This window comes from Vitis riparia, chromosome 17, assembly GCF_004353265.1.
Source record: "Vitis riparia cultivar Riparia Gloire de Montpellier isolate 1030 chromosome 17, EGFV_Vit.rip_1.0, whole genome shotgun sequence".
NCBI lineage: Eukaryota > Viridiplantae > Streptophyta > Magnoliopsida > Vitales > Vitaceae > Vitis > Vitis riparia.
Window position 1 is genome coordinate 8,653,187 of NC_048447.1, and position 72,089 is coordinate 8,725,275.

A 72,089-nucleotide genomic window follows, 5' to 3' on the forward strand; every position below is an offset into this window, starting at 1 on the left:
CAACTATAAAATCTTATAATCTAGTCTTTAAACCCTAGTATTAAAGCCAAAATGAATACATTTACAATACCCCATATAGATTCTGCTGAGATGGGCTGGTTGTATTAAATAGATTTGATGATATCCAATTTCAGAACAGAGAAAATGTTTTATAGTCAAGAAGGTTGTACTATTACTAAACAAGTATGAGGATCTGAAAAATGCCAACTGTGATTTTGGATGAGCTGGCTCTTCCGTCCAAGTGGAAACATCTTTTTTCTTATTGTTTCTAAGCAACCCAGATGGAAGCATCTGGGTTCACATAAGAAGAGGATAAAGAAATCAAAAAGATGCCTGAAGAATGACTAATGGGGACACTGTAATGTGAAGCCACGTCCAAGTCAACCATGATATTCTTTATTGTTCTTTTCTGTTGTTCTGCATCTAGTTGTGGGTGGATGAGCTGGAACCCTAGATGAGGAACCCAAATTCTCATCATTGTAGAGGGGAATAAATACCATATCAACTACTAGCAGGCTTTGTCTTCAGATCTGGCTACCCTAAGTGGGCTATGCCCAATAAATTTTATGTGTCCTCTCACTACTCCCATAATGTTTTGAAGAATTTGTCCAAGTCCTAGTGCTTTACATTGATTGATGGATGTGATGGGTTTGATATGGATTTGCCTCAATTGGGGCAGAGGCCTCCCATAGGTGGAGAAGTCCAGAACTTTTGACCTTTGTAAAATAAGTTAGGGCGTTTTAAGGGAACCCATATGGCCATGCTGGTGGCCACATGCCTACATTTATGGGCAAGAGCTTCAGCCCTCATCCAACATTGGAAGTTCCAACAAAAAAAAAAGAAAAGAATTGCAGACCCATTCATGCCAAAATGTAATGATCAATAAAGCCTAACATAAAGCTCAGTCGCAGCTTCTAGGTGGAGCTTGCCCCACTCATTATTAATTGCCTCCCTCTCCCTCTTGAATGGCTGGTGGTGAGAAGCCTAGTTGGCTATTTTGCCTTTCCATTCTTGAATTTTATTGGTGGATGGGGCTATCATATTGGTTCCCTTAGAAAAGATAGTGAATCTGAATGGAATGATTTAAATTTATGTCCAAATAAATTTAACATATATTTATCAACATCTTACATAAGAATTACCATATAAATAATTAAACTTCACTGAAGGAAAATGACTTTATCATAATTTGAAAGGGAGAGAGATGGTTTGATGTAGTCAGGGTGGCAACTGGAAATTTAGTCGGATTCGAAGATTGATAAATAAAATATGAAGAAAGTGGCATCCACCATCATATTAAAATAGAATTATAGGACAACCCAAAAATTGATAAAAATATCCCCATTATATTGGGGGGCGCCGCACGTGGCACCTTGTATTTAATTTATTTAAATGCAAAAATTGAGGAAATATCAATCGTTGGTGGAGCATGTGATATCAATCTCCATATCAACCCAAAACTGACCTTCTAAAGACAAATTCAGAAAACACTGAAAACAAATGCCTTATAGATATATAACAAGTTATTTTATTTAAAAACAGAGAGGAAACGTTTCCGGAAAGCCCGCAAGTCACAGTCAGTTTGACTGGGATTCTGCAGACCTCACACGCGCCACCCATTTCCTTACACGTTTCTGAGATTTGGGTATTGCTCGAATCCGAAAATCTTGGAATGGGTTGGGTTTCGTTTTGAGATTTGGCTTTCATATTTCTTGTTTTTCTGAATTTGATCAAGATTGCTTGCGATTTGTGGTGGTCTTGGGCCCGAGAGAATGCCCCAGGTTTTGTCCTCCGAGCAAGACCCTGATGATCCCGATACTGAATTCGTAGAGATTGATCCAACTGGGAGATATGGTCGGGTCAGTGTCTATGGTTATTGTGTTGTTTTCTCTGATATATATATTTTTTGAAGATTTACTGACAATTATGTTTGGTTTCACGGAATTTGAATTGTTGTTGCTAATTGAATTGAAATTCCGGCGGACCCAAATTAAAATTTTGATATATTTCACCATTATTGGATTAATATTTGGATTAACTTCTATTGATATTGATGTTAATGGGGGTGGTTTTTGCAGTATAAGGAGGTTCTAGGAAAAGGGGCTTTCAAGAAAGTGTATCCTTTTCACCCCTCGTGTGGTTTGATGTTGAATCGAATTTTATTTTATTTTATTTTTTGGAGTTCATATACAAATATGTGCATGCATTTGAAGCATAATTGTTTGTAAAACGTTGTGAATCATCCTTGATGATGTGGGGAATCAGATATAGAGCATTTGATGAATTGGAAGGAATTGAAGTAGCTTGGAATCAGGTTAAGGTGGCAGATCTATTACGGAACTCAGAAGAGTTGGAGCGGCTGTATTCAGAAGTTCATTTGCTCAAGACTCTGAAGCATAAGAACATAATTAAGTTTTATATTTCGTGGGTCGATTCAAGGAAAGAGAATATCAATTTTATTACAGAGATTTTCACCTCAGGCACATTGAGGCAGTAGGGTTTCTTATCTTACTTCATTTTCTTGATTTTTTATTTTTTTTAGTACTTGTGCTTTTATTGAGAACTCTATTTTCAACTGTTGTGTAGGTATCGAAAGAAACATAAGCATGTTGATTTAAGAGCTCTGAAGAAATGGTCTAGGCAGATTCTGGAGGGTCTTCTCTATCTTCACAGTCATGACCCTCCTGTTATTCATCGGGACCTGAAGTGTGACAACATTTTTGTTAATGGAAACCAAGGAGAGGTGAAAATTGGGGACTTAGGACTGGCTGCCATTCTTCGCCAGGCTCGATCAGCTCATAGTGTCATTGGTGAGAACAGAATTACTTTTTCCTTTAGCTCTTTTTCCTTTTGGTGCTGGTGGAAGCACAAGCAGGCTTTGGCAATGGAGGTGATGATGTAATTGTTGCCATGATTTCAGGTACTCCTGAGTTCATGGCACCTGAGCTTTACGAGGAGGAATACAATGAGCTTGTAGACATTTATGCCTTTGGGATGTGCTTGCTGGAGTTGGTGACCTTTGAGTACCCATATGTTGAATGTGCCAATGCTGCTCAAATATACAAGAAAGTGACATCAGTAAGGCATTCTTGATTCCAGCCCATTTAAACAATGTTATGCAGTTGCCACTCATTCACACCCTCACTGTCATATCACATCCAAGATTATCGGTTGTCCTGAGTGGTGGTGTTAGTTCGGGGAATTTAAAATTGTTATATTCATGGACTCCTAAAGGGTATGAAGTTTATCCATGGAATGCTAGTTGTGATGGTTTAATCATGATTTTAAATTTGCAGTAAAACAAAGTTCTCCTTGGGCATAGCTGGTAGATTTTTATTTGTCAAGACCTTATACATGTTTTTGCAATATATCTATCTATCTATCTATCAATCATTGGTTGGGAATTTTAGGATTCTCCAAATAATTCAAATTTGATGTCATCAAATTTATGGTCAGCTCTGTGTTGCCAAAAGTTTCCTCTGTATTAAAAGATCAGATTGTACACCTATAAATTTACAATTTGAAGTGATGCATTTGTAGACTTGATAGGACCTTCCAAGGGAGTGTGAATTTGGTTGTTTTTAATTTAATGGTTGAACATAGTGAAAATCGAAGAGTCTCATCACTTTGTTCTTGCAACTCATGCCCATGTAACATGGGCTTGGGTACAAATGTCGGGTGTAGGTATGCATCTTAGCGTCAGATCCTTTGTATCCAAAATCTTAGGACACGAGTATTTTGGTTGAAAAGGATCTCAACTATGGGTGTCGACACTTAGATATGGAGTTAAAGGAATGATAATAGAATTTCTTCCATTATGACAAGGTTAATTGCACACGAAAAACCTGTAAATTTATCTTAGGATTTTACTTTAATAGGATTTTGAGTAAACTTTTAAGGAATTATTATATTATATTATAATTTATGAGCAAATTTTCATTAATTGAAGAACTTTAAATTTATATTCATTTTATAATAAAAATTATGACATACTAGAATGTTGATATAATAAGTTTGACATTGAAATACCTTATTATGTGAAATCTAATTCTTTCATGATATTAATTATTATGAGTCATCTATAATACTACATAGTTAATTGTAGCTAGAGAATATATTTATTATATCTTTTTTATTCTAATAAGATTTTAAATGTTATTTTACTTTGGCACTATTGCTAATTGTACATGAAGAATCTATTTAGTATAGGTTTTTGTATTTTTTGGATAAATTATAAAAATCAGTCTTATAGCATTATACTTTCACCCATGTCTCAATTTATCCCTTAAAACATTTTTTTTAAGCAATGTCAACCTTACACTATGCCCTAATGTTAAAAGGCTAGTTTGTTAAGATTTTCACAAAAAATGAATGAAGAAACTTATGTGATAAGCATGTAGACAAATTAGACACTTTCAAACATATGATATAAAAGCTCATGCAAGTGTATTTGTGATTGTTACATGAGTTATTCCAATGAATTCAGACGAAAAATCTTAATAGAAGGACCTATTTGACATTTAGAAATAGTTTGGGGGCAGCAATGCTTCAAAAAAAAAAGTTTAGGGACTAAATTGAGACATGAGTAATAATGCAAGAATGATTTTTATAATTAACCCTTTATTTTTACAAGATGCTTAGGAAATTTGTAAGAAAATGCTATAGCACGTTATTAGTAAACTTAGATTAGTTTAGAACTTCGAAAATTTGTATTGATTTTGTAGTTTTAATACATTAGATGTTATAAAATATAAGAAATTAAATTATAATTCATATTTAATTTCTTATCATTAGTATAATTTATCTCTAGATTTTTTATGATATTAATTATCATATTTATCTTCAAATTTGATATAATATTAATTATCACATGTTTCTTTAATTGTAAATGTAAAACATATTTACGATAAATCTTTTATTTTAATAGAATGTTGAGAGAACTTTTAGGAAATTAATTATAAATGAAATCATATTTACCATAGATATTGAGTGAACTTTTAGGAAAATATAAGTTGATTATAAGTAAGTCTTTATTAGTTGAAAACTTTCAATTTTTATATTTTTAATTATTTAAATTGAAACTAATTTATTTTTTTAACTATGTTCGAAATAGTTTTTATTATTTTAAAATTGATATAGTTCAATTTAACTATGATTTCTCTTTAAGTATTTTTTTAATCTTATTATTTTAAGTTGATAAAATGGTATGAATTTAAATTTGACCATACTTATTTTATTTATATAAAAATATGGTACAACATCCAATAAAAGTATACTTCCTTTGAAATTATCTCTACTATCTAAATTTTCTCTCTCATCATTGGGTCTCTTCTAAATTTTCTCCTAAAGGCTTAAAAATTTTGAAGTTTCCAACAAATCTTTGCTTTGTTCTCCTCTTATCTTTTTTAATTGCTACTTTGTTCTTGTTATCTCTTCTTTAGATCCAAAAAATTCAAATAAAAATGGAAATAATTAAAAAATTCTTTTTTTTTATTACAATTAATTTTATATTATTATCTATTATAATTAAAAAGAAATTAAGAAAGGGATAAATTAGTTACAAGAGTTAGAAATTAGTTAAAAATTTGTTTTTTTTTTCATTACGATTTATTTTATATTATTTTCTAATATAATTTTGAAAATTAAGAAAAATATGAAGAGTGTAATAACTATCTTTGATACAATATAAGCATAATTGAAAAAAGAATTAAAGAAAGAGATAAAGCAGTTATGAGCTTAAAAGTGGTCTATAAAAAAAAATTCATTAGCTCAAAAGTTGTATCTAATGCAATATAAGTGTATTTGACATGGATTTCACTCTTGTATTTATGTTATATCCACCAACATGAGTATTTTGACTGAAATGAATGTGTTCATGTATCATAGACTTAAGCTATACATATGCTTCATGTTATGATCCTTTATTACCTATATGTTAGGACAATGAGTCTAGTACATTGTTTGTTGCAATTTTGTTCCAATTTATTTTTTGACTTAGGAAATTTTTTAGATAGTGACTTACTCTCCATTGAAGTTTCAAGGTTGTTAACTCAACTGGAATGTCATAGGTAAGTTTAAAAAGATTTGGTTTGTGGCAAGTTAGATGTTTAAAGGGTTAAAGTAGATCAATAATTCATTTATAAACTAAAAAGGCTTAATATATTATTTTAGAAAAACAAGGGACACTAGAGCGACGGAAGTAGCACTTAGGCATTGGAACTACTCAAGTGCCTATCCAAAGCTCAAGCGCCCAAGGTGCTCAAGCAGTAGGTAAGTGTGCTTTAGCACTCATTCCAAATTTGTCAGAATATTGTTTGGAAATTCACGAATATTGTATTTGAAAAATTCCGGATACCGATCTCTTAGGACCTATAGGCCTATAAAAACCCTTCTTTGACCCACTTAGGGTGGGACACTCATTAAAAAATTTAGCCTAACTTGCCTTACTGTTCTCAATCTCAAGAAAGATTCAAAGCTTAAATCTTGGGTTCTTAGAAGACTTGCATCTCTTTAGCGAGGCTGAGGAGAATTCCCTAATGCAATAGCAATTAGAGATTGTTGCGTTGCGAACGTGGATCAAATTGGAGGTTATGGAGAGTAAGTCTTAAGGGCAAGGAGCTAGGTAAATCTATATGACTTGATCTCAAATAATGGATTCTAGATTAGAGGTGTTAGACCTTGTGGCTTTTTATCTCCATTGTTAGTATGAGGATTTTCTATGTAAAAGTTCTTCTATCCCTTTCTTATTTGTTTGATGTTTGGTTATTTTGTTTCTCTGATATCTCCTAGAATTAAATTGGGTAAAATTATTTAACTCTTATATTATAATCTTTTCAAATACACCCTTTCACCCTCCTTAGGTGATTCCCTACTGGACAATAGTTTTTCACCGTAGTTGCACCCTCATAAGGTATATGTGTCCCTATGTTTAGACACTTTAGACTTATGCATTGAACAAAAGTAAAAGCCTCGGTAACTATTGGATGATTGTAATGAGTCATATTATATAGCTAATTGTACTAAAAAAGCAAATAACATCTATAAGTATTCCTAGGAGCCAACAATCTTTAACGCCTTATGAGTAAAACTTTTCTAGCCTATAAGTTTTATCTTTCTAGTCAGTTTGTTGTTTGTTATTGATTGATATGTGATCAACCTATATATCATCTATGTTACACGAGTTCGGATATGGGTGTCAAGTGTGGTACATCTTTAGGTGTTGAATCCTTTGCATACCAAAATCTTAGAACATGGGGTTTCGGTTGAAGGATCTCAACTATGAGTGCGAGTACTTCAATACAATATCAGTTAAAATAATTTAATACTAAGTATGAATATAGTAAGATAAGTCATCTAGAATATTACATGGTTAATTGTAGTTGGAAAATATATTTATTATATTTTTTCTATTTTAATAAGATGTTAAGTTTATTTTACTTTGATATGACTACTAATTGTACATGATAAACCTATTTATTATGCCTTTTATTTTAATAGGATGCTGAGAAAAATATTTAAGACAATATTATACCAGTAAACTTTGATTAGCTTAAAATTTTAAAAATTTATAGTGATTTTTTGATAAAAATTTTCATTAGAAATTGATAAAATATCATTCATATTTAATTTATCATACGAAAATTTGGATTTTTTATATTAATTATTATAATTTATCTTTATATTTTTTAATATATTAATTTTGATATTCATTTTCATATTTTTACTCTACTAATTATTATATTCATCTTTAAATTTTATTTTAAAATTAAGAAAGAGATAAAACATTTTTTTTAACTACTATATTTATCTTTAAATTTTATATGATATTAATTAATATATTTTATTATAATTAAAAAAATTAAGAAAGAGATGAAACACTTCGATTACAAGAGTTAAAAATTAATTTAAATGTTTTTAATTTTAATTATATTATCATCTAGTATAATTTAAAAAAAAAATTAAGAAAGAAATAAAGAGAGAAATAAATGTATTTGAAGCGATATCAACAAGATTTTAAAAAAATTAAAGAAAGAGATTCCATATATTTGTATCTGACATGGACATCCTCACACGTGTCATATTGTGTCAATAGGGGTATTTTGGGTTAAATTGAAGTGCCCATGTATTGTAGATACCCATAGAACTTGGGCCATGCCCACTTGGGATTTGATCACTAATGTGCATATCTGTTCATGTAATGTACCGTGTGTTTGTAATTTACATGTTGTGTAGAATTCATAGTCAATAGCTACAATGCTAACAAAATAAACCAATCTACTTCTCTTATTTCCTGTTACCCTCAAGTTTTCAAATTTTGGTTTCAGCCACGATGTTGATCATGGTCATAACCGAGATATACATTCCCAAGTTTATTGAAATGCTGGATTTTCTTCATAAAAATATTAGAACTTGTCAAGATTGTGAAATATAAGAAATTTCAGTGACTTGAAACTTCAGCAAGATCTTAGAATCTTGCCAATGTTTGAAGATTTCGTACTTAGGATAGCGTTAAGATATCTACAAACAATTCTTGCTATTTTTTCCTTGACTATTGTTGGAGTGGCTTGAATCATCTATACTAGAAGAAGTTTCTTGATTGTACTTTTTTGTTGGTTATTTTGCTTTATAGGGAATCAAACCAGCGTCATTAGCAAAAGTGAAAGACCCTAGAGTTAGAGCATTTATAGATAAATGTATTGCAAATGTCTCTGATCGGTTGTCTGCCAAGGAACTCTTGAGGGATCCTTTTCTCCAATCAGATGAGGAAAATGGAAGTGTAGGCCGTTCTTTACAACCCCATCCTCATCATTCAGGTAAATTTTAGAAAGCACCTACAGAACTTCTTCATGTTTTACTTAAGCTCACACTCTGACATAACAAATGCAAAAGGTAGTCATGACCACTTCAATACTGGTACAAGTTCTAAGGTCTCTCTGCCTGAGTCAAGTCGAGACTTCAAGGTGCAAGGTCAAAGGAGAGATGTCAACACAATATTTCTAAAATTACGAATTGCAGATTCTAAAGGTTCTTTTGCTCTTTTTACCTTTTCAATTTATAAAATTTCCTCCTGGGAACTTGGATTTCTTTATTACCATTTCATTCATTTTATAATCATGGAGTTTGAACATAGCAGGTCATATTCGCAACATCCACTTCCCATTTGATATTGGGGCTGATACAGCAATTTCTGTTGCTGGTGAAATGGTTGAAGAGTTGGACTTGACAGATCAAGATGTTTCAACCATTGCTGCAATGATTGACTCAGAAATTCGGTCCATCATTTCAGATTGGCCCCCATCAAGAGAAGTTTTTGGGGATAATTTGAGCACAGAGGTTGCAATTTCTGATATCTGTCCCCCTGAAAGTGAGGGTGATGCTTTGCCCTTGATGAATGAGTCTGCTACTTCTTCTTGTGGCCTTGTCCTGGAACGGTTGCCTTCAGGTCGGAGGTACTGGTCCGACTCACCCAAGGCAGTTGGTGGAAACTCTCCTATTAGACCTGCCTTTTCAAACTTGTCTTCTCAGGTTGATTCGGTAACTACTGAAGGTAGGTTTAGTGAACTTAATGAGCAATCTCTTGCTAGTCCTAGAGATGGAGATAAGTTAAATACTGCTGCTTCACTTGATAAGCGGGAGGATGAACGTGTATGTGGTGATGATGACGTTGAAGAGAAAGAAGCTAGTATATCTGCTGAAACCCAGTTTAGTGATCAAAACGATGTGGCTGTAGAATTACTTGGTGGCTATAGAGCACCTTCATGGGGAGGGAACTGTAAAATATTAAGGGAAACTGAATTAGGAGACGCCAAAGTTATTGTGGAGAAACTTAAGCATTTGTTTGTAAAACAACAAAAGGAGTTAGACGAACTAAAGAGGAAGCATGAATTGGCCATATTAGATCTTGTGAAGGAACTTCCTCCAGACATCCGTAACAAAGTTTCTAGCCTTTGTAACCTGAAGATCTCTGGCTCTTTTTCAAAAATGGAACCAATGTCATCAGAAGTTTCCAACTTGGCCATGTATAACAATCTAGATACTTATTCCATTGGACCAACTAATGTCAAACTTAGTCTCCCAAAAAAAGGTTAAAGATATTCCAGGAAGCTCAAAGATCTCTCAGATTGTTGGGAAAGTTGGGAAGCAGGAGTCAGCAGCTGCAAAACATGTCACTGGAGCTGTCTTTGGAGACAGTTCAAATACGTTGAAGCAGAATGTCAAATCTTCAAGAGACAATGCAGCCAGGTCATAGCACAGGGAGAAGCTCATGCTTATTTGGGAGATCCACTGGGGTTAATTCTTGACGGACAAAGCACAATCTACATCATGCTGCTCAGTCGAGAGTTGGCTGAATATGTCATGTGTTTCTGTAAGATAAGTTTGCCCATGCTTGAGAGATATATATCTGCACATCATTCACATGCCTTTGATTTCATTTTAAGTCTATACATGGTCTCATGGGTCATCAAATTTTCATGGTGTATACATGTACATACAGTTCATCATCTGTGTCAAAAGAAAGGTTAGCTACTTCAAAATTATATGATATATGTTGAGGTAAACTAATTCTATTTTTCAATTTTGTGCATTACATGTTTGTCCCCTGAAATGGGGTAAGATTCGTTGAACTGCTAAAAGCCTTTGATTTTTTTGTTACCGCACCCCTTTGTATATGAGATTTCAAATAGGTTTGTGCATGCATACAAAATAGCCATGTCTGCAGGAGAGAAAAAGGAGGGTGGGGGTGGGGGTGGGGGTGGTGGGGTTGTGTTGTTCCCCATTCACCTTTTCACGGTGAGAAATGAGCAAGCCCAACGGGACTGGCAAAAAGGAGATTGAAATATATAAAAGTAATGAAGAAATATTAGGTAATTTAAGACTAGTATTCATCTTTCTTCATTTGAGTCCACAGGTATTGTATTCATACTAATGGATTCTTAGATAGTTATCTTATCCGAGTACAAGAGCTGTGAATTTCATTAGCAGAGTTGGTTGTGGTTAGAACTCCAAGGAGAATGTGGTGCCATCTCAAACTAGGGTTTTGTCATCAACCATATGTGTTCCAAATTTTCATCCCCTCAGCTTGTTCTCTGGCTTGAATCACATGCACAAACAGGAACAACTCATGTGACTGTCTCCCTCAAATCCATGTTTCTAGGCTGGGTAATAACCAAGGAATTCAAATCCTCGATCTTATGTATTCTTCAAAATTGTGCCCGAGCCATGAAATATCTTTTCTGCTATTAAGTCTGAAAATGTGAATCTTGGTTCACAAAACTACCTAGGAGAAGGTGAATGGGTAGTCCTCCTTTTCATGACCCAAAAGTGGGATAATTATTTCTTTTATAAGTTCTTTGACCAATACTAGTATTTAATTATTAAAGCAAAGAACAATTATATAGTTTTTATATAATTGACATCTCGTGTACATGAAAATCCATCTATCTAGTTTTTTAGAAACTCTATAGATATAAAAAACCATGAGTCAATCCATTGCAAAGCAAATTCACTAAATTTGAAAGAACAAGTACATAGTTTTACTTAGACTAAATATTATTTTCCTCTAGAGGTCTTACATTAGCCAACAACTACCCTTTTCATCAAGTCTGCAAAGTAGCATCCATGTACTCCTTAAGGACTTGAGGGGATGCGACGAACCATCATGACCAATCGACATAGTGAAAGCTTTGAGTGTGTTGGGAAGGCATAAAGAATAATAACTCTAGGCTGTAAGGTGTGTAAAAATACAACCAATAGGTGTATATATAGTTGAACAAACCCTAGTGGGTTGAACCATGAATGATAATTAAAAACTTGTCAAATAGTTAAGACTTGTGCTAAATGAAGCTTGAGTGTTCACGTAGGGTGCCCACAATGCACCCAAGCATCATGTCATTACACTTTGAACAAACTCAACCATACTTGCATGAACAACCCTGTGAACGAATCAACAACAATCTCGTATTTTCAAGCCCAATCTAAAACCCTAGGAAGTACATAGACTTGAATCTAAGAATGTTTAGAACACAATTGCCAACTTAAACTAGCAAGAATAGATACTAATAATCCCTCTCTTTGGAAAATTTGCAACAAAATAACAATTACATAAACTCATTTCAATACTTTAAATTGAACTTTACTTATGACTTAAAAACTCTCATGTTTAAACCAAGCATTCTAAACAATGATCTTCAATCATCATGTAGTGAATCCTAAAAATTCTTGTAAACCTATGATTCACACATACTCAAACACAATACTTGTGAAAAGAGTGTATATATATATATATAACCATATGATACGTAATGAAACTTTAATAACATCCATAATTAGACTAATATATTGAGATCATCAGTATCTTGATTTAATCATTGTCAAGATCAATCATTTCCAACACCTCCCTTCCCCCTACAAAATGGCAAAGAGAGGAAGGAAATAAGAAACCAAAATATGTAGAATAGGAAATATTATAAAATAAATGATCAAGATGTCGAAAATAAATTGAATATCTAAATACATCAAACTATCAAATCTAAAAGAACACAAACCATCATCATAAAAATATAGATGAGCGAGGAAAAACACCAATATAGCAAGAATAAACACCTTAAAAGCCTCCAGCTCAAATTGTCTAGTGAAGGAAAACATTTGGAGCTCAAACTAGGTTGTAATGACACCCATGACTGAATAGTAGCTTGAAAGATCCTTCTCGATTTGACATGGTCAACAATAGAGCTATTACATGTCCTCTACTACCTTGCCTCAAGTCCTCGGACCACTCCTCTCTCCACTACCTTGCTCCATCCCTTGAATCTTTGCCTCAACATAAGTTAGATGTCCCATTAGGTATCCATGCGTATAACTAACATGCTTAGACCATGTGCTCTCATTAATAGGAGTTGTTTGATCTAAACACCTATAAATCATGCTAGAAGTTGAATCCAACCTCCACCAAGATGCGAGAGATCATCAACTTCTACCAAGATGTGAGAGATCATCGACTTCTACCAAGATGCAAGAGATTATGATGGTAAATGGAGTACTCCTTGAATGAGAGGAGTTTTTGTAGGAGCACATAATGTTAAATATAACTTGAGCAATGTTAATAGGATGACCAAATAAAACATAATGAATGAATCATGTAGTTGCTATAGGATTTGGGTCCTATGAGAGGTGGGATAGAAGATATAATTCACTAACATAGTAAGAATCTAGGTTGTTTTGGTAGAGTTAGCACTAAATAATCCCACAAGAATCTCTAGGAGCTTTAAAAAGTGTTCACCAAAGGGATTTTAAGGGAAAAGTAAGCAATCGCTCAAAAAAAATGATGAAGACCCAAGGTTTTTCTAATTGACCTAAATGTCGGTGGTATAGTAATCCCATATTCATGCATAATGTAGGTAGACAACCACAATCAAGCAATTCATGGGCTCTCAATGGCACTTCCTAAAGATGCATGGAAGAGCTCACACTCAGGCTCTACTCTAAGCTTATGAAATTGGGAATAGTAAATCTCCATGTGCTACTCAAATATGAAGCACTTATCTAAAAGGTCATCCAAGTTAAATGGACCTTGAATCGGAGAATAAAGACCAAATCTAGGCGTAGAAAGAGGAAGTGAAGAAACACATTGCCTAGTGCGCCTAGATGACATCTCTACTGAAACAAATAAACTAGAATTTATGGGTACAAACATAGGAAACTAAATGTTGAAAATGACTAGGAAATCCATAGGAACAATCTTACAAAGACCAATATGCAATTAATTGGGTCAAAAATCCATATTAGAGCAAAGAGACAATGTAGGAAGGACCAACATAACCTTGAGAACACATAAGAATATGAGAAAGTGAAGTGAAACTAAGAATAAATCGCAAGAAATAGTGTGTGTATGTGTGTGTGTGTGTGTTGGAAGCATTCCATGGAGTGCTTGAATGCTCCTAGCGTGGGAAGGGCACTCAAGTAGTTCCTTCTATTCCTAAGTTATCAAGTGTTCTTTTAGCTTCTCAAATACTTAAGTTATCCTTCAAACGTAAAATATGTCTCTCTTAATGTAAAATCCCTTGAAAATCATCTAAAAAAGGGAATCTAAGCAAGAAAATGATGAACTCATATGCAGACTGCTCTCTTTATGTTATCAGTACTTAACAAATTATGAAATTCATAAATTATCTGAGTAAACACAAAAAAATTAACTCATAAATCTTTTAGAGAAATGATCTAAAAAAGAAAAATAATTGATATTTAGACTTAGGGGACATTTCAAGAGTACATAAGATATAACAACCATAACATCAAACAATAGTGATCAATATTAAGGTGATCAATATAATCCATATTACTCATCTAGGTTATCCATTAAGTCATATCATGATCAAAATCAAAATCATTCTCATTCTATTTGACTTCTATTTAACATGAAACTCTTTGATTGTTTATACACAATACTTAAACTCCCCCTTTGAATTTATTGTTATTTTTATCAAATGATCATAAATCTCAACAAGAACTAATTGTAAATGTGAAGGTGTTATCCTTAAATATAGAAAATTACCTTTCACATACTAAGTAGTCTCTTCCACATTGGAGTTTTTCCAATTTGCAATTGATTACTTCCCTTTTTGGTTTAAATAGATTTGACTAAAGTAACCTTTTTCACTTCGAGAAATATGAATTATAAATTACATCAAACATTTGTATTTTAGACAACTTCACAACAGAAATACCCTCATGAGTAATAGAAAGAATATCTCAAGCCTCTTTAGTATGCTTAGATATTGTTATCCTATGAAACTCATTAGGACTCATACCATTAAATGTTGGTGAAAGCACTAGTGTTTATCTCATTGTCTTTATTATCAAGTTTGTCATATTCATGTTTGGGCTTTAATTCTCTAATGAATTTACTAGTTCTATTCCAACTTTAATGGAAGTCCCCAATCAAATTTACATTATAAATTCATCCTCTTTGCATCTCCAGGAAGAATTCTATTCAAACTTTCCAATAGGGATAATTGTTTTTATCAAAGTATGAAGGATTATTAATAGAAGATCTCACTCATTGTGATTCCATTAATTAAGATCAACCAGGGATTGAAAAAGTGTAGCTGACACTAATTAAAATTTGGATCTTAGATCACAAAACTATCTCAAGAAGGCTCATAATTTTAGAAGGTGTGTCCAAGGTGTAACCACTCCATAGTTATAGCATCTTGCTTGCCAAGATACCCTATTCAAAAGGAGTATCTCATTTAACTTATTTTTTTTAAAATACTTTTATTCTTGAAATTTCTGATTGTATATTAAAATTTATATAATTTTATAACTTTTTGTTTAATGATTCTTTGAAATGTTTGAAATCTTAAATTTTCCATTAATTGAATTAAATTTTGGATTATATCTTATAAAATTGATACATCTCTTAATTCAGTTTCACTTTACTTATGCATGTGCTTTATATTTTACCTTGCGTCTAAGATATAGGAGACTTTTGCACCTTAGGTGTGCCTTTTACCCTTTAAAACTACGAGGGTTATACGTAAGTCCTCTTTTTATGACCAAAAAAATTAATTTTCATTTCTTTTGCAAGTCCTTTGATCAATACTAATATTCAATTATTAAAACAAAGAATAATCTTACAATTGACACGTGATGTACATTGAAAACCACCTATAAAAGTTTCTTAGAAACTTTATTGATATAAAAATCATGCACTCTCATCCACACCACAACCCTGCCCCACCCCCCGCCATGGGGATATGTGGTGGATTTGGGCACCACCAAATGGTCTGAAATGAAGTACGTGGCACAAAGGGGGACACACTCAGCTGAGGATGTGGAATGTGTAGGAGTCATAATCCTTGATAGTTCATATTAGCCACAAATTCCAGACCACCTTAAGATTTGATGGGTCTCGATCAACCCACTTTTGGTCAATAGTAAGTAGTCACCCTACTCAGTAAGACACATTTAGTTGTAGTTGTAGTCGCAGGCCGTTATGGGATTGGCCCCATGACCCATTTGATCTTACTCCACAACAAATCTCAAAAGCAAGAAATGTTTGGTTTTTTTGAAAAAATTCGAGAAATAAAATAATCACCAAAAATATGATGAAAAAAAATATTTATAATTTATAATTTTTTTAAAAAAATTTAATTTATTTATCCTTTTTACGTAAAAATTAAATGATTTTAAAATACAAAAATTTTGAATTCGTTATATTTGATTTTCTTTAATATTTTTTTTTTCCAAAAACCAAACATAAGATTTTTTTTTAAGCATTTTTTTTTACTTAGGATTTTCTTGAAACTAAATATCAATTTGAATTTTTTTTTCAAACATCTTGCTCCAAATATAGGGATCTTTTCAGTTATGTTAAAAATAAAATTGATTAAATTTATTAATCTTAATTAGAATTTTTATGGTTGCTTTTGAATAGTTTTATTAAAAGGCTTTTTTATTTGAAATTTTTTTAATATAAAATTTTTAAAAAATTGTTTCTCATAAAAAAAATTTATTATTATTATTATTATTATAATTGTTAGTCATTTTATATAACATGAAAATTTCCCTTGAAAAATTTATAATACTAATATTATTCTAAACCCTTTTTAAAATTTAACAAGAATTACTTTTACTTCTTTTACTCTTAATTAGTGAAAATTAATAGATATCTTAGGATTTTGTTAAAACACAAATCTTATATTTGATTTTTTTTTTAATTTGAGAAAAATCTAACTAAAAGAAAATAGGGAAAAAAATGAGGGAATAAAAAAATGGGTTATTTGATTAAAAGATTCAAAATCCAAATTTAAAAATCTAACCTTCCATCTTTTTGAAAAATTTAATAAAAATATATTTGTTGTTATCTCATAAAAATAACATTTTCTTTTAATTATTTTTCAAGCAAAAACATGGAAGAACTAGACTCTATTTGATGGTGTGATTTAAAAATAGTTTTTTGTTTTCAAAACAAAAACTGTTTTTAAATTTTTTTAATACTATTCGGTCATTATTCTTTAAAAACAAAGTGAATAGAGAATAAGTAAAAATTGTTTTCATCTGTTATTTAAAATAATAAAAAAATATGAATATGTTTAATCATATTTTTTAAAACTTATTTTTAAAAATTATTTTTAAGTTAAAAGAATAATAAACATTTTTTAAAAATAAGTTTTAAAAAAATGGCCAGATGGGTCTTAGATTTACAAATTGGGGAATTATTTTATTCATTTTAACCGATTAATTCATAAAAAAATAATAAGTTTAAAGTTAATATATTTCACTTATTCTCTTCTTTTATTTAAAAATTAAATAAATTTAAAATATGTAAAGGTTTAAAATTAAAACTATATTTGATTCCAAAATTTTATGATAAAGAAAATCTGCCAAATTTTTTTTTTTTTTTATAAATATTTTTCAGTAAAACAATATTTTTAGTTTTCCACTTTATACTTATATTTCAGGGAATATATGAAAATATGAAATCCACGTGTAAAGAGAAGAGAAGGGTAGCAGAGAAGTAGGGTGAGTAGAAGTGGTGAGAGAACATGTGAAGCAGAAACGGATAGGAGGGGCGTATGAGGCCATCTTTGGTCTTCCCACACAGCTACAGATAACAAAATCCCCACTCCCCACTCCTCCCTCCTCCAGTCCTCCTCCAGTCCTTCACCACCCACTCCTACACCCACCTCCCTCTCCCTCTCTCTCTCTCGCTCTCTCTAAAGTCGAGCCTCCTTCAATGGCAATTTCAGCAACTTCAGCTTCTGCTTCCACAAAGCTCATATACCCATCTCCTCCTCCTTCTTCTTCTCCTTCTTCCTCCACCACTCTCGCTCTCTGCACCCCTTCTCCCCGTACCAGAAAACATCCCTCTAACCTCTCCTCCTCCTTTCTCAGTAAACCCTCCACCACCTTCCTTTCAACCCCCACCACCACTGCCACCACCACTCAGCGTCGTTCTTTCACTGTTCGAGCTGCCAGGGGAAAATTCGAGAGGAATAAGCCCCATCTCAACATTGGGACAATTGGCCATGTCGACCACGGCAAGACCACTCTCACTGCCGCTCTTACCATGGCCTTAGCGGCCATGGGCAACAGCGCCCCCAAGAAGTACGACGAAATCGATGCCGCCCCGGAAGAGCGCGCCCGTGGAATTACTATTAACACTGCCACCGTCGAGTACGAGACTGAGAACCGCCATTACGCCCACGTCGATTGCCCCGGTCATGCCGATTATGTCAAGAACATGATCACCGGGGCTGCCCAGATGGATGGCGCCATTCTCGTCGTCTCCGGCGCTGACGGGCCCATGCCCCAGACCAAGGAGCACATACTGTTGGCCAAGCAAGTGGGTGTCCCCAATATGGTTGTTTTCCTCAATAAACAAGACCAAGTTGATGACGAGGAGCTTCTGCAACTTGTTGAATTGGAAGTTCGTGAGCTTCTTTCTTCGTATGAGTTCCCAGGTGATGATGTTCCTATCATCTCTGGCTCAGCTCTTTTGGCTTTGGAAGCTCTGATGGCAAATCCCAGCATTAAGCGAGGTGAAAACCAATGGGTCGATAAAATTTATGAGCTTATGGATTCTGTTGACAGTTATATACCAATTCCCCAACGTCAAACCGACCTCCCATTTCTTCTTGCCATTGAAGATGTTTTTTCAATCACGGGTCGTGGAACCGTGGCCACCGGCCGTGTCGAGAGGGGTACGATTAAGGTTGGAGAGACAGTGGACATTGTGGGTCTGAAGGACACCCGAAGCACTACTGTAACTGGGGTTGAAATGTTTCAGAAAATTCTTGATGAGGCGCTTGCTGGGGACAATGTTGGAATTTTACTCAGGGGTGTTCAGAAGGCTGATATCCAGAGAGGGATGGTTTTAGCTAAGCCCGGTACCATTACCCCGCATACTAAGTTTTCAGCAATTGTATATGTGCTAAAGAAGGAAGAGGGTGGCAGGCATTCACCATTTTTCGCAGGGTATAGACCTCAATTCTACATGAGGACTACTGATGTGACTGGCAAGGTGACATCCATTATGAATGATAAGGATGAGGAGTCTAAGATGGTGATGCCCGGTGACCGAGTTAAGATGGTGGTTGAGCTCATAATGCCAGTGGCTTGCGAGCAAGGGATGAGGTTTGCCATCAGAGAAGGGGGCAAGACTGTTGGAGCTGGTGTTATTCAGTCCATCATTGAGTGATACTAGGAAGCTTTGGCATAACAGCAAATGCTCTTCTTCACTTTTTGAGTAGTGTCCAAACTTCATATCTTAAGCTTTATGCATTTAGTTCCACCCTTTTATGCATCTTCCCGGATGTCATATATTCTGCAGTTTTGTTATTCTTTTGCTTTGTGCCAATGTCTTAGTTTAGTTGGATAATATTCTTGTGATAATTCAATGTGATAAGCTCTGTTGCTTCAGCTGTTGTTGAGCCCTATCAGTGCCTAGTTGTTAGAACTTTTGCTTGGGATGGTTTTCCAGCTATGCTAACATTTCCTTTTTCTTTTAAGAAACTTGATTTCCCCCCCTTTTAGTTTGATGTTTCTATGCTCATGAAACTGAAATAATAATCAAGACTTGCCTGCAACTCAGAAAATCCCACTCTGGTGCTTGTTTGGTTCACCTTGTGAAAGTTATTCTCAAAGTTGCATGTTTCCAAGACTGCAAATGCTTATAGCATATAACCTTAATGATTGATCCTCCTACTTGGTTTACTCCTCAAAATCCTTGGATTGGTAGTTGGGACTAATCCTTCACTAACCGGACACAGAAAGTTGATGCATTTATTTAATACGGTTCCCTCACAAGGATTTATTTATTTATTTATTTTTATTTTTTTTTATTTTTTTTTTATGGGTAATTTTTTTCCCTATTGGGACTTGAACCTGGAACCTCCCACTTGAGCCAAGCCTCAAGGCATGCACTCTCACAAGGAATTTATTCTGCCTTCTGAATAAGGAACTTGTCCTAACTGATAATTCAAGTTTTTATACCATAAAAAATATTCCAGTTAGTAGTTTATTAATTTGGTAGATTTTGTGGATTAATCGGTAGAAAAAGTGATTTTTTGCACATGTACATATTCTCCCTTACGGTGTTTTTACTTACAAGTGCTCTGGTGCCCCAATAAGCCCTCTTACTCTACTGGGAACTTAACATGTAAAATGAGAGTGAACCTGTCTTCTACTTAGCCTATTCTCAGTGTCATGAGGAGTTGTTCACTTGCTTTTTGCTTGGCTGCTTGCTTTTTCTTTTATTTGTTCTCTTGGCCAGAAAGTCATCTGATTCGTTTCATCTTCTCTTCTAATATTTTGTTCTTCTGGAATTGTAGAATACCTCAAATCCATAGCAGGCAGCATCTGTAAGGTACAAAATGCATACAGGACACAATATGCACCAAGCATTGTTTTGAACTCATTAGTTTTTTTATGACTAGAATGAACTTGATATTTTTATGTAGTGTTACCCAGTTGTCAGCAGACCTGCAGATTAATAGCTACTACAGAGAGTATATCATGCTGCTGAGCTGACAATCATAAAAATCATTACGTGGATTTTAGTATGAACACACAAGGCAATTTGAAAATGGATGCTTACATGTGCTCAAATTCTTTTTACTTTGCCTTTCATTATAATAAGATGCTCAGTTTAGAACAAAATCTGAATGATAGGCAGAATCCACCAATCAAACTTTCTTAATTGTTACTTCTGTTACTTGTATCATTGTACTGTGGGGAAGTAGATTAATAGGCTTCATGTTTTACTAGGGCGATTACATAAGAATGATTTAAAGTGTTAAGTATATTTAAAGTAAATTGTCATTGAAGCTTAAGTTGTTTTAATTCAAGTTGTTACAACTTCTGGTGGAAACAAATAGAAATCAATGAGTTTCTTTGCTGGTACAAGATTGAAGAGGAAGCAGGGTTCTACTTGGTTCCAAGAACTGCTTGCTTAGCTTCTTACTGCATTATTCCTTTCATGTAACTTGGTTTTGCTTGTGGAAATGCATTTTTGTGCTATACCATGGCCTTTTTTTGATGGTGTAACCAATCAAGTTCGACTCAAAGAATTGTACAATTTCAATCAACCTGTTGCTTGTTTTGAAAAAATTCAATCTTCAAGGGGAATCAAATTTATTGTTTCATAGTGATAACTTTTCTGAGGTATGAATGTTTCTGACAGTCTCGTCTTGGCTCTACCTACAGTGAAACAGGTATCCAATCTTTGACAGATCCAGCTCATAGTTCATGTTACAAGCCAGAAATAGTAGAAATGCATTCATGTTCCATGCATCTCCAACTTGCCCTGCTACTACCCATACATGGGGATGTTTGTTGGCTGGGAAAATGTTTATAGTACGGAGAATTTGTAGCACATAACCAGTAGTGTGTTTCCAATACCTTAAGTGGGTGTCGCCAATGTTCCTAAACGTGTCTCTTGCCAACATTGGCTTCATTAAAATTTGGCATCATTTCATTAAAGATTGATCACTTGCCATAATAAAAGTTCAGAGGGTAGGTGAGGAACCAACTCCAGGAGCATAATGAGAAACTTTTGACTTCCCATTTGCAAGCCTTGTGTGGAAACCACCATATACATATCTTCAGCTGGGGACTGCAAAGCTTAAAATGCAAACCATTACTATATTTTCCAATCTAAACTACCATAGAGTTGATCCCTTTTAAGGTCAAGACACTGCAAATATTTGAATTTTGATTCTGCCCTCCAACCACTGCAGCCACCTCAGGTCAGTAACACTTGATCATCATCTTTATCTCATCAAGTATTATGTGAGTAGACACAACCTGTTAATGATGCTAGGATAACCAAGGCAACATTAGGCGATGGGCAGTCTTAAGAGCGGACAGAACCTACCGCTGATGCCAGGATAACTCTTCTTCTAAGAAGGCTTCCAAACTAAGTTCTTGCCCCAAACCCATCGGTTATCCACACACCTGTTCTTCAGCCTAAACTAAAATAATGGTTTTTGGGGTATACTGAAATCTGCTGTCCATGAAATTTATACTTGGAAAATAAAAGTTTAATATTTAGGCTAGCTTTAAAACCAGGAGAGTTTGTTTTCTACATATTACAGAACGTTGCCTTCATACAGGCTGCAAATATGCGTACATACATAGATTGCTAGATAATAAATATGCATTGCCTAAAGAGTAGCCATAACCACGCCCAATTCATTGCCCTTTTCCAGGACAATTCTTCTAGAAAACCAGATATAGGAACTATTTGACTTCCTAAATTCAAGCATCTGTAGTAAAACCCAGTAGCCGGGCACAGCATTGGTGATCAATGAGTGAAGTGGCCCTTGGCATTGTTGAAAATTCTAAATTCCGCAATGTGCTGACAGGGCAGAGGGTCCTAGAAAATGGTTGACCCAATCAACTGTTGAACAAAAATGGCTCTCTGCTGTCTCTCTTCATAATCTTGTTCTTGGCCTTCACTCGGTGTTGATGGCACAGTGCTGCACAAACAGAAAACATCAGCCACTTGCTACTTCTGAGTCATGATTCTCATGCATGCATGTAACAATTTGCATAATCATTTGTTTTTCTTTTCTCAATCAAGTCTTTAACATGTCATTATACAACTAGTGAAAGTTATGTAGAGTAGTTACAGGGCCAGGTAGGAAGTCCATTCAACAGTCTTTTTCAAAAACAAAGAGCCAGGTAGGAAGTCCACTCAAGGATTCTTTTTAATAATGAAAGGGAAGGCAATACTGCAATAATAGTGTAAAACAGAATCAATTGCATAATATGAGCGGTTCATTGGTTTATTCACTTGTGGAGTGCAATGAAAAGAAAACACATAACAAAATAGCCCCTCAAGCATTCTCACTCACATGTTGACGGCCATCCCAGGTGGGGATGGGAGTGGGGAGGGTGGAAAAAGACTTGAAGGTTTATGACATGTAAGAATTCTTCAATCCATTGGATGACATGGATAAAAAGTGTCAATATTTCTATCCAAGTCAAAGTAGCAAACAAAGGTTGAAACAGAGTTAAATCATTCAGAGAATATCCTGGCCTTTTGGTGGTCTTCATTTGAGGGGGAACCTAATTGTACCGATGTTGGTTTCTCATCATTTTTAGATTGTGTTCAGATTCCTCACCAGGATTCGGATATAGGTTGCAAAATCAAGAGATTTACTATCCATAATTTAACAATCAGCATTCAAATCAATGTGAGAATGAAAGAAATCAACTTTCAAGAATTTCCAAATGTAGCGTATTTTACTTTTCTTTAAGCAGATTATCTACCCACAAAAATTGGCAAGTTTTTACTGAAAAGAATGCCTAAAATCAATGCAGTTCATCATCAGTGAGGGTATGTTGTTGACAAATGGCTGTGGGGTGCTTGATACTGCTAGGTCTGGCTTCAGAAGGTGGTTGCAGGAATACATTAATGGGTTAGACTACTCAGAATGAGTTGCAAAATCTGATGGAATCCTGAAGTCCCTTCTCCTCTCCTTCCCCCCCCCCCCCCACCCCCGCCCTCTGTCAGGATTTAGGAAATAACACCAATCCCCACTTACTTGAAATTCATGGATTTTCCAAACCCAGCACATCAGAATGACATCAATATCCAAAATCAAGGACCTGTTTGGGAACGTTTTTTAAAATAGTTCTCAAAAACGGTTTTTGAAAATATTTTTCAGAAAAAAAAAAAAGATCTCTACTGTTTTCTAAAACAAAAGTTTGTTTACGAACTTGGAATGTTCTCAACCTATTTTTTTTTTTTTTAAATAACTTTTATATGTAATGTTTTATTTTCAATTATTCCCCATATTTATACAATTATTTTTTTAAAACAGTCCCCAAAAATCCAGTGAAAACAACCATAATATGTTCTTGGAAAACACTCTGTTTTTAGAACAATTCTCAAACAACTTGTTTGGGAAACATTTGACAACCAAACATGTTTTCATGTCTTTTTGTTCTAAAAAATAGAAAATTATTTTTGAGAACAGTTCCCAAACATAGCCTGAAACTCTCATCAGAATGATGGACTTGGATTTGTTGGAGGCTAATCCAACTGTAACCAACTAGTTTAAACATTTTAATTTTTAACCATATACCATCAACTACAAGATTTAAATCCTCTTTAAACTTTCAAGAGTTAGGAGGGGAATACCTTTTCATATCAGAAGCAAATGAGGCATTATCACTAGAGCATTTATCTTGCTGGTTGCCATCTGAAACAGATATACTGCAGAGAAACGGTGAAAGGAGTGGATCAGGTGCAGATTCATATGAGTTTCCCCTAGAGCCGAGAAATGAACTCAATTCTCTAAGGGGGCTATTTGTCCAGGCACCAGATTTTTGAGACTTTCTCCTCCGCTGCAAAGAAGACAATAATGCTTAAATAGGTTATACACTATAATTGACAACCTGAAGGTGCAACACCAGTGAATAATACCTTTAATGAATGGGCATGCTGCAATGTGAAATGTCCAATCACATCCTTTCCTAGATTTGCCGCACACAAGGGACAAACCTGAAATAGCAATGTTAAGATAGAGCTCAGAGCAATCAAACTGAGTTTTGAGGACCTGATGATTGTTTGCATGCTGCACTGTATGATGTCTAATCATGTTATCCCCCTATTTTGCCACATCACATATTTGTATGGCTTCAATTCTAATCTTATTGACCAAAATGAAAAAATATGATGCATTAAACCCAATAAAAACTTTCTATTCTTAATTTTGCTATGCTCAAAATCCAGCACCTAATAGAGAACTGGAAAATATAGAGCTAAATTGCCAGACAGTTATCCGTTGTCAACAAGCCAAAACAGAAAAGTTCCCTGTCCACTTAAAAGTGTAGCACATATAAAAAGAGAGAAGTTCATATGAAAACAAACATGTAAATGTTCACATACCGCATTTTTTAAGTCAAAGCAGTGCTCCTCCTGCAGATGGCTACAGAGCACTGGAATTTCAATGTCCACATAACAGAAGGGGCATGGGAAATAAGCTCTTGCATCATCATCTCCTTCTGAATCATCCAAGATCAAATGATTATTTGTTTGATATACACAAAAGAAGGAAAAAAAAAGACAAAAGGCAAAAAGAAAGCTGTCATACGGATAATATATTAAAAAATCTACCAACTACAAGTGACCAATGCATGCACAATGAAAGTGCACCATGGTTTTGGAGGGCCTGTCACCATTGAACCCATGATTTATTTCCCAAGCCTACTCCTGGCTCAGCTAGATTTATTAACCTTAAGGTGTTCTGCAGAGGGGAACCTTTGAATGTGATTCAAATAGATGGGTTGATTGTCTTAGTTTGAGAGACCATTCACAGAGAGAGGGGGCTGAAGTGGGGGTCAAGGCATGGTGGGGCAGAGTGAGGAGGACGACCCTCTGCCTCAGCTCTAATGATAAACATAATAACAAATGTACCATGATATTGACATCCAAACGAAATGTGTGTGGGGCAGAGTTGTTCGTAACCTTCTCCCTCTGCCATAATTAGATCGGTAGTCAAAACAAAAAGGGGAACCCTCTATGAGAAAGGGGCTGAGGCAAAGGCTGCAAAGCTGGATATCCAGACTTGCCAGCAGCCAAGTTGCTTGGGCATCCACCAAGCCATGGCCACTAAATTGCCACTATCCCTTATCATGGGAAGGGACTCAGCACCGTGAATACCATACAATTGTGGAAATTATGGAGGAGAGGAGGGGACATGTGGCACTATATTAGTGGATCCCAATGCACCCATGTGGTTCAAAGCTTTTGGGCATGTGGTGCTTAGAGAATTATTCATGTATCACAGAAGTCTCCTGCTTGTATAAAGGCATTTTTTTGTCACTGGTCCATGTGGATAACAAAAATGGAAGAACAAAACCAAATGAAATTCAACCAATAAGACTGTCACATTAAAAATGAACAAAGAAAGGAGGAAAAAAAAAATAGAGCATGGAAGGGATTGACCACTTAAGGTGATTCACCTCTATAAAACATTTCAATTTCAATAGCCATTAGCATCCAACAAAATAAATTTCATCTTCATTATTGTTCACAGCTTTTTAAGAGTCCACATTAATTCTCAGCAATCCTAATTTCAGCAATGAGACAAATATAGAAAATTCTGACATTGTCTGTTCAAAAATAACATCTCCAGCACATGTGCTATAAAACAATACACAAATATCCACTAATGTGCCAGACTCCTAAGGTATTCCTACAATTGCCGTTGGTCTAAATTACCAAACCAGATTTAATGGATTTTATGTTTATGACACCATCAGAAACGACTTCTTTGAATCAGCATATGATTATCTATTTGACCTTTTAGGAAACCATTAAAAGACCACTTTTCATTGCCAAGGAAAAAGTTTTCATTGCACAAATTAAAACCTAAAAGAAAATCTGTACACGGCCATCCATATGCATACTATATAAAGGAGGCACTCAGTAGTGCCAGAAAGCAACTACCCATTTTGAATAAGTGAGTAAATTCTGCATGAGATCTCAGGGAAGTGTTACCCTTGCTTACAACATCTAGCAGAGATAACTCCAAAGTGGATTTCTCTGTTGAATCTTGAGAAGATTCTTAATGCATCATGTTGATTTTCAAAAGACAAAAGACTCAAAGCATCCTACTCACTGAAAGCATGAGAGGCATGAGCCACATGTCTGTTTCTTACCCTCATCCTGAATCCTAAGTATTGGAAAACCAGCCGACATGGATGCAAGCTCTGGTTTCTCCTCCATTATTTCAATCACCATTGCCTGAAGGTCCTCTATAGACATGAATACATCCAAGATATCCTTAGGTATCCTTTCAAGATGTTTACAATGTTGAATCAGCAGCTCTTCATGTTGTTCAAACTCATGGTTGCCCACCTTGTCAGGGCAATTTCTCATGCTGATTGCTTACTTCACAAAATACTGAAGGAACAGAGAAAAAAGAAGATGGAGGGGGACCAGGGGTTGCAAATGGGTAATGAGATAGAGATTCTGGGAAGTTTTTTGGATCCAAATCCGCTTGCCTTCTTAATCACTATGAGAGTGAAAAGACTCCAATTAAATGAACTTTCTTCTCCAATTCAAGGCTTTTTACAAGAATTCATACCGACCCTTACAACCCAAGTTTCCTAAATTACCAAGATACAACCCAGTTTCTCTATTCTTAGTAACAGATAAGAACATCTGGCCACCCTAACAATAGAGACTTCTAAGATTCTCTAATCCTAATAAAAGAAAATAACAAAAAAGGTGGCCAGGATTTATATTAATAGGAGGACCCTAACCAAATAGGAAAATTAAAATCATAATCAATTATTACTACCCAGGGAAGAAAACCCCAGATATAATGCAGCAATTTTGGAAAAATTATACGTCAAACTCACTCTTTATTGAAACCACCGCAGATTTTAGAATCAATTGGTAATTCAAGCAAAACAACCACACCACCCCCCAAAACTATATCTATATATTTTAATGATGATTATAATCAATCAAAATCCTCAAACCCAAGGTAGTGAAATCTCCAAATTACCTTTCAAAGAAAAAGAACAGAAATACCAAAAACATTTTCTAAAAACAGACGTATGAATGAACCCAGCGGTGGAATCTCCCAAATTTATTTGTCAGTTCCAATTAAAAATTAAAACCCAAAAAAGAAAACCCAGGAAAAAACCGAAAACGTTTTCTAAAAACAAAAGCATGGCAAACCCAGAAAGCAAGGCACAAGAAAAGGGGAAAAAGTAATCGAAATAATACCAGAGTTGAGGCGAGCAGCTTGGACAGCAGTGAGGTGCTTGGCCGAGTGAATCCTTGAAGCCCAGAAGTCAACGTCCATGATGGTGAGTCTCCGGCGAAATGGGTCGGCAGTTTCCGGCGAATAGAGTGAGATTCCGGTGAGTCAGTCAGTAGATGGGAAGCTTTCTCATCAGTTTGACGGGTGGTGACAATCAAAGTGGTGTTGCTGAGGACACTTCCCTTGTGGGTCTGACTCATTTGTGAAGCCTTTTCTGTCACACAAAAGCTACAACATGGATGACTGACACGTGTAATTCGAGAAAATTATAATAATATTTCCCGAGAAAATATTTGTTTATGTGCAATGCATCCATCAACTCAGATAAAGGGCCTTTGCTGTGTGTGGCTCATGGAGATTTCCCCGTTCTGTAGAAAAAAAAAGTTGCCATTAATAGAACTTAAATGATGCTTTCGCATGAAAAAGTCTACTAACTCTTAAACATTTGGATAAAAAATAATAATTTTTAAAATATTAAAAATTTATTATTACCTCAAATTTTAAAATTTTTAAAATTATAAAATAAATTTATACTTTTGTATACTCCGAAAGGACTCTTAAACCCCCCACCCCCCTCCCATAAGCCATAAGGTGTTGATTAAAACTTAAAAAAAGGAACTATATTCCCTTTGCCCCACTTACGTTAAACTATCCTATCACGAAACCTACTACTCACGTGCCGCCTACGTGCTCCCATGAATCATCCCTACGGGGAATATTAGCTACACTAAAACCCTTTGATGTGAGAGTTCATGAAATATACGAGTTGGGTGATTGGGTTGAGAGAAAATTAATATTGAAAAAAAGTGGAAAAAACAACAAATAGTAATACAAATTATTAAGACCTAATATGTGTATTGAAATAAAATTCTGTAATCTTAAACTCTCTAGTTTGATCCTCTTTATAATTTATATTTTCTCGATTTATTTATGGATATGAGTATAAATTCTATCTATTTCTTCAAATTTAAATGTAGGATCGTACGTGAAAAAAATGTATTATTATTGTTGTTGATATTACCATTATCAATTTACATCCATTGAAGTTGAGGTTGAAGAATTAATTTTAAATTTATGTATTTATTATTTAATCAAATAATTTTTTGATGTTGGTGTCCCTGTGGACCAATCTTTGGCTTGCTACTCTATACATGGACGACCAATTGTGAATTACAGGCTTAGAGCAACTTACTTTTGACGTGCCGCCCCATGTGCACCCAAGTACATCAGAACCCTTGATGCCCCAAGTCATAGAAAATGAAACAAGAAGATGGGTGTGTGTGATTGGGTCTAAAGAAGAAAAATACAAAAAGGAAAACATAAATAAAAGACGAGTTCCATAGTAGGCGACCCAACTGGAATATGGGCATAAACCATTACACTGGACAGCTTAAAAGTTATTTGGGTCAGTGACTGTGCATTACACCAAGAAAAGGGCAAAGAAGAAAGAGGAAAAATAAATAAATATGAGGAATTATTGCTGAGGGAGGATTGCATGGTGGCCTAAAGGGGAATGGTAGTGCTGGGCCTGCTGGCTCGCCACTTTGGGGTTTAACTGACTGTTTTGGGTTGGCTAGGCCTCTTAGTGTGTATTGGAGACAACATTTACAGCGGTAAAGTGAATCCCAATGATGATTTGCATTGAAGGGGTGACGTTAGATTTTACCCCAACAAAGAAATTTAAAATAGTATTAATTCTGAGTCTATATATATATTTATAGGCTATCTTTGTATCAATAATTGATTGTGAATCAATTTTTTGTTAGGTTTGATTCTTGGAAAATATTATGGAAAGAAAGAAAAATGTACAAGAAAATGAATTGTTTATGTTTGGTTGTTGTATAAAAAATATCAAAGGATATAAAATATAATTTAAATTAATTAAAAACTTATATATTTTAAATTATTTAATTTTTTTATTGATAAATTAAAATAAGTAAAATGAGTTTAAAGTAGTAAATAAAAATAATTTATTGACTTTTAATCATTTTTTATTCTTCTGCCTAAGGATGTTTGTGTTGGAAGGTAACTTCGATCACATTAAGAAGTAATCTAATCATAGTAAAAAAGCAAATCGTACTGTTTAAGAAGCAATTTGGTCCATTTAATTACATAGCCCAATAATATTTAGAAAATAACTTCCTCATATTAACAAGGGCACTTGATTGGTTATTTCCTAATTTGATCCGATATAAGAATAATTAAGAATTGATTTTTGCACCATGCAATCACTAAAAAAAAAATTGAAAATTTCATATTAACATATGGTACTACGTCTGCATTATAGCTTTATTATCGAACTATAACAAAATGCATTAATAGAAATTAAGGATGTTTCTAAATTGAAGCCCACAACATGGTACCATGACTAAATTATTAATCATATCGGAGAGATAATCTAAATCACTTTGTGAAGTAATTTGTCCATATTTGAAATGTAATTTGACTTAGTTATATAGTAAATTTAGAGTATGTTTGATAGTGATTTTAGGAAACGTTTCGAACATTTTTAATATTTAAATGATAAAAAAATTTAAGTATTAAAAATGTTAGAAACTTTTTCTATAATCATTATCAAATGGACTCTTAGTTATCTATAGGATATAATTTAGAGTCCATTTGGCAAGTGATTTTAGAAAACATTTCTCACATTTTTAATACTTAAAAAATTTTATCGTTCAAATATTAAAAATGTTTTCTAAAAAAATTATCAAACGCACCCTTAATCACTAATTACTTTCCAATTTACTTAATATGAATTCACCATTGAAATGTGAGGCTATAGCACAATCACTCCCTTTATATGGGTTGACAACTTGCTTCATCAAGCTAGCCAGGATGGCTAGATATGTTCACTCCTAGTACATTCTATCCAACATCACATAAAAAAAAGTTTGACATTCTATTATGAGATTGGTACATTATTTCTAGGCTAGATAATAATTAAAGAAATCGAAAGGAAATCAAAGAGCCGTGTTTTTTAAAACTTGTTTTTAAAAATTATTTTTAAGATGGAGAAAAAAATGTTTTTATTTTAATTTTTTGAAAACAATTATTTTTTTTTTAAAAAAACTTGTTTGGATAAAGAAATTGATTTTATTTTTAATAACTATGTTATATAAAATCACTTTCAAGTTAAATTTTATTAAAAATGAATAAATAAATTTTAAATTGCATATAAATTAAAGATAACTAATTTTTTATATTCTACTGAAATAAAAATTACTATTAAATTGAAAATAATTTTAGTATTCATTTTTTATTGAGAGTTAAATAATTTAAAATTTATATATTTTAAATTATTTTATTTTTTATTGATGAATTAAAATGAGTTTAAAGTAGTAAATAAAAATAATTTATCAACTTTTAATCATTTTTTATTTTTCTGCCTAAGGATGTTTGTGTTGGAAGGTAACTTTGATCACATTAAGAAGTAATCTGATCATAGTAAAGAAGCAAATCGTACTGTTTAAGAAGCAGTTTGGTCCATTTAATTACATAGCTCAATAATATTTAGAAAATAACTTCCTCATGTTGACAAGGGCACTTGATTGGTTATTTCCTAATTTGATCCAATATAAGAATAATTAAGAATTGATTTTTGCACCATGCAATCACTTAAAAAAAAATTGAAAATATCATATTAACATATGGTACTACGTCTGCATTATAGCTTTATTATCGAACTATAACAAAATGCATTAATAGAAATTAAGGATGTTTCTAAATTGAAGCCCACAACATGGTACCATGACTAAATTATTAATCATGTTGGAGAGATAATCTAAATCACTTTGTGAAGTAATTTGTCCATATTTGAAATGTAATTTGACTTAGTTACATAGTAAATTTAGAGTATGTTTGATAGTAATTTTAGGAAACGTTTCGAACATTTTTAACATTTAAATGATAAAAAAATTTAAGTATTAAAAATGTTATAAACGTTTTCTATAATCATTATCAAATGGACTCTTAGTTATCTATAGGATATAATTTAGAGTCCATTTGGTAAGTGATTTTAGAAAACATTTTTAACATTTTTAATACTTAAAAAATTTTATCGTTCAAATATTAGAAATGTTTTCTAAAAAAATTATCAAACGCACTCTTAATCACTAATTACTTTCCAATTTACTTAATATGAATTCACCATTGAAATGTGAGGCTATAGCACAATCACTCCCTTTATATGGGTTGACAACTTGCTTCACCAAGCTAGCCAGGATGGCTAGATATGTTCACTCCTAGTACATTCTATCCAACATCACATAAAAAAAAGTTTGACATTCTATTATGAGATTGGTACATTATTTCTAGGCTAGATAATAATTAAAGAAATCGAAAGGAAATCAAAGAGCCGTGTTTTTTAAAACTTGTTTTTAAAAATTATTTTTAAGATGGAGAAAAAAAATGTTTTTTTTAACTTTTTGAAAACAATGACTAATTATTATTATTATTATTATTATTATTTTAAAAAACTTGTTTGAATAAAGAAATTGATTTTATTTTTAATAACTATGTTATATAAAATCACTTTCAAGTTAGATTTTATTAAAAATGAATAAATAAATTTTAAATTGCATATAAATTAAAGATAACTAATTTTTTAAATTCTAATGAAATAAAAATTACTATAAAATTGAAAATAATTTTAGTATTCATTTTTTATTGAGAGTTAAATAAGTAGCTCGATTGATTTTTTTTTAATAGGAGAAACAAAAAAAATACCAATTAGATTAGGTAACACTTTGGGCAAATGCGATTTATTTTTTGGTTGAGCTTAGGTTGACTATCAATCAAACCCAACCAATCCAAGTTGTAACCCTACCTTCATGGTACTATAGTGTGGATCCTCAATTTTGTTCTAATAGTATATGTTATTCATCGTATTATTACCCCTCACCTTGTGTCTTCGTGTAGAACTCACTAGGATCCCTTTCTGGCTATTTGTTTGTCACGTTCCTTAGTGGTCTATCTGTTATTTAATTTTTGAAACTTACTTTTAGGCCACTTTTAGATACCTTTTGAAGGGATTTTTTAGATTTGCAGTGTGACTTTAGTGGTACCCAGGTTCCCTCAAAGTTTCATCCTATTTGGAGCTCATTCAAGCCTTTTTTGTGTAACCCGAGACTTTTTTTAGCCAAACCGGTCAAAAAAGACTGACTCAACTAGTTCCCTCAACCAGTTAATCAGATTTTTCCTTTTTAGCCTCTTTTTGAGCCTCATATTTTTTATCCTTCTTTGGGGGCTCCTATAGTTTGTTTTAGAGGGTTTTTGTGTCCTTTAACCTTGGGTTAGTAACTCTTTAGGTTTAGGTTTGGATTTAAAGAAAATTAAGCCTTGGTAGAGATGATGATAAATATCAAAATCTCCACTCTTTCTTGCTTAGAAGAAAGGGTCTTGGGGCTCATTTTTAGGGACTTCTCTCTTGTTTTTTTACAAGGAAACTCTACCCATTTTTCTAGAGGAGAGGTTCCTAGAATTTTGGAGAAATCTTAGCTTGGAGGAGAAGTTATGCATACTATGATTTCGCTTGTGAGAAGATTTTTAGTAAGTTCTCTTTAGCTTTGATTTTTGTGCTTATTTTTAGTTTATTTTCCTCCTTCTATTGATTCTTGATATGACATGTATATTGGGTGTGGATATTGAAAGCCCCCACATTTGCTTGTTGGGTTTTTGCTTTTCATCTTTAGATTTTTTTTTTCGTTTCTTCACCTTCTTCATCTTGATTATTTGATAAGATGTTTGATATCTTACTTATATTATTGCTCAATGGTTTTTTAAGCCTTACTTAATTTGGTTTTGTTATGTTTTTTCTTCTTTTTGAAGCTCATTTACTAAATCAAGACATGAGGCTTATTTGGATTTGAAATCTTTGATCACTATAAGAAAAAAGGGCAATAATGACGCTTTTTAGGCGTCAATAAATATATAAGATGACGCTTCTTGAAAGCGTCCTTTTCGCCCCTGTTAAGGAATGGGTGCGGGCAACCATGTCGCTTTTAGAAAGCATCATCTATAAAAGCACTTACATTGATGCTTATCCAAGTGTCATCTTTCCAAAAGCATGAGATTTTTTAAGTACCATTATTTCCACCAAATTTTCAATGTTTACACTTTTAAAGTGTCATCTTTAATGTTCATTATCTTTAACGTTTTATAGAGCGTCATTATTGATTGATCTATATTGACACTTTGAAAAGTGTCATTATTGATTTGCCTATATTAACACTTACACTAATGCCAAGGAATATCCAAAATATGTCTATTTTGACACTCAAAAAAGTGTCATCTTATGTGGATAATAATATTGAAAATCCTCCTATTGAAATGATATATTTTGTATGTCCTGTTATATATAATTTTGGCTGCATGATTTTTTATAAAGTACAAAACAATAGCACAAAAGAAATTAAATAAATTTGGGAATAATATCATGATAAAGAACTAATGTCTACATAGTTAATTAATACGTAAATTTGTAAATGTATCAAAATATTTACAACAAGCATATTTTCCAACTTCAACATAAAACAAGTATACATGTACCAAAAAACAAGGTCTCTAAATTCCTTATCAAAAATAATATTACACAAAGAAGAAGAAGAAGAAGCCAAAAGTATTCTTGTTAGTTGCATATCCACTCTTGATAGACTTTTTAGTTCATTATTAAGTTAGAGGAAACAAGTTAGGCTTTCAATGGTATATTCTACAATATGGAATGTAATATAATATTTTCTTATCTATGTCTAACATATGAAACTCATTTCTCATAAATAAATATATGAAGATACCAATAGGTATGCTTTATAATTAGTTTCAATCATAAATCATCATATTTAGTAATATAAGACATTAAATATTAACCATTTGCAAATGCCTTAATTTCTTCTTACAACTTTCCTATATTACCAAATTTAGTTGACTAATAACATTCCATAAGGAAAAAAAGAGTATTAAACTAAAAATTAATAGAGCATAACCAAGAAAGAAATATTATTTTTTTATATTTTGTTTTGATTTGTTTATGGATTTTTTTTTTCTTACTTTTAAACAATTTAGAATTCATTGTGTTTGGAGATTATTGGGCTCTTTTTTTTTTTTTTTTTATGGTTATTGGTTTTTTTAGTCTTCATTTATGGTTATGGTGGGACAATAGAGTCTATAAAAAAAAAAATAGTTCAATGCATAGAAGACCGACGTGATATTCATTTTTCAAGATGAAATGATGAGAGGAGAAAAATGGCTTTCAAGATTGGTATTTGGCTGCAGAGATGATAATTAAACACAAACATTCAACTTCTAAAATCAATAAAATAACCAATTGTTATATTTTTAATATTAACTATCCCACAATTGCAAATTGATATTTAAGAAAAGAGATTTTTTAACCATATAAGCTAACATATATATCATTATTTTCATATGAATCTTGGACTTGTTAATCCTACAAACAAGCTTTAATAGTATTAACTTTAATCAAATTAATTGAACAATCTTAACATGAAAAAACTAATGAATTATCTTTAATGGACCCACTATAGTCAACAAAAAGGAAAGCAAAAAGGAAAAAAAAAAAAAGTCTACTTCATCATTCTAGATATTCAATTAATGTTTGATATATTCACAATTATCAAAAATCCATTCCCATATTTTAATCATAGCTCTTGAGAACATTTCAAAATAGTCTCTTGTCAATCAATATCATTCAACACTCATTTCTAAGTTTGATTATTAACTAAATATTTTAAAATTTAGAAAACAATATAGCCCCAGTTTCTAATCAAGTCACCAATACTTGTAGTATAGCATCATTCAAGTGGCATATAAGAATAAATGAATTGATAGATACAAATATAGTTGTACAGTCAATTCATAATATTAGCCCTAAATATAGAATTATTTAGTTGAGAAAACCCTTGGAAAATTTTAAGGAAAAAAAAAATTAGAAGGAAGGAAAAAGAGAAAGAAAAATAAAAAATAGTTATAAAATTTAAAATTATTTTTACAAACTTATTGACATTTATTTAAATGAATTTTATTTTATATAAAGATTAAATAATTTAAAATATATGAGATTGGAATTTATTAAAATTATGTTTGATTTTATTTCACATTTTTTAAGGTGAATCAAATTTGAGAAAATTATTTCTTTATCATTTTTTTCTTGTTAAGTGTTTTTTTTATTGGGACCAAAGGTTAGAAGATATCTTAAGTTAGTATTTATCTTAAAGAAACAAATTCACTTCATGATATAATTATTTATCTATTATTTTATCTTAAATTATTCATATTAAAAGGAAAGTATAGAAATAAACAAAACAATGCAATGGGCCTAAACGATAGCTTAATCTCTTTTATATGGAAAATATCATATTATAATTTTTTTTCTTACTATTATTTTAGAAAGAGTATAAACAATAAAATTAATCAATTCTAAGATTGCATTTGTAATCTTTCATTCTTTCTTCCATTTAATAACTTAACATTTCTAGTTTGATATATTCTTATTTTAAAATGCTATTTTCATTTTTTTATTTATTTATTTTTCCTTTTGACTTGTTCAAAGGCATAGGAATGCAAAACAACTTAATTTTCCTACATGATTCCTGATTCCTAAAACTTAAGTTGTGATGACTTTTCCTAGTAGCCAACAACTTGGCCAGGTTGAAATTATAAACCTTGGCAATGATCAAAGCTTTTTTTTTTTTTTTTTTTTCCCATATCAGTAACCTAGATCCTAAAATTTAGATGATGATGCTACATGTCAAATATTTAAGCTAAACATGGAACACAAGCAAACAAACTATTTAACTAGATCTTTAGAAGAAAAAGAGTACGTACCTATGGTTCCCTTCAATGTAGTATACAAGAAGTCTAACCCAATTATTATGGTGCACATAGCATCAACTTCAACTCTAAATTCTATCTCTACTTAACCCCTAAAGAAAATAGGTTTAGAAAGTTAAACTCTAGATGATATCACCAGAGGAATAAATAAGAAACCATAACAAAGAGGAATAAATAAATAACCATAACAAAGTTGTAAACACGATAGAGCCATGTTCAAACTCACAAATTGCTAATGGTCTTTTTTACTACCATTAGAGGTCCATTGAGTAAATAAACCCATATTCACCTTCACCAAAAATATTTTCCTTTCAAAATCAATTTGTCACTTTTCAAGATCCTTAATGTGAACCAGTGATCCCAAGCCAAATGAGAGAATTCAAGTGAGCTAATAAGTAGAGAATGATCAGTTGTTATATATGATGAAAGAGGCTCGTATACCATAACTAGGCCAAAGTTCCATTTTCCCCTTTTCTTCCCCTAATTAAGACCCATAGATGTCTTTCACTAGGTGATAAAATAAACCAGATTGACTGCTCATATATTTTAATTTATTTAAAAATTTAAATCACATACAATTAAAAATTTCAGAGTTAAACAAACAAAACACTTTTCTTTCCCCTGTAATAGAGTTGAATTAGAGGCAACCAACATATCAAATATGGAATGTGGTGTCATCCACACCAAACCAAACCCCACAAACAAACCTAATAAAGCTTAGCCCATCAAAGTTAATAAGTTGCCCAAACTAAGAACTTCTCAGAAAGATGCATCATCTTTTGTAGTGTTTAGGTCAAACCCAACTCATGTACATGCTAAAGTACCTATAAACAACCAAGTTTCGTGACATATCCATCTCTAATTTAATGTTGTTTGAGTGAAAATTGTTAAATAATTCTTATTTGAAATACACTAACACAAAAACCCTAACCAATAATGAAACATACCACCACAAAAATTACAAAAGCCATAGCCCTAAATAAAGACATAGGATTTGAACGATTTCCAACTTCACAGGTGGTAGTTAGTCTAGATTTTGTCGATGGTGGGTGTCACTTATGAAGGTTAATAGTGCAATTGGACAGTAAGGATTAAGCTTTGAGGTCAATAGTAGCTTGGTAGGTGTAGTCTCCAAAGTTTTCAAGGTATGCGGTTTTTACCTTTGGGGTGAGGTCACTGAAGGTGGTCAGAAAAGAGGAAAAAAACTTACCAATATAGGTGTGAACTTGAAGCATTTTTAGGTTTGTCAGGTTGTAAGGGTTTTGATGTTAAGATAATTGGAAATGAGGGTTATATATAGGAAGTGAGAACATGACACTTCTAAGAAGTGCCAAGGTTGCCCAAAAGTTGAAAGTTAATCTATAACACTTTAAAAAGCGCCAAGGAAAAGAAGATTCATTGAGTCCTTTTTAAAGTGTTAATATTAACTCATATCCAATGAGCGCCAAGATTAACCCTTTTTTCCCTTGAATCTTGACACTTTTTAAAAGTCCCAAGGAATGAAGTGTCCTTAAATTTGTTTTTTTAAAAGATAATCGATTTTCTTTTGATTTATCTTTTAGGGATTTAGTTTTTCCCTTTTATTTAAACGATTTTTGAAAGCTTTGTGACTGATTTTGAAATAAAATTTGAGAGCCATAAAATGTTTATTTATTTGCCAAAGTGATCATTTTCTTTAGAAAATACCCTTTAGAGCATTTTTTATTTTATTTATCTTTTTGGTTTTCTTCGCAAATCTGGTTGTAAAACCCATTTTCATACTCTCTTTAGTTGAATTTCAAGCACCTTTCATTAGCCAATTTTGTGGCCAAATGTTAAGCCTCTTACCATGGGCTTTGAGCTTACCATCATGTTTTAAAAATAGATAGTGGCTCTCACCATTTTGTGATTTTCAAAAGCTTTTCCAAATTGATTTTTTGGGGGGCCATTTTCAACCCTTATGAATCTCTCTTCATGGTCATTAGGGGCTTGAGATTTTGCTCATTTTAGGTCATTAATAGTTATCATTAGCTTTGGCAAACATGACTTAGATTCACATGAGCAAACCTTCTCATGGATGTCTTCATGTATATTTCAACCACATTTTTTTTAATGTGAGTGTTGATTTGATCTTCCATGCTTCTTATGAGCCTAAGCTCATGTTCATTTGAGCTTGAGAAAGAGAATTAGTCTTGTAGTTAATCTATGACTCACTTCCTTAGCTTACATCACTCATTTTCAAAACTTATAATTTTCAAATTTTCTTGATTTTTGGAACATGAATTATTCTTGCAAATCTTAAATTAATGAGATTATCTCCAATCGCTATGAACCTTTTCCTATATTCATTAGAGGGTTAAGACGTAAATTTTTCAATGGAAATTAATTTGGGCTTATAACAAAGCCTATATTAATTTATTTCTAAATTTTGTTTGTTTGTTATCCTATTTTTGACATACAAAGTATATTTGTAAATCTAGACTTTTTGACTTGTTCTAAAATATTATTAAGGCTTAGAACATGTTTTAATGAATGTACCAAAGAATTGTTAAAAAAAACTCTCTCTAAGCTTGTTGAATAAATCAGTATCTCCAATCATCCAACTTCATTCTTATTTTTACCTTCAAAATGTTTTTATAAGTTAGCCCTATCTCTTGGGTTTTTAATTTTTTTTCAATTTTTTTTTTTTGGTATTCTAGATTTCTTATTGAAAGCTTTGGTTTGCTTAAAAATCATTTTTTAAGCTTATAAATTAATTCCATCTTTTTATGCTTATTGTGCTAACCCAATTCAAAGTTGTGACATGTTCTTTAGAATCTAAACTATTTAGTGTATGTTTGAGCTCCTTGAGCTCTTAGGTTGTGTTCTAGACACTTTGAATATGATGTAGAATTTTTGTTTTTATTTTATCTCATCTCTAAACATTTTATTTATATTTATTTTGCAATTTCATTTTTTCTATCCTATTTTTATACAATTTGAATAACTTGTTTGATCAACACACTTTGGTATGCTTTAATATCCTTTGGCTCTTGTTTTGTATTTCAAACATTTTATGCATGTTATACAAGCCCTTCCTTGTGGCATAGATCTTCTCTAGCCATTTTATTTGTGTTTATTTTGCAAGTGCATGTTTGTTGATCTGTCTGACCCTTTTGCATGTTTAGTGTATATTAGTCCACTTTAATGCTAGTTTATTCATCTTTAACTCTTGATTTTAGTTGCATATATATCTTATACATGTTTAGATCCTAGAAATGGAAGCAAAAACAACATTAAAAAAAGAAAAAAAAATAGTTCTAAATTACAGGTTTGGAGTGCTTATCGAGATCTGGATGTTCCTAAATCAATTCATTGTGATAAGGACTGTTGTTGAATACTCCAGAAGTCAAATACGGTTTCCTAAAGTCTTATGTTATAACTCATTGTGGCTCATGTACAAAGTGTAAGTATATACACAATTGCACTCATCATGGGAACCTCATCCTGATGGTCAAGACTAGTTATTTCTCTAATTGAGAGGTAGTGCACTATAACCTCAAATGGACTGCCTAAATCCACAAACCGATTGTGAATAAATTATCAACTTACGAAAAACTCATAACTTAGATTTTCCATATAACTTTTAATGCACCCAAATCATGTACAATGAAAAAGATACAAGTTAGAATGCTCATACAGTATAATGTGTGAAACAATGATAGATAAAAATGTAATTGAAATATAATTAGATAAATAATAAATTTCAAATTTGTTATAATTATGTCATACTTTTAAAGGGCGTTATCCTAACAATCTCCCACTAATCCACAAAGCATTGTCTTACTAAAGCAAACTAAGTACACATCTGACACCTATGTTATCCCTGTGACTATCAAAGACTTTCCTCATCAACATATCAATGAAAGGATCTACCAGATTCTTTGTAGAAGGTATCTTCTCAACCACTACATTAGCCTTTTGTACTATCTCACAAATTAAGTGGTATTTTTTTACTATTTCTTGGTAATTTAGATTGTGCTATTGCCTAATATTATTAAAAAATAGTGTCATAAGTTGTACAACCAAGGATATGACTCAAAGTCCTATAAGGAACTTCCTAAGCCAAACAACCTCCTTGGTTGCTTCATAAGTTGCAATGTACTTGACTTCCATAATGGAGTCAACAATACAAGATTGTTTTACACTCCTTCACCTACAAATCACACTACCAAAAGTAAATACGAAATCAAAGGTAGACCGTTGAGAATCCTTATTAGATTGAAAGTCTCAATTTGTGTACCATTTAGATACTAACGTGTCACTCTAGAACACGAGCATAATATCTTGTTCTCCTAAGATATGTGAGTATATACTTGATAAGTATCTAATGTTCTAGTCTTAAAGCCAACTTAACAATCTCCCCTTCTAGTACATGAGGGAGGAATACCAACCAAAAACTCCATTACCTAAAGTTCAAACCCGTCATGCCAATGCACAACTGAAGCTCTACTTTGGAACAACCTTTGTTAACACGTTTAAGGCATTCTTTTAATGTGAATTTTCTTAATTTGACTTGCATTTTCTTCAATTATATACCTTAACTAATGACATCTCACATCAATATGGTTGGTTTAGGAATAATACATGGTACTCTTGCTTAAATCCATGGCACTCTAGATGTCACATATAAACCACATGCTCATTTTGCTTTAAACTCAGTTCTTAGAGAAAACCTTTTAATCACAATATCCCTTTAATTGTTTTAATGGAAATTATATCTTAAAGTTCTATTGTGGATGAAGAAATACAATTATGCAATTTAGATTGCCATAACACAAGTTTCCCTATAAAATTAATAAAATACCCAGATATAGATCTCATGTTATTAAAATCACCACCCATGTATGCATCTATAAACTCTATTAGGGATATCTAAGCTCCTATAAAACACAAGCATATGTTTGAGCTATCTCTCAATTACCTTAAGATCTACTTTAATGTCTCTCAATGCTAACTCATTTCCTGGAGTAAGGACTTACTTTTTTTTTGTCTTTTCACTGAAAGTATGATAACATTTCTTGCTAAATTTGAAGCAACAACCAAGAGGAAAACTAATTTTATTTAGCATCAATATATTTTTACTAAGACAACCATAACTTCTTTGGATTTAGGTTAGTTGTGATTTGCATCCCAAAATTTGTTTAGCTCCTTGTATATCCTTCATGTAAAAAACACTTGGCAACTCCTTCAATTTGTGAATTAATTTAGCATCTTAATAAGAATGTTATCAACATATAATAATAATATGACAAAATTGTTAGCAAAATATTTATTAAAGGATTCACTTTTCTTCATAGAAACTTATGACTCATCATGAATGTTATGATAGAGCTCTTAAAAGAAATGACATGATGTTACAATTTGATTAATTATATATGATATTAGTTATTTTCCATCTTTCTTGTATTATTTATCTAATTTATTTGAGCATTGACACCTATATCACTTATATTGTATATGACTTGCATGCATTAGGATTTGAATGAAAAATCTAAGTTGTAGATTCTTGATAAGGTGATAAGTTATTCATGATTGGTTCCTAGACTTTGGCAATCTATTAGAAGTCGTAGTATACTATCTCCAAAGTAGTGGAATGATTTATCTTAGTCATTGGGATGAATTTCCTATGATGAGTGTACTAGTAGGTTTGATTATACATTGGATAAGGCCTACCAAGAGTCATTATTAGATAACTATTGAGTTGTGATGGCATCCTCAAGCTACTATGTTATATAAGTTCTCAACCTTGAAAGAGCATTGTACTAGTGCTTAGGTCATCGGTGACTTTAACCTATTGGTAAGATCTTAATGTGATCATGTATTCCCTATAGATTGTGTGGTTGGTCGTTTAAGTAAGTTGCAATAGATATTCTCAATAAAGGCACAATGATATCTTATAACTTTGAAATAGTATGTTTCATTGGGTGATCCTAACATTTATGATGATGAAACTTATAGTTACAACAAACAAAAGTATGTCAATTGATCATGATATAAGTGGATCTCCTATTCAAGAATTAAAGAGCTAATCTTGAGAGATTGATAATTGCTACTTTATTGGATTATGGACATCAGTTCATATGGCACTTGCATGCAATGAATAATAGGTTACAAACTTAAGAAACCAACTAATTGATCATTATTTAATTTTGTCTCAATTTAAGTTTCATAAGATAATAAATTGTAGTTGACTCTTTTCAATGGAATATTGAGTTAATTTTAAATTTTGATTCTAAAAGAGTTAATATTTTCTTATGGGTCCCAATAATCCCCTTTTGAACTCAAATTCTTTTATGACATGTGGCTTGAGAAAATTATTTAATTAATTCTATCTTTGTATAAGGGTGCTCAAGTATAAGCATATGTAAGTGTGTTTCTACGGAAACACAAGGTTGCTTAAGTACTTATAATTAATTGACTTATGATTTCTACTTACACAAGTTAATTAATTAGAGCACATTTATTAAGTCAGTTAATTGAATAGGACCCAATGAGTTGGATTAAATGACTTAAGCCTATATGATGAATCCTAGTTACTTAAGCCCACAACTGCTCTCTATGAACCCTCTTACTTAAAGTTAGATGACTTTTGATATTCCATTTTCCATAGAGAAAACTCCAACCTTCATTCTCTCAAAGTGAAAAGAAGTTCATACTTCTCTTTGTACTAAGATCCAAATGGAGAGTCATTGGGTTGAAGATGTTTGGTCTTCGAGGTACTCTTCATCAAGTTGGAAAAAGATTTGGGAACATCTATATCCAAGATATGTCTCGAAACACCCTAGATATTAAAAATTAAAAATTGGCATATGTTGTTGTGCCAAAGATCTAGTAGCATGCTCTTTTCTATCAATTCAATAATGAATGAATCAAATTTTTTTTTACCATTGTCTTGGAGCTTACTTCAATGCAAAAAGACTATTTTTCAATTGTAGATTGTTTTCTTTCCCTTTCACTTTGAAACCCTCTAATGCTCCATTTAGATTTTTTTTCTTGTAATCTACCATGAAGAATGTTGTTTTCACATTTCATATATTCAATCACAAGGTCTAAACTAGCTACTAGTTAGGGCAACTCTGATGGAAGTCATCTTCACTACTGCGAAAAGATCTTATCAATGTGTATACTTTTCTTTTGCTTAAAGCCCTTAACCATTGAGAGAGCCTTGTACTTCACCAATTTTCCATTGTTGTCTCTTTTCAACTTGAATGTTCACCTATTTTTTTTTCAAAGTTTTTTACAAGACTTGGCATCCTAAAAAACTTTGTGGCTCCCCTCATTAGTAAATAACATGTACCTAGAAGAGGGATATTTGATGGAAGGATGATGTTCACTAGTAGACCTCATAACTAAAGGTACTAAACTGTCCCTTTGAGGTGGTTGCTCTTCTTGCTCAATCCTATGCAAACATGCCAACTATATTATCATCTCAAGTTAGCCTATGTTTTTTTATCAGAAGTTGACTCATCAACTTCCGTTTCCTTAACTCTAGATTGTTGAGATGACAAAAAAGCAAGTACTAACTAAATCAAATCATCATTTTTATCTCTAAGCTATTCAACTCTACAAAAACCTTCTAAGGTTAGATTCTCTCGAAATGCATCATCTTAACTTCTCACAACTCTCTTTTTCGATGGATCCCATAGTTTGAACCTAAATTCTTTATCTCCATGCCTAACAAAAAATGTGTAGAATTGTATCCTAAGCTTAGATTCCTAATCTTTGGGAATATACACAAAAGTTTAACTCTTCAAGTAGGAATAGGAAATATATATATATATATATATTTTATGGGCCTTCTCTAGAACCTCAAAGTTTAATGGAACTAATAAAGATGTGTTTATTATAAACTAGCATCTACTTTGAGAAGTTTCAACCAACCACCTCAAGCAACTTTGCAATTTTAACATACACCCGACCCTCTCAATAATGGTGTGATTCATCATCTCAACCACACCTTTATGTTATGAAGTACTTAAGATTATTTTCCTAGACCTTAGACCATATTTGGAGTAGTAAGTTTCAAAGTCCTTGGAGGTTTACTCACCTTTATTATCAAATCTTAGATATTTAAACTTCTTTCTAATCTTTCTTTCAACCATAACATGGAACTAGTGAAAAAAACTAATAAAATAACTTGATCCTTTGACCTTACCAAGTAAATACGTACTTTTTTTTTATAACATTATCATTGAAAGTAAAAAAATACCTATTTATTCCAAGAGATTCCACATCTATAGCGCCACAAAAAAAATGAGTAGATCAATTCTAACTTTTCTAACTTCCTTTTAAAGCTATTGTTACAAGGCAATCTCTATTATTTTCTAAACAAACAATGATCACATGGTAATACATACCCATTATGTGCCAAGGTGATTGAGGACTTCCTTGCTAAAACCTACAATCCTTTTCCATCATATGCCCTAGTCTCTTATTCTAATACCAAGGAGGCATTTTCTACAACATATAATTCATCCTTGCATACTTTCCCTTGAGTCCAATATAAAGTGCAACATATTCCTTTGGCAAAAACCTATAAGCCTCTACTAAGCTTTCATTTTCCACCACTAAAGTGGCTCTTATATTGTTGTTCATCTAGTGCAAAGCAAGATATATAATTAAAGTGCTAATCAATATGCCTCAATCCCTTAATGTTGCTTGCATCCAATATTGGTCTCAAGACATACATTTGTCATGCTTATAATCTTGGTGTAGTTGGAATTTCCCATTTAATTATGTCAAAATCTCTAAGTCTATAATTAGAGAAAAACTCCAAGCAAGGGATGTATGGTAGGAAGTGGTAATGTTTACAAATCATTCAACTTCTTTGTTGTTGACACACAAACACTCATTTAATGGTACCAAAACTTCATCACTCTTGGATGTAGAGGTTATAATATTCTTATCATTTTTTTTTAATTTTATAGTTTTTATTATTCCTCTTTTGTTTCCTTTTCCAAATACAATAATTTTTTTTTTCATATCTCCATCTTTACCATAATAGAAGCATTTAATACTATCTCCACCCATCATTTTTCATTAGTTTGAAGGGCTTTAATACATTAAGAAAATAAGTTCAAAGGGGCCCAAAAAATTCAATCATAGGAACTTAGATCACCCATCTGTTGGTAAATGAAAACTACCTAAACCGTAAATCATTGCAAGAACTAATTCCAAATGAGACTCAATGCCATGAATTGAAATGAGAAATATGAGATACTTTTTAAGAGGATAAGGATTGAGTAAATGAGATTAAGGTTTTTTTTATCCTTATCCATGGATGAAACCTCCTTGTCCTATTATGATTGACTTACATAAATCGCTTGAACACTAGACTTGGGATTTTTGGCATGATTCAAAAGGAGGACTTGTCATGTCATCTATTCTTGCTTCTTCCTCTACTTTTTATGATAAGTGCATGCACATTTTCTATGCATTTCTTTTCATAAATTAAATAGATAATGCATCATTGGAATAAAGTTATTGATAGTCACAACAAAAGTTTTAATTCCTACTATCTAGCAGTGAACATAGGAACAAAAAGGATTGCATTTCATCATCTATCACCATTTTTCATTGTAGACAACCGATTTACCATGTTCTAAAAAGCATTTAAGTGATTTGTCATTGAATTTCCTTGCTTTAGCTTATGTTCACTAACTTCTTTAACAAAATTTTTTTTATCCCTAATAGTTTCCAGAGATCATAGGCATTTGTTTCATTTGTCATACGGTATTTGAGAGACTACATCAATCAATTGCCTAATGTAGGGTATTGCCTTTTTGTTCATGTTCTTCCATTCCAAGCTAGATTTGTCCTTAAACCTTCACCCTCAAGAATATTTGATAAATATTTGATGGTGAGAAAATCCTTCATCATGAACTTTCACACACCCTATTTGAGTTGTTAAGTTTTACCATGACAATTAAGTTTCCTTCTATTTCCATCGATCCCTTTCAAAACCAAGAATTCCCATAACCAAGTTTTAATACCACTTATATATTGGGGGCAAATGACAATTGAAAAACATATTAAGTGAAGTGGGAATGTAACGACCCGCACCCAACCATGTAAATATTGTCCGCTTTGGGCCCAAGGGGGCCCTCACGGCTTTAAAACGCGTCTATTTGGTTAAGAGGAGCCTCTACATATATATATCGCCAGGAATATTCTCCCCTATCCGATGTGGGACATTACAAACACCCCCCCATGCAGACACAACGTCCTCGTTGTGTCCCATGAGATTGCGGGACCAAACAGATAAATACCCCTTACGGGGCCAAACAAACCCCCACACCGGGGTCAGGGATCGGCTCTGATACCATTTGTCACGCCCCAAGACCCACTCCAAGGGCGTGACGGTCATTTCACACCTCAAACCCGAAGGCTTAAAGTATAATCTGACCCAAACAATCATATTGTAACTGGATGTTACCAATTACCAAATACCTGTTCAGAGTAGCAGAACAAAATCTAAAATCCTCAAATTCAATTTCCAAATAACTTCCAAATATCAAATGATCCAAATGAACATAACTAACAGTTAAAACAAAATCCAACATAAAATCCTAAGTCAAATTCTAATGATGACTATTCCTCAGCCTAGCCATCACTCCTCACCCGAACTAAGAGTACCTGAAAAATTTTCAACAATTGGGAATGAGCTCACAGCCCAATAAGGAATATTAATGCAATTCATGGATCAAATATTTTCATTTCAAATAGGAGATATATATTTTTTTTTTCTCATCAAATATCAGAGTTTCAAAGATACTAATATATTCAAAATTCAACCAACCATTTTCATATCAAATTCAAACACTTTCATATAAGATTCAATCAAATCCATTCCATTTTCATTACCCTGGTTATCAAATATCAAATGCCCAGTTAGGTGGGACTTTTCAAATGGGTGGCTAGCCTCAAATTGTTCCTGGTGGATGGAACCAAACACTACTAGTACTAGTAACCTCTAACCAAACCCTTAGAGGCTGGGGTCCAAATCAATTACATTCCCACCATGAAATGTAAAGGTCAACTATTATATCCCGTTGACAAGGGCCAAATAAACCAGAGTGATGTTTTTGTTCAAGTATTCAAATTTACACAACATAATATCTCCATATTTTGTGTCATAAATAAAACAAAATATTCCAACATAATATTTAGTGCAAAACAGTTTGATCAATGCATGGTAACAAAATATCAATTTCTTTTCCACAATTCAAAATAACATATAAAATAATTTAATTTTATAAATATTGCATTAACTTCCCTTACCTCAAAATGTGCAAAGACCTTGAAGGAAAAATAACCCTGAAAAGTCTACTCTTCACCTAACACAATAAAAAGACCACTATTACTATTTACCTCAAAATATAAATCTGATAATCCTAAAAAATTTCTAAATGTTAAGATTAATAATTCTGATTAACAAAGTAATAATTTAATTACTCTATTCCTTATTTAATTAAAATTAATAAATTCTCAATTTGTTTCTAATAACACATTACTAATTTAATTAAATTACAATTTTATTTCATTATAAAATTCTATATATATAATATATATATATATTTTGCCAAATCTCTCATTCTATTTATTACGAAAAGACCATTATTACTATTATCTTATTTATTAATCTAAAACTAAATATTATTATTACTCTTTTTTTTTTTTTAATTATCCAATTCAATAGTCACCCAACCATTACTCATCTCGGGTACACACCAAAAAGCAAGTTGTGTTTTTTTTTTTTTTTTTTTGCCTAATGATGATTCATTATATATATATATATATATATAAAAGCCTCCATAGTACTGCCGCGCCCCACCTGTGTTTTGTTTTTCCATTGCCATCCATTTTATATATATATATATATAAGGGCTTCCTGGCACACGCACCTTTTGTTTTTTTTTTTCTTTTGTTTTTTTTTTTCCTTCTTTCCTTCCAGTGTTGTGGACACGCGTTCTTTTTTTTTTTTTTTTTCATCTAATAAAATTTAAGATCTCCCAAATTCCAACAATAAAATCAAAATCTTAAATTTTTATTATTTTGATATTAAAATGAATTAAAAATAAAATAATCTAACCCTAATCTAGATTTGGGGTTTTCCAAAAAAAATATATCTAATGTGTTTGAAATTAATCAATGAATCTAAAATATTAAACTAGGGGTTAGATTCTTACCTATAGAGATCTGTTCTTCAACCCTGAAATCTGACTCCAACCTACGTTCTCTGGAATTCTGCGAACAGGAACTCTATTCAGAAAAGAATGGAAAGAATAAAATTTCTAATTTATACCTAGGGTATTTATTTGTAAAATTACCCTTTTACCCTTCTTCCTTTTTATTAAATTAATTAATTAACTAAATTAATTATTATTAGTAATTTCCTAAATTACCCTTAAAAGAAAATGCTTGGGCGTTACATCCTCCCCTCCTTAATAAAAGTTTAGTCCTCTAAACTTGACATACCTGAGTCTTGAAATAATTGAGGATGTTTTTCTCTCATCTCTTCTTCTAACTCCCAAGTAGCTTCACGAACACTATGGTTGCTCCATTGAACCTTTACCAATTTGACAACAGCATGACGTAGTACTTTATCCATTACATCTACAATCTGAACGGACATTTCTTCATATGTCAAGTCCTCAGAAATTTGAATAGGCTCCAACTCCACAACATGAGAGGGATCATAAATATACTTCCTTAGAGTCGAAACATGAAACACATTATGAACCTTAGACAGGCTTGGGGGCAAGCCAACTTTATATGCCAAAGTGCCTACTCTTTCTAATATTTCAAATGGACCCACAAAACGAGGACTAAGTTTTCCTTTTCTCCCAAATCTCATCACAGACTTCATAGGTGAAACTTTCAAGAACACATGATCACCCACCTCAAACTCCAAATCTCGCCTACGATGATCAGCATAACTCTTATGTCTACTTTGAGCTGTTTTTAATCTTTCTTTAATCAAAGCAACTTTTTCAACAGTCAACTGCACAAGTTCAGGCCCCAAAAGTTTCCTTTCTCCAACATCATTCCAACAGATAGGAGATCGACATTTTCTACCATACAATGCCTCAAAAGGTGCCATCCCAATGCTAGCTTGAAAACTATTGTTATAGGCAAACTCTACTAAAGGTAAATGATCATCCCAATTACCTTGCAGGTCCAAAATACAAGCTCTCAACAAGTCTTCCAAAACCTGAATTACCCTTTCTGATTGGCCATCAGTTTGAGGATGGAAAGCAGTACTAAAACTCAACTTAGTGCCCAAAGCTTTTTGTAGACTATGCCAGAATCTAGAAGTGAAACGAGGATCTCTGTCAGACACTATAGAAACTGGTACTCCATGCATTCTCACAATCTCCTTCACATAAAGAGAAGCTAAACGATCTAAAGAAAAGTTGACTTTCATAGGCAAAAAGTGAGCAAACTTTGTCAACCGATCAACAATCACCCAAATAGCATTATTACCCCCTAAGGTTCTTGGCAATCCTATCACAAAATCCATGGTAATATGCTCCCACTTCCACTCAGGAATAGCAAGTGGCTGCAAAGACCCTGCTGGTCGCTGATGCTCAGCCTTCACCTGTTGACACACTAAACACTGAGCCACAAATTGTGCAATATCATGCTTCATACCTGACCACCGATAGTTTTGCCTCAAATCCTTGTACATCTTCGTCCCTCCTGGGTGGATTGCAAACTTGGAACAATGAGCTTCCTCTAAAAGCTCCCTCCTTAAGTCTTCATCATTTGGGACACAAAGTCTAGTCCCAAATCTCAAGACCTCATCATCTGACAAAACAAAATCAGGCTTACTGCCTCTCTTAACTTCCTCCATAACTTGTACTAATCGGGAATCATTCTTTTGTAGGGTCTTAATTCTCCCAACTAAGTTTGGTTGTACTCTGAAATTTGCTACAAGTGCTCTTAAGCCCATAACTCGAAAGTGGACTTGTAGACTCCTCAACTCTTCAAGTAACTGCTTTTGACACCCTCTAATAGCTGCTAGAGAACCAACTGACTTCCTACTCAAGGCATCAACTACAACATTCGCCTTTCCAGGATGATACTGAATAATACAATCATAGTCCTTAAGTAGTTCTATCCATATTCTCTGTCTCATGTTCAACTCCTTTTGGGAAAATAGATACTTCAAACTCTTATGATCTGTGAATATCTCACAAGTTTCACCAAAAAGAAAATGTCTCCAAATCTTAAGTGCAAAAACCACAGCAGCTAACTCCAAATCATGAATAGGGTAGTTCCTTTCATAAGGCTTCAACTGTCTAGAAGCATAAGCTACAACTCTCCCATGCTGCATAAGAACACAACCCAAACCCTGATGAGAGGCATCACTATACACCACAAATCCTCCTGAACCTGAAGGGATAGTCAAAATAGGAGCTGACACTAATCTATTCTTCAACTTTTGGAAGTTACATTCACAATCATCAGACCACACAAACTTAACTCCCTTCTGTGTCAACTTAGTTAAAGGTAGGGCAATCTTAGAGAACCCTTCTATAAACCGCCTATAGTAACCAGCAAGTCCCAAGAAACTTCGAATCTCAGTCACAGTACTAGGTCTTCTCCAATTAGCTACAGCATCTACCTTTCCAGGGTCAACTGAGATGCCATCATTGCTTACCACATGCCCAAGGAAAGAAATTCGATCTAACCAAAACTCACACGTCTTCAGTTTAGCATACAACTGCTTATCTCTGAGAGTCTGTAATACAATACTCAAATGGCCCTCATGCTCCTCTCTACTTCTTGAGTATACCAAGATGTCATCTGTAAAAACCACCACAAACTGATCTAGATAAGGCTTGAATACCCTATTCATTAAGTCCATAAAAGCAGCAGGTGCATTAGTCAAACCAAAAGGCATAACCAAAAACTCATAATGCCCGTATCTAGTTCGAAAAGCAGTCTTGGGTACATCTTCACTTCTAACCCTTAACTGATGATAACCAGATCGAAGATCAATCTTAGAGAACACACAAGCACCTTGTAGCTGATCAAACAAATCATCAATCCGAGTAAGGGAATACTTGTTCCTCACTGTCACCTTATTCAACTCCCTATAGTCAATGCAAAGTCTCATTGAGCCATCCTTCTTTTTCACAAATAGAACAGGAGCTCCCCAAGGTGAAACACTGGGCCTGATAAAACCCTTGTCTAATAACTCCTGAAGTTGAACTTTCAACTCCTTAAGCTCCACAGGTGCCATCCTGTATGGGGCCTTAGACATAGGACCTGTTCCTGGTACCAGATCGATGGTGAACTCTACCTCTCTCTCTGGTGGTGATTCATGCCTAATTGGTGTCTCAGCTGATGTATGTCCAGCTGGTGCTCCTTGATGGCAGGTGTAATCAACAAAATTTTTAACCTATAACACCATGAACTAGGGTAGCAAATACAAAGCTACTATAGCATAGTGGCTCTAGGATCGTTCCACTGGGAAGGGTACTCAAGATTGAAAATGATACCAATTCAAAGTGAATTGGTGTTGTTTCATTTCAAGATTAGCTTAAGAAATAAAACACAAACTTTGGTTGAAAAAGGGTTGAACTTAGATTAACAACACAACAAGTGATGAAAATAACTTAAGAAGAAAAGCATTCCTTGGAGATTTAGGTATACAGGGGAGGTTCCTCATGCAAAAGCATAGCTCCGGTCACTTGGTTCAATTCCTCACATTAGAGAATTAACGTAAAGTCAATTCTCTAACAGGTGCTGCATAAATGCATCCCTCAATTGGATTTCAGCATTAATTCTCTCACTGATGCAACTTGCAATGGTTTGAGCCTCTCACTTAGCCTTTACCATTCAAGGTGATCTTTAACCTTGGATTACCCGTCAAAAGCTCGCAAGAGGTAACTAATGGATGTCTCCTAGGAGTCCAAAAGCTTACCAAGTGTTGGCTATTCTAGAAAATCCTACCTTCAAGTCACCTCCCAAAGGCTCGTAAGGGGTAAACTAGTGAATCTCCACGGTTAGAGATCACTTGCCTTACCAAGTGTTGGCCCAGGTGACTCCAAGGTGTTTTAAGTTAACTAAAAACATTAGAAACCATTCACAGGACACACTTACTCTTCATTCATAGCTGAAACCACAAAGCTTCTGATTGAAGCACTTGGAACCTTTCCCGGCAACCTTAACTCCAAGGAACTAAAAAGCTTAGCTACTCATTCTCTGGGGAAAGCTCCTCAGAGAGTGCATAACTTGGTAAAAATATTAAAATACGAAGTGAGAAGGTAAGGTAGTGAAGAGCTAAAGCTCCCTGTATTTCTTTCTTGTTAACTTACAAAAGGTTCAACAACCAGAACCCTCAGAACAGGCTCCTCGGGCTCCCTTTTATATCAAAAATCCCAATTACAGCTATCCCATGATATTTTGCCAAATTCCTAACTTAAAAGCTAAGGAAATCTATCATTGGTGACTTACAAGGAGAATTTAGGCATTTAAGCAACAAAAATCTAATGAAAAATATCTCCAAGAGTCGGTTACAAATATCAGGAAGCACTAAGGACCACTTCGCAGGTGAAAGATGAGGTCTGCGAAATTTCGCAGGTACTCAAGAGGAGCTGCGAAATTTCTTCATAGTAGCCAGCTGCTTCAACACCTTTGCAAAGTGGACTTCCAACTTGAGGTGTTTGGCTTCCATCGTGGCGTGAAGCTTCAGGGGAACTCCATAGCACTGTGCAAAAAGGCTGCGAAATCACTTCGCAACAAAAAATGGTGATTTCGCAGCACTTTACTGAAGTCTTCCTTCCTTCAGCTTGGAGCAGTTATCTTCCAATGGCTGTAGCTTCCTCATTTCAGATCCAAATTGCACACGGTTTGAGGCATTGGATTGTTGACTTCCCAAGCTTTCAAATGACATATTGTATGCATAATTTGGACATCAGGAAGTGCTCCAAAACTAGCTGCAGTGACTGTCATCAAGAGTGCTCCACGGCTGAATCCTCTTTGCTTCCCCTTTTGCATTTCCACTTTACTTATGCATAAGAGCTTCAAGGTTGTGATTCTTCATGCCTCTGAGCTTCCCAAAGCTTTCTAAAGATTCCATATCACTCTCCTCAATCTCGTAATGCTTTGGTGGTCAAAATGCTATCAAAACACCAAAACTTAAGGCAATTTGATTATAATTGATTGCAAGGAGCCTTAACATGCTAATTGGGTTAAAAGGCACCAACTACTACTCAAAAGTGTTTAAAAGGATTAATTAAAAGCTATCAAATAGCACTTTTTGAGTAGTAATCAGGTGGCAAGCCAGGCAAATCCTCTGGAAAAACATCAGGATACTCCCTTACTATGGGTATGTCTTCCAACTTCAAATCACTTTCATTACTCATCACACTAGCCAAAAATCCTTGGCAACCCTTCTTGAGCAAGCTACTAGCTCGCAAGGCTGAGATCATACGCAATGGTCTGTCCACATGCTTCCCTTCAAAGCTAAACTTAGGCTGACCAGGAATACTAAACATCACCCTTTTCTCAAAACAGTCAACAGAGGCATGGTAAGAAGCTAACCAATCCATCCCCAAAATCACATCAAAATCCTGAAGGTCAAGGAGTACTAAGTCAACTGGCATTTCCCTATAACTAATCATCACAATACAATTTCTAAGCATTCTACTGGCCACAACCGAATCTCCCACAGGAGTAGCAACAATCAAATCAAAGTCCATGCTAGCAACAGGCAAACCCAACAAACCAGCAAAAGATACTGAAACAAAAGAGTGTGTTGATCCAGGATCAATCAAGACTCTAGCAAATAAGGTGTGGATTCGGAGAGTACCTGTCACTTCATCAGACGTAGCTTGAGCATCTCTATGAGTCATAGCAAATACTCGCCCTTGAGCCATAGGCTTCTGTCTATCATTTTTATTCTTTTCCTTAGGCTTCCCAAATACAAACTCCCTACTCTCTGGACAATCCCGAACCATATGTCCCTGTTTTCCACAACCAAAGCAAGCCTTTGTCTTACTATAGCATGGCCTACCCCCATGCTTCTTACCACAAGTAGGACAAATCCTATCTAAATTTGTCACTAAGAAGCCAAATAAGCAAATCAGAATTATAAGGAATAAAATAATCGGACTAGATGAAGTTGAAACTTAAACTAATGCATCACTCATCTATTCCCAAAGGTAAACTAAACAAGTTCCCATCAAGATCACAACCTAAAGCTCTGATACCATTTGTCACGACCCGCACCCAACCATGTAGATATTGTCCGCTTTGGGCCCAAGGGGGCCCTCACGGCTTTAAAACGCGTCTATTTGGTTAAGAGGAGCCTCTACATATATATCGCCAGGAATATTCTCCCCTATCCGATGTGGGACATTACAAAAAATGATGTAACGCCCAAGCATTTTCTTTTAAGGGTAATTTAGGAAATTACTAATAATAATTAATTTAGTTAATTAATTAATTTAATAAAAAGGAAGAAAGGTAAAAGGGTAATTTTACAAATAAATACCCTAGGTATAAATTAGAAATTTTATTCTTTCCATTCTTTTCTGAATAGAGTTCCTGTTCGCAGAATTCCAGAGAACGTAGGTTGGAGTCAGATTTCAGGGTTGAAGAACAGATCTCTATAGGTAAGAATCTAACCCCTAGTTTAATATTTTAGATTCATTGATTAATTTCAAACACATTAGATATATTTTTTTTGGAAAACCCCAAATCTAGATTAGGGTTAGATTATTTTATTTTTAATTCATTTTAATATCAAAATAATAAAAATTTAAGATTTTGATTTTATTGTTGGAATTTGGGAGATCTTAAATTTTAATAGATGAAAAAAAAAAAAAAAAGAACGCGTGTCCACAATACTGGAAGGAAAGAAGGAAAAAAAAAAAAAACAAAAGAAAAAAAAAACAAAAGGTGCGTGTGCCAGGAAGCCCTTATATATATATATAAAATGGATGGCAATGGAAAAACAAAACACAGGTGGGGCGCGGCAGTACTATGGAGGCTTTTATATATATATATATATATATATATATATATATATATATATATATATATAATGAATCATCATTAGGCAAAAAAAAAAAAACACAACTTGCTTTTTGGTGTGTACCCGAGATGAGTAATGGTTGGGTGACTATTGAATTGGATAATTAAAAAAAAAAAAGAGTAATAATAATATTTAGTTTTAGATTAATAAATAAGATAATAGTAATAATGGTCTTTTCGTAATAAATAGAATGAGAGATTTGGCAAAATATATATATATTATATATATAGAATTTTATAATGAAATAAAATTGTAATTTAATTAAATTAGTAATGTGTTATTAGAAACAAATTGAGAATTTATTAATTTTAATTAAATAAGGAATAGAGTAATTAAATTATTACTTTGTTAATCAGAATTATTAATCTTAACATTTAGAAATTTTTTAGGATTATCATATTTATATTTTGAGGTAAATAGTAATAGTGGTCTTTTTATTGTGTTAGGTGAGGAGTAGACTTTTCAAGGTTATTTTTCCTTCAAGGTCTTTGCACATTTTGAGGTAAGGGAAGTTAATGCAATATTTATAAAATTAAATTATTTTATATGTTATTTTGAATTGTGGAAAAGAAATTGATATTTTGTTACCATGCATTGATCAAACTGTTTTGCACTAAATATTTTTGTGATGTCCCACATCGGATAGGGGAGCAAGTTCCTGGCGCTATATATGTAGAGACTCCTCTTAACCAAATAGACGCGTTTTAAAGCCGTGAGGGCCCCTTTGGGCCCAAAGCGGACAATATCTACATGGTTGGGTGCGGGTCGTTACAAATGGTATCAGAGCCAATCCTCGACCCCGGTGTGGAGGTTTGTTTGACTTTGTCTGTTTGGCCCCGCAATCTCATGGGACACAACGAGGACGTTGTGTCTGCATGGGGGGGTGTTTGTGATGTCCCACATCGGATAGGGGAGAATGTTCCTGGCGCTATATATGTAGAGGCTCATCTTAACCCTGTAGACGCGTTTTAAAGCCGTGAGGGCCCCCTTGGGCCCAAAGCGGACAATATCTACATGGTTGGGTGCGGGTCGTTACAAATGGTATCAGAGCCGATCCCCAACCCCGATGTGGGGGTTTGTTTGGCCCCGTAAGGGGTGTTTGTCTGTTTGGCCCCGCAATCCCATGGGACACAACGATTGTGACATCGGATAGGGAAGCAAGTTCCTGGCGATATATATGTAGAGGCTCCTCTTAACCAAATAGACGCGTTTTAAAGCCGTGAAGGCCCCCTTGGGCCCAAAGCGGACAATATCTACATGGTTGGGTGTGGGTCGTTACAGGGAATACCTAACATTTGTGAAAATAGTGAATATTTCACATGCACGGGTTCAAAATTGTTCCACAATAATAAAAACTTAACAAGAAGGTGTAATAATAATCCCAGAACATATAACAAAGATGACAGCAAGTATAACATAAAGAAACTCTTTCAAATGAGGTAAAAAACGATGGAAAAGATTTCTTCTATTTCAACAAAAATGGGAGTACAACTTCTTACTAGCTTCTTCAACCTAGAAATTAGTAGAAACATATATTAATAATACGTGAGATGGAAATCCATCATCTCAAAAACACGAAGAATAGGAAGAAAGTGGAGAGATTATACCATAAGAGCTTTCAAAAAGATTGAATAAAAAATCTCCACACATGTAAAGTTGAATGAATCACCTACAAAGATTTACTTTCACCCCTTAATTTTGATCCTTGAGCCTTAGAAAAATGCCATAAAAAATAATCCCTATTTCCTTCTTTTTTACTTACTTCCACGATCCATCACTTTCAGTTTTTTCAACCCCCACCCATGAGGAAAAAAATACGACATATATTTGGCCTGTAGAACCACCCCCCACCTCCCTCCAAACAAAAGACTTACATCTTGGGCAAATAACTTAGTCACATTTGGTTTAATAATCTTACAATTTGCTTAATATAAGTGCAATAGTTAAGATCTGATTTTTTTCAAGGAAAAACTATAAAATGAAGAAACAAGCCTCTATGGTACTATATATACGTACATATTCATGATTGATTGCAATCCTCTTAATCTAGAAAATTTCCCTCCTTTCCATCTGGGGAACAAATCCAGAGGAACTATAATGAATTAATACAAGACCCAGATAAATTACCAACTTTTTATGTGCATATATTATGTAAGCAAGTGCCACTCATCATCATCACACGCTGCAAAACGAGCTGTGTGTTCCCTCCACTAATCACTGGAGAATTAATGAACCCAAACATACATTTAAAAAAGCAAAAGGATAATCAGAGAGACAAAAGAGTTGCTGGGCAACAATATGTTGTTAAAGGCTTACCTTTTGCATAGATTGAAACATTCTCCAGCATAAAATGTGGAAGAAAAAGCTTTCATTTGCCCTATCTACATATATGATTTATGTTTTGCATGAAAATGAAACCCTGGGGTCCCCAGCAATGTGAAAAAAAATGGGAGGGGACCTTTCTTCTCCCATATGTCATGAGTTCAATGGGGGAAGCACTCAACTTTTTCTCCCTAGAGATACCCATCTCTCAAAACCTGTGCCAAACAGCACCTTTAGTTAAGAGATTATCATTCACCTGTTAAAAAGGAACACAGAGCTGTATGATTACAGTAAGCAAAGGCTTTATTATGTTTCTAGCATTGGAGATCTCATGGCTGGAATCTGCCCCAGGATCAGTAGGCACGACACAAACCTATAGTCAACCTAACCTTTTCATGATTAAAGAGAACGGAAAAAGAAGAAGAAGAAAAGCAAACATTGTTAGAATCTCCTTATCATAATGAAGTCTCTTCAGCCACTGATACTGATCTTTTGAGTAATACTCAATTGGAATGTTTTAGCTCCATTTATGCGTTGTGGGTCAGGGCTAAGGAGAAAGAGAGTGAGCCCCATCCAGAAAATTTCCATCAACAAGATCAACTAATTTAGCAGACAGCCATCAAAAGCTAATGCAGTCAAATATAGATCAGACATTTTATCTTAGTTGCCCACAAGGTTTAAATGCTTTAGGAAACTGGACACCATGTTCTCCAAAATAGAGCTGCATTCCCCTGCTTTCCCCCTCCCCCTTTTGGCACAAAGTCCTTTACTTTAAACATGATTTACCCTTGCTCTTTTGTAATAGTTCAGAATGGTATGTTCGGTTGCCTATATTAATTATGAGTCAATCAAGGAATGGACGGCATAGCGGTGAGGCACACATGAAAGTCAAGGTCATCAATTGACCAATATGTGGAATCAAACAGCTACTCTTTAACTACATGAAATTTATAGAGTAATTAATGCTAGTTAGCTACACCCTTGAAAACAAACCATTGGAACAAGACTCTTAGACAGTGGACAGAACTACATGGCATTAACAATGAGTAGAAGTTGAGGAAGGCTCTTACAAGAATTACTCTTATCATTTTCCCATTTTGTACCGGTTCTTTCACGATCATGTTTTGAAATTTGATTTCCGATCTCCCAGTAAGGCAGTAACTCAAACGCTTCACAGCTATGAACTTATTTTCACATGAAATGGAGATAATTTTCTTCTCCAACTTAAGTGTTGTATCTTCAGCTTCATTTCATGTAAAGGAAAAGTGGAAGAAAGAACACAAGACGACCGAGAAGAAGTAAACAATTAATGGATACTTGGTCATGAAACCGGAGTATACATGAGATTGTTATTACATTAAGAATTAACTTGCACACAGTCCTTACATTAATTCTCGGATCTGACTCTGTTACATCAACACTACAATTCACTCCTATCTAGCCCTTATTGGCAACATATTACTAGAACACTCATGAAAATTAATAATACAACGAGAAAATGATGATGACGGACATCTGCATCATTGCAGACCAATTAATTATAAGTATAAAAATGTTAAAACAAAACAAAACAAAATAAATAAAATAAAAATAACCGATCGGACCAGGAAAGCTTGATTCCCCTTGCATGGAAGATCTCCATGCCATGATTCTTCCCTTGGAATTAAGTCAACCCATCTGGGTTCATGCAGCTACAAAAGCCACCCACCTCATGAAAATGAGACAGCAGCCTACACTGCCTCTTCTGGAGGAAAATATCAGGGATGGGTATCCACGAATCGCCAGAAAGTTGAGAGCAGCACCATGGTGGCAGAAGAAGAGAAGCTGCAGTACTATATCCCAACATGTCTCAGGAGATAGCTAGAGTCTTGCTTGAGTGAAAGGAGGAGAGGAAAATGGACATATATATACTATAAAACGAATGTAGAAGTATGAGAGAAGTGGTAGTACAAATAGGGGGAATTAGCTTTACTTAGGCAAGGCAACTCACAGTGTGACATTGAGGAGGTCGCACGCATTCTGTAGAAACCCTAATCTTATATTCCCGCATGCACGTTTCTCTTTAATGAACAGTGTCATCACGTTTCCACAGGAAAAAGGGAAGGGAAAAGAATTCAAAGAAAGAGATAGACATGGAGGAGCAAACTGTATCCAAGTGTTTAGGGTTTATCTTTTGAAGAGCAAAGCCCAAAGGCATGGTGTCCTAAAGCTGGGGCTCTTTTTAAAGCATTACCCTCCACAAGGAGGTCGACTTTACAAATGGCATATGTTTGAATTTTTGGCTTCTTTTGGTCGGTTGTGTGAAAAAGATTGCAAATATTTTGTACTGCTTTTGCATATATGCTGGTAGCCTGTGGGTGGTGGGGCTTGCTTTCCCACTTTGGACCTCTCTCATTGTTTTAGGGTACCCCTCATGGCTAGCTACCCTACGTACCCATATGTGGGGCTTGTTTGTAAAGTTGGGAATTCCATGGCTTGGCCATTTTCACCTCTCTTTCTCTCTTCTTGTGTACATATAATGTGAAAGAGGTAGGATGTTGAGCATGCTCTCGGCGGTCTAAAAGTCAATTATCTTTATCTTATGCCTGTGATTTCATAATTGTATGTTTACCACTACGACATTATTATATTAAACTTGATTCGCTATAATTGGGCAATGTCAACAAAGTACAGTTGAATTTGATCACAATAGGATGAACCCCTTTGAATTGAGAAAAAGTTAAGTGTCTTTTCTCATGAGTAAAGTTATATTCATGAGTAGAATTTCTAGACTTCTAGTGCAAAATAACAACACCAAGAACAAAATTTACATTTGGATGGTTCAAATTAAAAAACTTAATCCAAATCCAGTTCAATTTTGGTTTGATTAGTAATTCATTTGTAACCAAATTTGTTAAAGCTAACTTTGATTTGAGCGAGGTATATTTTGAATCATTAATCAAATCTTAATAACCTCAAATTTCCAAATTTTAAAAGGGTATTGGAAAATCATTTCTTAATCATGCGGACATCCCTGAGTACGACCAAAATTAGGTGAAGGGAAAAAGTGATTTGTCTATTTGTCTTGAAAAGCGTAACTCTTTGATCTTTCAATTGGCCCAACCCCTTTTCAGTTTCCACGAAGAGGACCATTTCTAGTTTCTTTCAATCAAGCGGTCAGTGTGGTAGCTCACCAGTGGAGGACCAGCGGTATTCGTTGCGTGAGGTTTACTGAAGTGCTGCCCAAGTAGAAACCAACACGTGGCCGTGGAAAATGGGCAGCTGCACGGCACGCTGGTTTCCAGAAAGGAGTCGGCAACTTTTTGGACCAAGGAGCTTGGCGTGGAAGACAATTCTGGTGGGCCTGGACCGGCCCAGTGGGTTCAACTGTTTGAAAGCTGACTAGGAAACTGTGACACCAGTTTGGCCTAAACTAAAGAGAGAGAGGAGGACTTTTTGGGTATTCATGGTAAGATCCTGAGGCGCCTCAAGTCAACAAATGGAAATTCAAACGTTTCTTGTAAGGTATTTGCTTTGAATGGTTAATCAATCACCTCCTTTGATGGTTTGGTTTCAAACCATTTTTTAATTTATAATATTTATTTATTTTTCATTTTTGATATTACCAAATTAAATAAGGGATAAATGTAAATGTATTAATATTTTAAATTTCTTAAATAGAGAATATTTTAAATGTGAAAATAGAAGGAAATGGTATTATTTAACTTTATCTACATATTAAAAATTATATAAAATATCATTTTATAATTTCAAAAAATATCACTTTATTTTACTTATATTATTTTCATATTTATTATTGTAAATTTTTTTTTAAAACATCTTATTTTATATATTGTTTTACAATTTTTAATCGGACATGAATCTATCAAATCTAGTACAAGGGCCTTGGAATCCATAGTGCCTACACCTAGCCATTAGTTTGCTTGGTGTTGAATTGCCTCTTAAATGCACCAAAAATTTCTTTTACGGGATTGTTAATTGTTAAACCCATAAAAAGTTCATTAAAGGTCACCCACAAGGTTGAGGGTTAAAAAGAAAACGATATAGGGTAAAGTGTGCTTTTGTATACTTATGAAAAAAAAAACCCTAAATAAAAATTTAAATTTATAAAATATAAATTTTAAGTAATTACCTGTAAATAATTAGTATTTTAATGATATAAAAATGACATTTGATCATGTTAAGTAGTATTTTTGACAGATAAATATATGAAATTTGAATTATTTTTAAAGGAATTTTATTTTATAATTATTTTTACATGAGTGCATGTAAACATACTTTTTCGAACAACACATGTTGAATATAAATAAAGTCAACTTTTTCCTCTTTTTCTATTTTTAATGTTTATGTAAAAAGAATATAATACAATAATGGTTAATCATCTTTTATTAAGAAAAAAAATAAAGTCAAGGTAAATACATTATTTAATTATTGAATTATTTCAAAATTTTCATATATTATAATTTAAAAAATTCAATTTTTTTATTAAGAAAAAATTGAGGAAAATAAAATATTTCATTTTTTTCTTTATTTAAATTTTTTTACATATTTTCATCTTTTTTAGTGTGATAGTTTTAGTTTTCAAGGAAAATTTTTAAATAAAAAAAAAAGGAAAATCAAGGATTTTTTTTTAAAGGAAATAGTTTTTTGAAGAAACAATTTTTAAGGATGATCATTTGTAAGAAAATCGTTTGTTCAATTTGTTTGTTTAAAAAAACCGTACAACTATCAAAAACCCTATGAAAGGCTGGTAGAAACCCATCAAGTAGTCACTCCAATTTTATAGGTGGCCTCTTTCACAGCACAAAGTACAAAAAAAAAAAAAAAAAAAAAAAAAAGAACAAAGAAAGAATCGAGTGCACATGCACACGAACATTTATTCTCGAGGGCCAACAAGCAAGGCTTTTTTACTTCCATAGTTTCCTCCCATAAAGAAATTGTTTGTTCAAACACGATTTTGACCTTCTACGGAGAAAATCATTTGTTTCAAAAACTATTTTTGATCACTTTTTCACTTGTCACTTCAATAATGTGCTTTTATAGTTTTTCACATCATTTTTTTTTTTTTTAGAATTTTTTAAAATTGTCTCTTGAAAAGACAATTTAACTTTATTTTTGAATTTAAAGAAACCATTTGTTGAAGAAATGATTGTACTTGAATTTTTTTTAAAGAATTTTCAAAAATCAACTCTTCAAAAAATGATTTTTAATTATTTTTTAAATAGGTTGCGTGACAACTCTTATTTCCTAGTTGACAAAAACTATATTTTAATACCATCATGGATTATCAAAAACCCTATAAAAGGCTAGTGGAAGTCCATCAAGCTATCACTTCAATTTTATAAGTTGGTTCTTTCACTACACAAAGGAAAAAAAAAAAAGAAGATAAGAATCGACCGCTCATACATGAGAACATTTATTCTCACACACCAAGTAAATACCTTTTGTTGTTGCTTAAAGAAAAAGTGTAAAGTTGGCAAAGTACCTAATCGATTCTAAAACCAACATATTGGTCCATTGATTCAATGGTTCAACTGTTGATTAGCTCAATGTAATAGGTCTTTCGAGTCAAAATGTGAACCAAACTAGGTGATTCGATCTAGTATTTAAAACATTGGTAAAAAACCCTTATATCTTCTTTTGGTTGTCTGCTTCTTGGAGCATCACTTTAATACTAGTAAGTTTCTTAGACCACTATAAGGGCTTAAGTCACCTTACATAGACTTGATACAAAATCCATTATCTAATAGTTAGGATTGGTCAATGATCTTAATTAGAGTTTAAGATTAGTACAATTATAAATATATTGAACTAATTTTAACAAAATTTTGATGGGTATTAAATGAAATGAAGAATTATTGATGTTAAGTAAAAACTTACTTGAAAAAGAATTTTGAGCTTTTTGCATGATTTACCTATATTTCTCATGTTTCCTTCACATAAAGATACCTACTATTAATTTTATAAAATGAAAAGAAAGTTACTAAAATTTGAGTTACTTGTAGTTCTTAGTATATTTTAATTTAATTATGAAAATTTAAAAGTGAAAACAAATAAAAAGAAGTAAATCATTAAAGTATTTATCTTAAAAATAATATTTATATAAAAAAGGCACAATCTTAATCACCATATACTATCTTTTATTTACAAAATGTTTATATTAATTAGTTATCTTCTTCTTTTTTTATTAAATTTAGTCCATAATGATGATAAATTAACTTTTATAGTTTATAAATGAAAAGAAGAGAAATGGTAACCTTAGGGTCTCTCATAGAGAAGGAAACATAGAAAAAACTAGAGAAATTTCAAAGTTTTCTAGTCTTTTGTAACTTAACTAAAGGTTGCAAGTAAAACATATTGCTAAAGGAAGCTATTAGTTGACTTAAGCTGCTATCAAGTATCCAATAGTTTTAATCTCTACATGTGAAATTATAAGAGTTTCTATATATAATACCTTTGTAAGCCACTTTCCATTTTCTCATTTGAGCATTTTCATATGTCCATTAGGTTGGTAGCCTTTGCCTAGTTGTTACTTTGTGGGAACCTTAGGATTGAGAAGAAATCTTTATATTTAGTTTATAATAGAAATCGTGGAAGTGCTTGTTATCAAATTGCATTGAGTTGTCAGTTATTAGAGCTAGAGGGATGTCAAAATGTTAGATAATATTCTTCCACATGAACTTCTTCATATCTGTCACATGAATCATGACTGCTTCCACTTCCATTGATTTGTCGGAATAATTCATTGTTGCTAGGAGGAACTTTTTCTGGCTAAGCACCACTAAAATGGGCCTAAATATTCTGGCCTCTACTATGTGAATGGTCATGGCTCACATTATGCATTAGCTACTTGGTTGATAGATGATATATATACCATGTGATTTTAGCCGTAAGAAAGGCAAAGGCTCGATACTCGGATTCGGCACAACTATAGGAGACTACCTTCTGCTTTGTATAGGACCATGAAATGAGATTGGGTCCTAGAAACAAACAGTATCCACCAGTGTTGTGTCTATCATCTGGGCAAGAAGCCCAATCTACATCTGTATAATCATGGACATCAAGAGAAGTAACCGCATGGATGAGGATACCATGAGTAAAGGTGCCCTCGAGATAGCGTAAAATTCTTTTAACTGCCAGCCAGTGAGTAATGGTAGGATTGGCCATGAATTGGCAGGCTTTGTTAACAAAAAATAAGATATTAGGACGTGTGAGAGTCACATATTGGAAGACACCAACTGTGTTACGGTAGAGATGGCTATCAGGAAAGAGGTCTCCATTTTTTATGGATAGGGTCTTGCCTACAACTTCTAGAGTGCTTGCCGATTTAGTATCCAACATGCCAGTTCTGCTAAGGAGGTTCTAGATGTATCGATGTTGATTGAGATGCATGGCTTTGGGAAGATAGGTGACTTCCAAACTAAGGAAGTAGTTGAGATGTCCAAGATCTCTAAGAGCAAATTATGAGCTAAGTTTAGTAATAAAATAAGAGACTTGAGAAGTATTGCTACTTGTGATGAGAATGTCATCAACATAAATAAGTAGAAGTATCACATCAGTGGCTAAATGTCGAAAGAATAAGGAGGTGCCAGCTTAGGAGTATTGGAAGCCATTGCTGAGGAGAAAATTGTTGAGCTTTGTGAACCATGCTCTGAGTGTTTGTTTAAGGTCATATAGAGCCTTGTTTAAACGACAAACATGATGTGGCCATTGAGGGTCTTCAAAACCCAAGGGTTTGTAAGAGAGTTACACATTTGAGATTAAATCATGTTTAATGTATGAATTAAACATATGATTTAATTTTTGAATGTTACAAAGATGAAGAGATTGAGGAAGACAATGAGTTTTTTCTCATCCTTGTAACCTTTTTTCAACCCTAAGAGTGCTATATATATGACTTTTCTTCTTTTTGAAATCTTATGCAGAAAAGTGAAAAGGCTTGATCAATCCCAAGACTATTTCTATTAGTTCCCTAAAGATTTCTAGAAGTGGGAGGAAATAGAGTCTTTGGACAAAGTTCCAAGAACTTGTTTGAGCCTTTCTTGTGTTCTTCTTCTTCTTGTTCTTATTTTACAACTTTGAGAGTTTTATTGTATCAAAGTGAGTGTTTGAGAGTATTTCTTTTCTCCATTGTATCCAATTTTTCCTAACAATCAAAGACTCTAATCACAATGGAAGGAGAGACTATCAAGATTATGAACCAAGACCTTGTGAGGTTGGATCGTTTTGATGGTTCCAACTTCACTAGGTGGCAAGACAAGGTGAGATTCCTTCTCACAGCACTCAAGATTTTCTACATCCTTGATCCTACCTTGGCACCGTTACCGGAACCAAAGGACAATGACACACCTCAAGTGGTGGCGGCAAGGAAGAAGATGGAGGAGGATGAGCTCATATGTAGGGGTCATATTTTGAACGCCTTATCCGATAGGCTATATGATCTCTACACCAACACCAATTCCGCGAGGGAGATTTGGGAGGCTCTTGAAAACAAGTACAAAGCCGAGGAAGAAGGTACCAAAAAGTTTCTTATTTCTCAATACATAGATTTCAAATTTTTTGATGAAAAGCCTCTCTTACCACAAATTCATGAGTTGCAAGTAATTGTGAATAAGTTGAAAGTTCTCAAAATTGAACTTCCGGAGGCCTTCCAAGTTGGTGCTATTGTGGCTAAATTACCATCAAGTTGGAAAGGTTACCGGAAGAGGATTCTCCACAAGAGTGAAGATTACTCATTGGAAGAGATTCAAAAACATCTTCGCATTGAGGAAGAATCGAGATCAAGAGACAAAATGGTGGAAGAGTCCAATGGTGGGACTAACAAAGCCAATGCGATTTCAAAGGCAAATCATCCTAGAGGTAAAAATAACAACGTCAAAAGGAATTCCGGAAATTATATGAGCCCCAAGAAAAATCAAGAGCAATTTAAGGGCAAGAAAGGTCCTTGTTTTGTGTGTGGAAAACCCGGGCATTATGCTAGGGAGTGTAGGTTCCGAAAGGACCAAAAAGGGGTTGTGGTGAATGCAATTGATGAGGAGATCATTGCAACACTAAGCGATGTGTGCGTTGTCCAAGGAAAGGTGCAAGGATGGTGGTATGATACTTGTGCCACAGTTCATGTTACCTATGACAAATCTCTTTTCAAGACCTTTGAAGATGCAAAGGGAGATCAAGAGGTTCAAATGGGCAATGAAGGAAAATCCAAGGTGCTTGGCAAGGGCACTATTGAAGTTGTTTTTACCTCCGGCAAAAGGGTTACCCTTATAAATGTATTGTATGTCCCGATATGAATAAAAATTTGGTTAGTGGGATTTGCTTGGCAAACCGGGTATCAAAGCGGTGTTTGAATCCGGTAAGCTAATTTTATCCAAATCGGGGAACTTTGTGGGAAAGGGGTATTCTTGTGATGGGATGATCAAACTTTGTACCAATGACAATACCTATAAAATGGCTTCTACTTCCGCTTATATGTGTGATTCAAATTCTTTATTTTTGTGGCATAATAGGCTTGCACATGTTGGTTTAAGCACTATTAAAAGGATTGTGAAATGTGGATTGATTGCTTGTGATACCAAGAAATTTGAAAAGTGTGAAATATGTGTTAAATCAAAGATGATTAAAAAGCCCTTTCATAGTGTTGAGAGATCATCTAATTTGCTTGATTTAATACATAGTGATCTTTGTGAACTTAATGGCATGTTAACAAGAGGTGGAAATAGGTATTTTCTTACATTCATAGATGATTGTTCTAGATTTACCTATGTGTTTTTGTTGAAAAACAAAGTGAAACTTTCAATGCCTTTAAAGTTTACAAAGCCGAAGTGGAAAATCAACTAGGAAAAAATATTAAGGTGCTTAGAAGTGATAGAGGTGGTGAATATTTCTCTAGTGAATTCAATTCTTTTTGTGAAGAATATGGCATAATACATGAGTGCACCGCACCCTATACACCTCAACACAATGGCATAGCGGAGAGAAAGAATAGAACATTCTTGGAAATGGTGAATGCTATGTTATTGCATGTTAAATTGAATTTCAATTTGTGGGGTGAAGCTTTGTTGACTGCTTGCCATATTTTGAATAGAATTCCTATAAAGAAAAATGAGATATCTCCATATGAGTTATGGAAAGGAAGGAAGCCTAATATAGGTTACTTCAAAGTGTGGGGGTGTCTTGCTTATTGCAAGAAAACGGATCTAAATAAAACAAAATTGGGTCCAAGAGCCATTAAGTGTGCATTTGTAGGCTATGCCTCAAATAGCAAAGCTTATAGGCTATTAGACTTGGAGTCTAATGTGATAATTGAATCAAGAGAAGTAGAGTTCTTTGAGAATTTGTTGAGTGATAACAATTCTCAAGTGCCTACTAATGTTGGAGAGTCTCAAGAGGAGACACCTTCAAAGGTTGTTGAGCAACCCATTGTGCCTCGAAAAAGCCAAAGAGCTAGAAAAGAGAAAGTGTTGGGATCGGATGAGATTGATTCTCAAAGAATTTCCTTTGACTTAGTAGAAGGAAATAGAGAAGATATTATAAGAAAAATTCCTATAGTACTTCAAATAGAGAAGGATCCCAAAACATACAAAGAAGCTATGGCTTCTAGAGATGTTGCTTTTTGGAAAGAGGCTATCAATGATGAAATAGATTCAATTATGTCCAACCAAACATGGGAATTGGTAGACCTTCCACCAGGATCTAAACCAATAGGGTGCAAGTGGGTATTTCGAAGGAAATATCACACCGATGGTATGATTCAAACCTTTAAGGCTAGATTAGTAGCTAAGGGGTTTAAACAAAGAAAAGGTATTGATTATTTTGATACCTATGCGCCTGTGGCTAGAACAACATCGATTAGGATATTGTTTGCTTTGGCATCAATTCATAATCTATTTGTTCATCAAATGGATGTCAAAACGACATTCTTGAATGGGGATCTCAATGAGGAGGTCTGCATGGAACAACCGGAAGGTTTTGTTCTACTGGGGAATGAAAACAAAGTGTGTAAGCTTGTCAAATCATTATATGGTTTAAAACAAGCTCCCAAACAATGGCACGAAAAATTTGATCATGCTATTCTTTTGGATGGATTTAGACACAACAATGCGAACAAGTGCTTATATTCTAAGACTTGTGATGACTATATGGTCATAGTGTGTCTATATGTGGATGACATGTTAATCTTGAGTGATGACATGAAAGGAATAATAGAAACGAAAAGGTTTCTATCCTCAACCTTCAAGATGAAAGATCTTGGAGAAGTTGATACTATATTGGGTATCAAAGTGAAAAGAAATAGTAGGGGTTATGCTTTGAACCAAACCCACTATATTGAGAAAGTAGTTAGCAAATTTAGTCATCTCAAGATTAAAGATGCTAATACTCCATTTGATTCAAGTATAAAACTTGAAAAGAATGATGGTAGATCGGTGGCTCAACTTGAGTATGCAAGTGCAATTGGAAGTCTTATGTATGCTACTCAGTGTACTAGGGCTGACATTTCATTTGCAGTTAGTAAACTAAGTAGGTTTACTAGCAATCCAAGTGTGGAACATTGGAAAGCTATTGGTAGAGTTCTTGGTTACCTAAAGAATACCAAAGAACTAAGCCTCCAATATTCAAAGTTTCCTGCTATACTTGAAGGGTATTCAAATGCAAGCTGGATATCGAGTGTGGGAGATAATTTATCTACCACAGGTTGGGTGTTTACACTTGGTGGTGGGGCTGTCTCTTGGGGATCCAAGAAACAGACTTGTATATCACACTCAACCATGGAGGCAGAGTTTATAGCTCTAGCTGCAACTGGAAAAGAAACTGAGTGGCTTAGGGATCTCATGATGGACATCCCTTTTACTGCAAATAATGTGTCAACAGTGTCGATACATTGTGACAGTCAAGCCACTCTAGATCGTGCGTACAGTGGAGTGTACAATGGGAAGTCTAGACATATAAGCATTAGACATGATTATGTGAGACAATTGATTCAAAATGGAATCATCTCAATCTCATTTGTGAGGTCAAGTGGAAACTTGGCGGATCCTTTTACTAAACCTCTTACAAGATATTTAGTAAGGATAACATCTAGAGAGATGAGACTAAAACTCCTTAAATAAAACTCACCAATGATGGTAACCCAACTTAATACTAAGAAATGACTAGTCTTAAGTTCAATGGGTAAAAACAAGTCATTGATAAGTGGGTTGTGGCAGCATTAGAACATGTGAGTTCCATCTGTGATGATTAATGCTGGTTGTTACCATTGGAGGGTTAAGCTTAAAGCTTTTAATGAAATTCAGTCTATGTGTGACAAGCATCTTAAAGGTAACAAGGATGCTGGAAGAATTTCACCTATGTGAACTTAGGGGTGGTGCCGCCTCTCATGAGAGTTAGAGTTTCTTTCAAGAAAGTTCATGAATGGATTGAGCACATGGCCATAAAAGTGCTAAGCAAGAAAATAATGGGCACTCGTGTGGTTAGTGTAAGTGTGTGTGTTGTTACCGGTTTCGTTACAAGGAATAACTGGTTCAATGCTACAAGCAACCTGGGATTTCAACGGAGCTTTGTGACAATTACACTAAGATAAAATTCAAATCGAAAGATATTTTATTTTATGCATTTTCACTGTTAAGGTTATAAGGGTTGATGTTTATTTTTAACCAAGTGGGGGATTGTTATATTTATATAAATATATATATTGTTGGTTAAAAATAAAGTGTAAGAAGAGTTACACTTTTTAAAAAATAACCTTTGAAAATAAAGTGTAAGAAGGGTTACATTTTTAAAGTGTGAATTAAACATATGATTAAGTTTTGAAATGTTACAAAACTTGAAAGGTTAAGGAAGACAATGAGTCTTCTCATCTTTGTAACTTTACAAAACTTAAGAGGTATTTACACATATGATTAAGTTTTGAAATGTTACAAAACTTGAAAGGTTAAGGAAGACAATGAGTCTTCTCATCTTTGTAACTTTATAAAACTTAAGAGGTTAAGTGTAAGAGAGTTACACATTTGAGATTAAATCATGTTTAATGTGTGAATTAAACATATGATTTAATTTTTGAATGTTACAAAGATGAAGAGATTGAGGAAGACAATGAGTTTTTTCTCATCCTTGTAACCTTTTTTCAACCCTAAGAGTGTTATATATATGACTTTTCTTCTTTTTGAAATCTTATGCAGAAAAGTGAAAAGGCTTGATCAATCCCAAGACTATTTCCATTAGTTCCCTAAAGATTTCTAGAAGTGGGAGGAAATAGAGTCTTTGGACAAAGTTCCAAGAACTTGTTTGAGCCTTTCTTGTGTTCTTCTTCTTCTTATTCTTATTTTACAACTTTGAGAGTTTTATTGTATCAAAGTGAGTGTTTGAGATTATTTCTTTTCTCCATTGTATCCAATTTTTCCTAACAGGGTTGAATCATAAAAACCTATTCTTATTTGTTTCCATTGAGAAACACATTGTGGATATCAAGTTATCTCATAGGCCAAGCGAAGAAGATGGCAAGAGAGAGGACCTTATTGTGGAAGGTTTCACTACAGGGCTAAAAATCTCAAAATAATCAATGTCCGGTGTTTGATTGAAGCCCTTAGCAACAAGACATGCTTTGAAACGTTCAATGATGCCATCAGGTTTGTGTTTAATTTTAAATACATACTTGCATCCTCTAATGTTGCCATGAGATGGAGGAGGCACAAAAGTCCATGCAACATTCTTCATTAAGGCTGCATACTCAGTTTGCATAGCAAGACTCCAATTCTGGTCTTTATGGGCTTGTGTGTATGTCTATGGTTCAATCTATGAAATAGCAAGAAAAACTTTCTTCTTGATGATTCCAGTTTTAGATCGTGTAAGCATTGGATGACGGTTGGTTTAATGACGATGGAACTAGGAGCTCTTGTATCAGAAAATGGGACTTGAATTATGGGTAGAAGGGTTTCAATAGATGAGTTTGGTGAAGTTGGTGGAGGAGAGTGAGTGGTAAGAGTTGAGATGGATGGATCATCAGTTAGAGTGGGTGATGATACGTGAGGGAATGTAGAAAAAAGTGGTGCTGGTATAGC

General features: G+C 33.6%; 3 protein-coding genes and 1 long non-coding RNA gene across 4 annotated transcripts; 2 read left to right on the forward strand and 2 right to left on the reverse strand.

The window, feature by feature from the left end:
- The first annotated feature begins 1,651 nt into the window (after positions 1–1,651).
- LOC117904854 (probable serine/threonine-protein kinase WNK3) lies at positions 1,652–10,576 on the forward strand. The gene is made up of 8 exons (XM_034817643.1): positions 1,652–1,859; positions 2,079–2,116; positions 2,266–2,493; positions 2,587–2,810; positions 2,921–3,078; positions 8,630–8,813; positions 8,890–9,024; positions 9,134–10,576. The coding sequence occupies exons 1-8, from the start codon at positions 1,773–1,775 to the stop codon at positions 10,087–10,089; spliced, it is 2,010 nt and encodes a 669-aa protein (XP_034673534.1). The 5' UTR covers positions 1,652–1,772; the 3' UTR covers positions 10,090–10,576.
- Positions 10,577–17,630: 7,054 nt separating this feature from the next.
- On the forward strand, positions 17,631–19,437 carry LOC117904562 (elongation factor TuB, chloroplastic). The gene has a single exon (XM_034817235.1). It carries the CDS (start codon positions 17,738–17,740, stop codon positions 19,199–19,201), a length of 1,464 nt encoding a protein of 487 aa, XP_034673126.1. The 5' UTR covers positions 17,631–17,737; the 3' UTR covers positions 19,202–19,437.
- Positions 19,438–21,997: 2,560 nt separating this feature from the next.
- On the reverse strand, positions 21,998–27,982 carry LOC117904563 (protein DEHYDRATION-INDUCED 19 homolog 5-like). Its single transcript, XM_034817236.1, has 5 exons — positions 27,755–27,982; positions 24,902–25,017; positions 24,437–24,514; positions 24,152–24,357; positions 21,998–22,481 (listed from the first exon to the last, which is right to left on the reverse strand). Exons 1-5 carry the CDS (start codon positions 27,831–27,833, stop codon positions 22,379–22,381), a joined length of 582 nt encoding a protein of 193 aa, XP_034673127.1. The 5' UTR covers positions 27,834–27,982; the 3' UTR covers positions 21,998–22,378.
- A 31,348-nt stretch (positions 27,983–59,330) lies between these two features.
- On the reverse strand, positions 59,331–60,239 carry LOC117905014. The gene is made up of 2 exons (XR_004649644.1): positions 60,026–60,239; positions 59,331–59,945 (listed from the first exon to the last, which is right to left on the reverse strand). It is a non-coding gene; the product is annotated as an uncharacterized LOC117905014 (long non-coding RNA).
- Positions 60,240–72,089: the final 11,850 nt, after the last annotated feature.

Excerpts from the sequence above, each read along its gene's own strand:
- LOC117904563 (XM_034817236.1), bottom strand. The coding sequence starts at position 27,833 with ATGGACGTTGACTTCTGGGCTTCAAGGATTCACTCGGCCAAGCACCTC. Across the intron at positions 25,018-27,754 it reads AGCTGCTCGCCTCAACTCTG|AAGGAGATGATGATGCAAGA; the intron begins GTATTATTTCGA and ends TGGATGATTCAG. Across the intron at positions 24,515-24,901 it reads GCTTTGACTTAAAAAATGCG|GTTTGTCCCTTGTGTGCGGC; the intron begins GTATGTGAACAT and ends TTGCTATTTCAG.
- LOC117904854 (XM_034817643.1), top strand. The coding sequence starts at position 1,773 with ATGCCCCAGGTTTTGTCCTCCGAGCAAGACCCTGATGATCCCGATACT. Across the intron at positions 2,811-2,920 it reads ATCAGCTCATAGTGTCATTG|GTACTCCTGAGTTCATGGCA; the intron begins GTGAGAACAGAA and ends CCATGATTTCAG. Across the intron at positions 9,025-9,133 it reads ACGAATTGCAGATTCTAAAG|GTCATATTCGCAACATCCAC; the intron begins GTTCTTTTGCTC and ends TGAACATAGCAG.
- LOC117904562 (XM_034817235.1), top strand. The coding sequence starts at position 17,738 with ATGGCAATTTCAGCAACTTCAGCTTCTGCTTCCACAAAGCTCATATAC.